The sequence below is a fragment of the Mus caroli genome, unplaced genomic scaffold, assembly GCF_978045245.1.
Source record: "Mus caroli unplaced genomic scaffold, Mus_caroli_1 scaffold_8, whole genome shotgun sequence".
Classification (NCBI taxonomy): domain Eukaryota; kingdom Metazoa; phylum Chordata; class Mammalia; order Rodentia; family Muridae; genus Mus; species Mus caroli.
The window spans coordinates 138,215,203-138,287,291 of NW_028227263.1; the positions used below are offsets into that span (position 1 = coordinate 138,215,203).

The 72,089-nt window shown below is 38.1% G+C and overlaps 1 protein-coding gene across 8 annotated transcripts; it reads left to right on the forward strand.

Annotated features, from left to right (window-relative positions):
• Nucleotides 1-29,393: 29,393 nt before the first annotated feature.
• LOC110299382 (vomeronasal type-1 receptor 4-like) lies at nt 29,394-48,981 on the forward strand. 8 transcript variants are annotated; one of them, XM_085842319.1, is made up of 5 exons: nt 29,394-29,495; nt 32,505-32,572; nt 33,132-33,204; nt 47,094-47,222; nt 47,329-48,981. In XM_085842319.1, the coding sequence occupies exon 5, from the start codon at nt 47,408-47,410 to the stop codon at nt 48,350-48,352; it is 945 nt and encodes a 314-aa protein (XP_085698445.1). In that variant the 5' UTR covers nt 29,394-29,495; nt 32,505-32,572; nt 33,132-33,204; nt 47,094-47,222; nt 47,329-47,407; the 3' UTR covers nt 48,353-48,981. The 8 variants fall into 8 exon arrangements, with proteins under 8 accessions (XP_085698445.1, XP_085698444.1, XP_085698446.1 ...); XM_085842321.1 differs by lacking the exon at nt 29,394-29,495 and adding an exon at nt 31,055-31,080; XM_085842318.1 differs by having other exon boundaries at nt 32,505-33,204.
• Nucleotides 48,982-72,089: the final 23,108 nt, after the last annotated feature.

The window sequence follows — 72,089 nt, forward strand, 5'->3', positions numbered from 1 at the left end:
GGAGCCCTGTGATACATCCAATAGCTGACTGTGAGCATCCATTTCAGTGTTTGCTAGGCCCCGGCATAGTCTCACAAGAGACAGCTATATTTGGGTCCTTTCAGCAAAATCTTGCTAGTGTATGCAATGGTGTCAGCGTTTGGAAGCTGATTATGGGATGGATCCCTGGATATGGCAGTCTCTAGATGATCCATCCTTTCATCACAGCTCCAAACTTTGTCTCTGTAACTCCGTCCATGGGTGTTTTGGTCCAATTCTAAGAGGGGGCATATTGTCCACACTTTGGTCTTAATTCTTCTTGAGTTTCATGTGTTTAGCAAATTGTATCTTATATCTTGGGTATCCTAAGTTTTGGGCTAATACCCACTTATCAGTGAATACATATTGTGTGAGTTCCTTTGTGATTGTGTTACCTCACTCAAGATGATGCCCTCCAGGTCCATCCATTTGGCTAGGAATTTCATAAATTCATTCTTTTTAATAGCTGAGTAGTACTCCATTGTGTAAATGTACCATAATTTCTGTATCCATTCCTCTGTTGAGAGGCATCTTGGTTCTTTCCAGCTTCTGGCTATTATAAATAAGGCTGCTATGAACATAGTGGAGCATGTGTCCTTCTTACCGGTTGGGACATCTTCTGGATATATGCCCAGGAGAGGTATTGCTGGATCCTCCGGTAGTACAATGTCCAATTTTCTGAGGAACTGCCAGACTGATTTCCAGAGTGGTTGTACAAGCTTGCAATCCCACCAACAATGAAGGAGTGTTCCTCTTTCTCCACATCCTCGCCAGCAACTGCTTTCACCTGAATTTTTGATCATAGCCATTCTGACTGGAGTGAGGTGGAATCTCAGGGTTGTTTTGATTTGCATTTCCCTGATGATTAAGGATGTTGAACATTTTTTCAGGTGCTTCTCTGCCATTCGGTATTCCTCAGGTGAGAATTCTTTGTTCATTTCTGAGCCCCATTTTTTCATTGGGTTATCTGATTTTCTGGAGTCCACCTTCTTGAGTTCTTTATATATATTGGATATTAGTCCCTTATCTGATTTAGGATAGGTAAAGATCCTTCCCCAATCTGTTGGTGTTTTTTGTTTTTTTGTTTTTTGTTTTTTTTTTTTTTGTCTTATTGATGGTGTCTTTTGCCTTGCAGAAGCTTTGCAGTTTCATGAGGTCCCACTTGTTAATTCTCGATCTCACAGCACAAGCCATTGCTGTTCTATTCAAGAATTTTTCCCCTGTGCCCATATCTTCAAGGCTTTTCCCCACTTTCTCCTCTATAAGTTTCAGTGTCTCTGGTATTATGTGAAGTTCCTTGATCCCCTTAGACTTGACCTTAGTACAAGGAGATAGGAATGGATCAATTCGCATTCTTCTACATGTTAACAACCAGTTGTGCCAGCACCATTTGTTGAAAATGCAGTCTTTCTTCCACTGGATGGTTTTAGCTCCCTTGTCCAAGATCAAGTGACCGTAGGTGTGTGGGTTCATTTCTGGGTCTTCAATTCTATTCCATTGGTCTACTTGTCTGTCACTATACCAGTACCACGCAGTTTTTATCACAATTGCTCTGTAGTAAAGCTTTAGGTCCGGCATGGTGATTCCACCAGAGGTTCTTTTATCCTTGAGAAGAGTTTTTGCTATCCTAGGTTTTTTGTTATTCCAGATGAATTTGCAGATTTCACTTTCTAATTCTTTGAAGAATTGAGTTGGAATTTTGATGGGGATTGCATTTAATCTGTAGATTGCTTCTGGCAAGATAGCCATTTTTACAATGTTGATCCTGCCAATCCATGAGCATGGGAGATCTTTCCATCTTCTTAGATCTTCTATAATTTCTTTTTTCAGAGACTTGAAGTTTTTATTATACAGATCTTTCACTTCCTTAGTTAGAGTCACACCAAGATATTTTATATTATTTGTGACTATTGAGAAGGGTGTTGTTTCCCTATTTTCTTTCTCAGCCTGTTTATTCTTTGTGTAGAGAAAGGCCATTGATTTGTTTGAGTTAATTTTATATCCAGCTACTTCACCGAAGCTGTATCAGGTTTAGGAGTTCTCCGGTGGAATTTTTAGGGTCACTTATATATACTATCATATCATCTGCAAAAAGTGATATTTTGACTTCATCTTTTCCAATTTGTATCCCTTTGATCTCCTTTTGTTGTCGAATTGCTCTGGTTAGGACTTTAAGTACAATGTTGAATAGGTATGGAGAAAGTGGACAGCCTTGTCTAGTCCCTGATTTTAGAGGGATTGCTTCAAGCTTCTCACCATTTACTTTGATGTTGGCTACTGGTTTGCTGTAGATTGCTTTTATCATGTTTAGGTATGGGCCTTGAATTCCTGATCTTTCCAAGACTTTTATCATGAATGGGTGTTGGATCTTGTCAAATGCTTTTTCCGCATCTAACGAGATGATCATGTGGTTTTTGTCTTTGAGTTTGTTTATATACTGGATTACGTTGATGGATTTCCATATATTGAACCATCCCTGCATCCCTGGGATGAAACCGACTTGGTCAGGATGGATGATTGTTTTGATGTGTTCTTGGATTCGGTTAGAAAGAACTTTATTGAGTTTAGTCAGTTTTAATTGCATAGTTTTCCATTGTTTTTATAGTCTGTTTATGCTAAATCTGACCAAAGATGAGCATTGTCCACCACTAAAATGTCTATGCCACTAGGAATTCTGGGATAATTTTGTGATCAGAATGCAGTGTTCAAAACTTTCAATCTTTTTTAGAGTGGCATAATAAGATGGCAAAAATTTCCTTAACTGCAAAAGATTTTCCATTTTATTGTGCCTTGTTCTAAAACTTTTATTAAGTAGGTGCACTTGACAGTATTGAGGTCAGTTGCTATGGTGCTAATTCAATTAGTCTAGGTTTACACTTTATACAATTTGCCCATAACTTTTCTTTTTACAAGTATTTATTTTATTGTACATTCGGAGACACACACACACACACACACACACACACACATATATATATATATGTGTGTGTGTGTGTGTGTGTCTTGTGTGCATGTCTTTAAACTTTCAATCTTATTTTGTCTCTTGGGGATTGTTGAACGCAGCTTGTCTAGGAAAGGGATGGGATTATATTCTAAAATGTATTTGGGACCATGGGAATGATAGTTGAGTAGAAAACTTTCAGATTTCCAGATACTTATTGTTGGAAGTTTTATGTAATATTTATTAAACATTTTGATAAATATATATTTGTAATCCTAAACATTATTCTTTGAAAGTTTAAAGAAACTTGACTTAAAAACAGTACAAAAACACTGGCACTTGAATGTCATCATATTGCATGAGATTTTGTATTCCAGGGTAGTGTGAACTTTTACTGATCAGTCATAATAAACTCTTAAGTCAAAGTAAGCAGACCCAGAATTGTAGCCATAACTTTCTGATATTAGGAAAAACAAAATTGGTGACTTGAAACTAAATCATGGCAAGGTTTTGATCCACTTGTCTTAAGATATTAATGAAACGCCTCTAAACATTTATAAAAAGCGTCCAGATACTCAGAGATTAGTTATGTGAATTTTGTTTATGTTTTTTTTCAGTAAATATCTGGCATAATGCAATCCTCAAACATAGTAAACTTTGTTTTGTTGGCACATTCAGTGACTTGTACATTCAACAATAGCAATTGAGCAAGTTTTATCAGTAAGCAATATTTTGTTATGTTTCAAATTTAAGAATGGGTTTAAACTTGCTGAATATAAAAATTGATCCTTAAGTCACTGTAGCCTTTTTAGTTGTTTTTGTATTAGTTTAGATGCTAGCACTTCATGTGCTGTGCATATTCTGGTTTTATTAAAATAAAAATTTGAACTTCACAGTCAAAACAAACAAACAAACAAACAAAAAGAAATTCCAGAAGAAAGAGAATTAATTAACTCTTGTTGGCCAGGTCAACTGACAGAATAGGGAAATTCAAGGTTTAGTTAAAACAATAAGATAGTACTAAACTAAGAAATCTCTCTCTCTCTCTCTCTCTCTCTCTCTCTCTCTCTCTCTCTCTCTCTCTCTCTCTCTCTCTCTCTCTCTCTCTCTTTCTCTCTCTCTCTTTCTCTCTCTCTCTCTCTCTCTCTCTCTCTCTCTCTCTCTCTCTCTCTCTCTCTCTCTCTCTCCCTCTATGTGTGTGTGTGTTTGCATGTGTGCTATACATAACAGTGAGTTTTTAGATATTTAGAACTGATTAAGCTCACTGACAAAACAGCTCTAGAGGTGGTGGTGCCTCCTACTTTAGACTCCCTCATGTTTGTATTGGTGTGTCACTGATGCTGTCCCCATCCCAGGCTTTGGCAAAAGGAAAAAAAAAGAACAGTAAAGTAGCACAAAAGTGCACAAGCCATGTCCTAGAGAATGGAAGCAGAGTGAATTTTTAGAGTAAAACAAATTTCTCCAGAAACATAGTGGAAGATAAATGATTCCCAAATCCTTTACAGAAGCAGAAGCTTCATCTACTGTGTATCGAGAAGTGTAAGCAGACCTGTACTTTTAAAGGGTCATGGGAAAAATCTCACATGTGTAGATCATCTGACTGAGAGCCTATCTGTCCAACAGTGTCTCTTGCTGACTCCTGTTTTCTGAGTGTTGCCTAACAGCATCTAGGATGCTGTCAGCATCTGCCTGATCAGGTACTTTACTGCTTTCCTCCCATTTGCTGTTTTATTCCTTCACTGATGCTAGCTTTGGCATTTATGAACTCACTACTTCAGAACTGAATCCATGGCAATCCTGGATTTTTCCTTATACAGAACATGCAGACATACAAACTCAAATATAAATTTAGACAGAAATAGGAATTGTGGAATGATGAATTAAACATTTGCAGGAACAAGTGTATACTGCTTTTAAATTGGAAAGTCAAACACAGGAAAATAAGATTTGCATTTGTACTGCATCTGCAAGTATAATTTCTATTGGATGGGCTTGTAGCCTGGAGATTGAGGAGACATAAGTGCTGCATTCTGTGCCCCCCCATGCAGCAAGTTGGAAGATTTCCCTGTCCTTCAGAGGAGGCCACAGACTGTACTTCAGGCAGCTTTGGAATTTAATGTGTGATACTTAAATAATTTCAAAATTAAGCATGTTAAGCTATATTTCAGAGAAATTTTAAAGCACAATAGTTTACTTAAATGTACTATCTAGATGTTATACCCTAATTTCACTCAGATCTCACTCCAAACACTCTTTGTTCTTTGGAGACAATGGTGTTTTCAAATGATTTAAACCTGACCTGGGGTTTCATGCTAATTGCCCAGAATTAGACAATTTAGGTCTCAGATTAAGAGACAAACATATATTTTGTATTTATAAAAAGTCTTAAACAGCAGAAGAGTTGGATTAATACCTACCCTGTAGTTACTAGATTATACTTTCTTATCCATAACCACAAATTATTATTAAGTATGTTTTATTTGGGCTGCTATTAACTCCAATCAGCCAGCCCATAGCGCCATGTTTTCTTTACTCCTATGCCATGGGGGTCTCTCTCTCCTCTTACACCTTTTTTTTTTTCATGGTCTTCCTCTGAACCCACACCTATGAAACCAAAACCATGTCCTCTGTCTCTTCTGCCCAGCTGTGTCTCTAATACCAAGCTATTGGCTGTTGACATCTTTATTTAACAATCCGAAATAACTTGGGGCAAGGTCATTTAGCATCTTCTGTGTGACTCTTTCCGATCTGGAATAATTAGTCTTGGGAACAAATATTGCATTAAATATAAGTAGCAATAAGATAGTCTATTTTACTTTTGTCTAATAAAAAGTCTATTTTAAAAGTAACAAATAATATATGGTAGTAACTACTGTGGATGAATTATGGAAATATTTAAGTATAAATTAGTTAAAAAGTCTACTCTATGGTTTTTAACATAGATGAAGTACTTAGCTATTCTATCTTAATGTTTATTCCAAAAGGAAATTGAAAATATGATTGAGAAAAAATAAGGCTAGTTGTCAGTATTTGTTGTCTAGTCTTTATTTATAATGAAAATGATTAGGGCCTAACTGAAATCAAGAGGAAGAAGAAGCTGCCATAGATTAGGAGTCAAGGTTAGGAGTTAAGAAACATGACCCTGGGGCCTGGGCATTTGGAATTAAGAAGAGCCCATATGAAACAGAGTAAGTAATAACTTGAGATTATCAATAAGAAAATAAATTCTAATAACGTGAATAGTAGTAACTGTCCAGCTACTGCGTTGTTTTTTTAATTATATATTTTCTTCATTTACATTACAAATGCTATCCCAAAAATCCCCTGTACATCCTCCACCCTGCTCCCCAACCCACTGACTCCCAGTTCCTGGCCCTGGCATTCCCCTATATGGGGGCATATGGTCTTCAATAGACCAAGGGCCTATCTCAGCATTGATGTCTGAATAGGCCATCTTCTGATACATATACAACTAAAGACAAAGTTCTGGGGGGGTACTGGTTAGTTCATATTGTTGATCTTCTTATGGAGTTTCAGATACATTTAGCTCCTTGGGTACTTTCTCTAGCTCCTTCATTGGGGGCCCTGTGTTACATCCAATAGATGACTGTGAGCATCCACTTCTGTATTTGTCAGGCACTGGCATAGCCTCACAAGAGATAGCTATATCAGGGTCCTGTCAACAAAATCTTTCTGGCATATACAATAGAGTCTTGGTTTGGTGGGTTGTATATGGGATCCCCAGGTGGGGCAGTCTCTGGATGGTCCTTTCTTCTCTCTCAGCTCCGAACTTTGTCTCTGTAACTCCTTTCATGGGTATTTTGTTCCCCTTTCTAAGAAGAAACAAAGCATCCACTCGTTGGTCTTCCGTCTTCTTGAGTTTCATGTTTTGCAAATTGTATCTTGGGTAGTCTAAGTTTCTGAGCTAATATACGCTTATCAGTGAGTTCATATAATGTGAGTTCTTTTGTGATTGGGTTACCTCACTCAGGATGATATCCTCCAGATCCATCCATTAGCCTAAGAATTTCATAAATTCATTGTTTTTAATTGCTGAGTAGTACTCCATTGTGTAAATGTACCACATTTTCTGTATCCATTCCTCTGTTGAGGGACATCTGGATTCTTTCCACCTTCTGGCTATTATAAATGAGGCTGCTATGAATATAGTGGAGCATGTGTCCTTATTACAAGTTGGAACATCTTCTGGGTATATGCCCAGGAGAGGTATTACTGTATCTTCCAGTAGTACTATGTCCAATTTTCTGAGGAATTGCCAGACAGATTTCCAGAGTGGTTGTAGCAATTTGCTATCCCACCAACAATGGAGGAGTGTTCTTCTTTCTCCACATCCTCACCAGCTTCTGACATCACCTGAATTTTTGATCTTAGCCAGTCTGGCTGGTGTGAGGTCAAATCTCAGGGTTGTTTTGATTTGCATTTCCCTGATGACTAAAACTTTGAACATTTCTTTATGTGTTTCTCAGACATTGGAGATTACTCTGTTGAGAAATCTGTTTGCTCTGTACCCATTTTCAATAGGGTTTTTTGTTTTTTATTTTTTGTTTTTAGTAAGATTCTTACGTTTGTCTTTTGTCATCCTGTAATCTCTGGCATAAGTTGTTATATCTGTCTCTGATTGGAGATTGTTACTCCTATGATTCTGTTAGGCTCTGTCAGCACCCTTGGGGGTCCAACTGGAGATGAATCCCACATTCAGACACCAAAGCCAGACACTATTGTTGATGCCAAGACATGCTTTCTGAAGGATCCTTAGAGGTTCTATCAGATCCTGAACAATACAGATGTGGATGCTCACATTCAACCATTGGACTGAATACAGGGACTCCAATGAAGGTGTTAGGGGAAGGACTGAAGGAATTAGAGTGGCCATATCTGGCATTAATGTGAGGAGAGGCCCTTGGTCCTGTGAAGTCTTGATATCCCAGTGTAAAGGAAAGCTTGGATGGTGAGACTGGAGTTGTTAGGTGGTTAGAGGAGCACCATCAGAAAAGCAGGGAAGGGGGCATGGTATAATGGGTTCCCCAGTTGGGGAAGTCTTTGTGTGGCCTTTCCTTCAGTCTCTGGTCCACTCTTTGTCCATGTATTTCCTTTAGACAAGAGCAATTCTGGGTTAAAATTTTTGAGATGGGTAAGCCACATCACTCAACTTGAGGGTCGTGTCTAATCTCTGGATATGGTCTCGAAAGGTTCTCTCTCCCTATTTTGGTGTATTTCAGCTAATGTCATCCCTATGGGGCCCTGAGAGGCTCTTGTTTTCCTGGCATCTGGGACTACCTGATTATTACACACAGTTCACCATCACCATTTTCTACACACCTCTGTTAAATTGCCAGACCCTCCGTACATCTTCTCCATCTTCTCAAATAGTTTATTCTTCCCTTATTTTTCCACTCACCATCTTTTCTTCCTCCCATGGAGAATTTATTCCAGGGATTCAAATGTAGTTCAATATATGCAGATCCATTAAATGTAATACACCCAAATTATAGAATTACATTATTTTCCAAAAACATTCAGAAATGTCTTTTAATCAAGTCCAACATTCCTTCAGAGAAAAAGAAATAAAACAAGTCATAGAACAGAGGGAACATATATTGGTATTAGAACATTTTCTTTCACAAACCGATTGATAATACTATAATACCTGCAGAGGAAAAATATTATCCGTGAAAGTCAGAAATATTATCAGGTAGTTTTTGTGGTTCATGTTTTTATCCAAGCACTTTAGAGGCAGAGATCTGAAAATCTCTATCTGTTTCTTGTCATTCTGCCCTATATTGTGAGCACAAACCCGCCATTTGTGATAAGGACATAATACCTTAAATAAATTAACATAAAGTATAAAAGTATGCCAGTTTTTAAAAAATCTAACTCAAAATAGTCTTTAAAATTTTACAAAGGGTTAACAAAAATTTAAAGAATATGTTGGGGAAAACAGGAGATCCTCATCCTCACTGTGAGTATTAATTTACCAGTACTTCATGACAAGAGCATTTTTCTTTTTCCTTCTTTCTTTCTTTTTCCTTATTCCTAAATTCTACATTTTTAATTTTTTAAATTAGATAATTTCTTCATTTACATTTCAAATGCTATCTCTAAAGCCCCCATACCCTCCCCCTGTCCTGCTCCCTAACCCACCCACTCCTGCTTCATGGCCCTGGCATTCCCCTGTACTGGGGCATATGATCTTGGCAATACCAAAGGCCTCTCCTCCCATTGATGGCCAATTAAGCCATCCTCTGCTACATATGCAACTAGAGACACAGCTCTGGGGGGTACTGGTTAGTTCATATCGTTGTTCCTCCTATAGGGTTACAGACCCCTTTATCTCCTTGAGTACTTTCTCTAGCTCTTGCATTAGGGGTCCTTTGTTCCATCCAATAGATGACTGTGAGCATCCACTTCTGTATTTGCCAGGCATCTGCATAGACTCACAATATCAAAAACATAGGAAGAATTTCTCAAATCTTCACTCAACTTTAAACAATTTAATTTTTGTACATTTTTTCCAGTTTTTGCTACCAGTGTAGAGCATTTTGACTTCATGGAACACTCTATATTCAAGGTCACTACACATAAATTTATCATTTTCAACCATATTTAACCAGTGACTGCATGTTCCGCTGTTTTTCATAAACAGTCTTTCATGCTTTGCAATGCTTATTTATTCAGTTTATATTTGTTATCTGTAATTTAAGGACATATTTTTTCCTGTTTTAAATGTCTTCCAATACTAACTTGCTTTTCTGTTGCTTTAATTAAACTTTGATAATAAGTAAATTAAGTATGAAGGAAAGATTTGATATATGGGTTATGTAAACTCATGAAAAGACAAGTGTGGGTATTGGGAGACTGGCATTAAAGCATAGATATAAAGAACAGATAGAGTGTTTGCAGGATAGATGTAACCTGGGAAAGTGGATAACATTTGAAATGTAAGTAAAGAAAATATCCAATAAAAAAGGCGGAAAAAATTAAAAAATTAATTGCACTACTTACTGGCTCTGCTGCTCATAGTGAGATTGGCACACCTATATCAATTACCAATTAAGAAAATGCTTCAAACTCATGAGGACAGGCTAGTGTTGGGTGAGAAAATATCTCAATTAAAGTTCCTTATGTCTGTTTACAATACTTAGTGCCAAATTGAAAATAAAAAAGTAAAAACATCAGGTTGCAATATCTGTAGTTTTTGCACAAAGATGACTAGCAGCTCTTTTTCCTGAATTACTAGACATTCAGAAATTATCCAACATTTCTTCAATGCCTTTCCAATATTCACAGCTGGCCATTAAACAATGAATAATATAAAATATCTACCAGTTGGTATACATAAAATAAGCTTATTAAAATTTTAACATAAAAGAATATCTAAAACTCATTATCAGTATGTGTTTAATTTTCTTCTCAGATGCCATCCTCTGTGTGCAGTGCAGATTGTGGTCCTGGATTCAGAAGATCCTGGAAGGAGAGAGTGTCAGCCTGCTGTTTCATTTGCAGCCTCTGCCCTGAAAATGAAATTTCTAATGAGACAAGTAAGAATTTTCTTCTCTGATAAATCTTACAAATATATGTATTCCTCTTGTACCACACTGGGATGATGAAGTCAACTAAAAGGCAACTGCAAATATTTACTAGATGTAGACATAAAAATCAATGACAAAATCCTACACAAAATCAACAAATACATTAAAAACCAAACACATATACTTTGTGCCTTGGCTCACATACTCATTCATTGAAAATTCATGGCAGATTACAGTTCACAAAAAAAAATACTTTAAAAAATAAAACTCAATTTTAGTGAATACCCCCAGAAGACTTTCCCAATAATTAATCTACTGTAAAACTACATGTACATTACATTTTTGTCACAATTTTAAAAAATAATTAATTTAGTCATATTTCCTGAATATGTCTGTCCTACATACATGATTATGCACACCATGTACATATAGAAGCCCATGAAGAAGCGATTAAAATATAATGATCTACTGGAATGGATCATGAGACTGATGGATACAAAATAAATTTTCTCTGTAAAATTAATATAGAATACAAAACTATTTGAAAATTTATGAGAATCTGCTCAGTGTGTAATATTCAGAGGGCCATGTTACAAGCAAAATGTGATATAAATCCAGGATGTATGGGATAAGGTTTGACCAATAATGTTAAATATATGAGAAGACTCATGTTCAGTATATTAGATAACACATCAATTACTATAATAATTATTTAGGGTTGACAAAATGTTAAAGTTTATAGTTATCTTTTCTATTATTTTGCCTTTCATTCAATGAAATGAATTAAAGTTCTTAGAAGAAATATTATGATGCCACAGACCCTCTTGGTCCCTTATCTGTGTAGAACAGGTCTCTGGTACTGGTGGACAAGGAGTCGTTGAAATGAATGACAGACAGATCAACACCAGAGGTTGTGTAGAATCTGAATGTATTGTCAAGTCGTGCATCAAAGTTTTTATACAGAAGAATAACAAGAAACCAGTACAATGACACAAAACATAAGGAATGTATACATCAAAAGAAGGCGGGGACCAGGCCGCTGGGTTTCTCTGTGCAACCCTGGCTGCCTGGCTGTCCTGGAACTCACTCTGTTGACAAGGCTAGTCTTGAACTCAGAAACCCGCCTGCCTCTGCCTCCCAAGTACTGGGATTAAAGGTGTACTCCACCACCACCTAAAGGACTGTGTTTTAAAACAACAATCAGCAATCCACAAAAATGTGTATTGATACCACATTGGTAACATGTGCAGTAATCTTTACTAAAATTACTTAAAGAAGTCTCACAAGATATAAATATCTTTAAAGGGTCTGAGATTAACCAATTTAAATATGAAAGGAGAAGACATGTTTCTTAAATAATGACCAAAAAACTAATAGACAACTCCTGTATCATTGTTCTCAAATGTTCCCAGTATCCCACATCACAACTGTCACCAATGCCAATGACAAGGGACATTAGCAGTCACTACTGTTATTGATAGCTTCACTGTTAAAGGAATGTAAACATATCATTTGATTCCATATATTCCATATATGTTTTACTCTAAAGAGAGAGTGCCAAACTGAACTTTGTAAAATATAAAAGCCAGTGATTTTACATGAAAAGTGTGAAGCACAAAGCTACAGGTCTTTTGGATTTTATCTTTTAAATCACTGGGATGTCTTGCCCTCTAACGACCTAAATATTCCTTGCTCATATACATACAAAAATATCCATCCAGGTATTCATATGAAGTAGGAATTTCTGAGTATAAAGATCTTCTCTTTCATCACTGTGAATTCTGGAGATTCTGTTACCCCAGGTCTGGTATAGGAGGCCATCACACACAGATGCACAGCTGTGGTCCTCCATTTTCTTTATAAATGTTCAAAGTGTGCTATGCAGTTTATCAGTCTGTAATTTCACTTATTATTGAAAAGTTAAATTACAGGTAACATAGGAAATCACTTTTAATGAAGGAAATAATACAGAGAAGTGAACTCAAAGTAAGAGAACATTATGGGACATGTGGAACACAAACTCTGAAATGAAGATTTATAAAAACTAGTGGTCAGGAGAGGAATTTGGAGTTTTAGGTTTTTATTAAACCTGTTTCCACACACAAACCTGGGGACATGAAGTTGGGCATTTGACTCATTATGTTTATAATTCCCTGCAGAAATTTACAGGATAAATGATTTAGAATTTTGACCCTTTACAAGAATCTGTGGAGATCAACAAATGATGAGTGATCAGTGCCATGGACCTCATACAAGCATTGTAACCTACCTACTCAGTACAAACGTTGGTTTAAATAATATTTTTTTTATTTTTATGAAAAAAATCATGGAAGAGCTAAGTGTAATAATTATAGTAGAATAAGAATCCCATAACAGTGCCTAAATCTAGTTAAACCGACTTAATGTTAACTCTAGAAATGACGTTTAAAAGAGGCTCAAAAAGCACTTGACTGAGAGAGAAGCAGATACTTACACCCAACCAATTAACTAAAGGAGATCAAGGGGATAGAAATTAGAAAGAACTCAAATATTATAATTTGCAAATAATAAGAAATATATAAAAGCACACTAAAATACACTTGGAAAGTCCTACTACTGGTAAAACCTACTTACAACAAATGGATGGAACTTGAGAACATTGTCCTAGATCCAGAAATACAAGTATAGTCTATCTTCAGTTATAATTAGACATTAGGCAAAAAGTCCAGGATAACCATGCTATAACCCACAGACCTGAAACAATTAGAAAATATGGAGAGTCCAAAGTGGATGAGTGAATCTCACTCAAAGCGTAGAAACAAAATAGTCTTGAGAGGTGGATGGAGAGATGTAAGGAGGGATAAGGGGTTGGAGAACAGGTGTTTGGCCTAAATGGTTGGGGAGGGCTAAGAGTGAGAGTAGAAATTGGTGGGGAGTATCTGGGACTAGGTGGTGACCTGGGATTGTGAAGCTACAGAAAATCTGTGGGGGTGACTCTAGCTGAGATTGTTACGAATGGCAGATATAGGTGCTGAAATGTGTACCTTCTATACAAGTTATAACTTACAGTGGAGAGAGGGGGATATCAACACACCTACAAAACCTTTAATATAAAAGTTCTCCTGCCTACAAGAGGCACAGGGATAAAGATGGAGCAGAGACTGAGGGGAAAGCCAACCAATGACTAATTCAACTTGAGACCCACCACATGAGACAAAATCAAGACCTAGCATTATTAATTATACTTTACTATTCTTTCAAACAGGAACCTAACATATCTGTCTACTCAGACACTTCATCCAGAAATGGATGGAGACAGATACAGAGATCCATAACTAAATGCTAGGAGCATGCAGGTTTTTAATCTAGGCTTTGCATACATTTGTAGAGGATGTGTAGTTTAATCTTCATGTGGGTCCCTTAAAAATTCAATGGGGCCTGTCTTTGATTTGTTGCCTGCCATTGAATCCCTTTACCCTACCTGGACTTCCGGGTTCAGCCTCAGTGAGAGAAGGAGTTTAGTCCTAGCTGGTCTAGATATTTCTGGGTGATGTGGTACCCAAGGTAGAAGTGTTCTTCTTTGAGAAAAGGGAATGTAATAAGGGGTGGGAGATTTGTAAGAATTATTGGGGACAAAATATCATGACAGGGACTGCCCATAGTAGGCCAGGATGGAGACATCTCAGAAGCCCTAGGCAGTTCCTTGTAAAAAGTGACTCACCCATCCAGGGGACTTGCCATCAGAAATAAGGAACTCTCTGTAGTAGGCCAGGATGGAGACATCTCAGTAGCCCATGGCTGCTCTTTGTACAAAACAAACAAACAAACAAACAAACAAACAAACAAACAAACAAAAAATCCCACTTCTTCTAACCTTAGCCCTGGACAATGGCTGAATGGATTTCATTTATGAGTGATTGTTTTACAGTTGGCCTTGGTGTGCATAATTATTCTATTATATCTGACTTTCCTACTCCCTTTTTTGTCTGCTCTGGTGAATTCTTTGAAACTAAATGTTTCTTGATGTAATTATCCTTAATTGAAAATTGAGGCATAGTTGCACAGCACAGCATAGTCCTAATAATGACCCAGGTACATTCTATGTGCTCTCATCTTGGAAACAATAGAAAAACTATACATTGGTAGTTTTGGATTAATGTTTGACTTGCAAAGAAAGTTTAAAAATAATATTAGAAAATGAAGCAGAGCCAACATTGGGATCCTGAGAAAGGAAAAATTTATTGAAGTTATGAAATAAGATTTGCCCAACACTTGAGAGTGGTTCCTGCTTAAGTAAGTGTAGAATATACACAATTATCTACTAGTAAAATTAAGTCAAGACACTGGGAATCTTAGGAGAGTCATTGTGTGCAATGTGTAGAAGCAGAAAGCTAGTGTAACTGGTGAGTTAAGGGTTAACTTTATTCTTTCTGGCCACTGCCTGTCAGCTTTGCCCATGTTATTTATCATTAGAGCTTCACAGGCAAAGGCAAGTAGCTGACCTCGGAGCTCAGAGCTCTGAGCTCTGAAGTGTAATAAGTCAAATATTAAAGTTTAAATAACCATAAGTTTAAAATTATTATTATTTTAGCCACATGCCTGGGAATAAGGGAAGCTTGAAACTTTGGGGGAAAACTATAATTCTTAATTATTTGTGGGATGTGATTATTCTTTTGAATTTGATTTGGCAATGACTATACAATGTCTTTTTTTCTACCTTCTTCTTGGAATATCAATAAAAGACTGGGTCAAATTAAAGGCAAGAGAGTGAGGTGCACATGAAGTGTGCATGACGTGAGTGTAGAGTATATGTGGTGTGGAGAGTGAGTGAGTGAGTGAGTGAGTGAGTGAGTGAGTGAGTGAGAGAGTGAGTGAGTGAGTGAGTGAGAGAGAGTATGTGTTTGTGGAAGAAGAAAAGGAACACACTGATTGAGTGTGTGAGTGGGAGAAAGAAAGCGAATGAGAGAGCAGAACTCTCAGTCCAAAAAGAGAATGAAAATACATAGTTTCAAGCTATGAAAACAAGAGAGAGAGAGAGAGAGAGAGAGAGAGAGAGAGAGAGAGAGAGAGAGAGAGAGAGAGAGAGAGACTGAGACTTTAAGCCTTGAAAAATTGCCTGCAAATTTGTACCTGAAAAAAATGTGTATGCTTATTATGCACCTTCCAGATATCCCTGCTTCTAGTTAAGAACTCTGGCACTGTATTGAGGCTGAACCCCAGGAGACACTGAGAGGAGAAGAGGGAAGAAGGGCTGTGATTAGGATGTGACTTGAATAAAAAATTAATTATGGAAACAAAAAAAGAAAGGAAACCAAAAAAAAAAAAAAAAAAAAAAAAAAGGTTAGGTGATAAAATAGGACAAACTTCAGTCAACATGACAATTGTGACATGAAATAGAATAGAAAAACAATAGTTTTCCATCCTTTTTTTTTTTTTTTTTTTTTTTTTTTTTTGGTTTTTCGAGACAGGGTTTCTCTTTATAGCTCTGGCTGTCCTGGAGCTCACTTTGTAGACCAGGCTGGCCTCGAACTCAGAAATCCGCCTGCCTCTGCCTCCCGAGTGCTGGGATTAAAGGCGTGCGCCACCACGCCCAGCTTTTAATTCTATCAGTTTTCGTTTTCCTTCTTTTATGGTGGACAAGGAAATAAAATTAAATGGACATTAAAAGAGTAAAACCCTCAATAAAGAATAATGGATTTAGAATGGTGACTATAACTATATAGAGGTTCACTGACATATATAGAATTTATGATTATCCAAGTATTTGAATGAAAAGTTCAACCACATTTCATGTTCTTTTTACTTTTTAATCTTTATATGTTAAAGTACCTTTTCTTCATTTTTTCTTTCTTTCTTTTTAAATTATAAACCTTGCTGATTTATATTTCATATGTTATCTCCTTTCCTGGTTTGCCCTCCTAAAATTGCCTATCTCCTCCCACTCCCCCTGCTCCCCAACCCACCGACTCCTGCCTCCCGGCACTGGCATTTCCCTATACTGGAGCATAGAACCTTCACAAGACCAAGGGCCTCTCCTCCTATTGATGGCCAACTTGGCCATCCTCTTCTACATATGCAGCTAGACACACGAGACTCACGATGCGATTTTTTTTTGATTGGTGGTTTAGTCCCAGGGAGCTCTGGGGGTACTGGTTAGTTCATGTTGTTGGTCCTCGTATAGGGCTGCAAACCTCTTCAGCTTCTTTGGTACTTTCTCTAGCTCCTTCATTGGGGAACCTGTGCTCCATCCAATGGATGGCTGTGAGCATCTACTTCTGCATTTGCCAGGCACTGACAGAGCCATTAAGGAGACTGCTATATCAGGCTCCCGTCAGCAAAATCTTGTTGGCATCTGCCATAGTGTCTGGGTCTGGTGGTTGTTTATGGGATGGATCCCCAGGTGGGAAAGTCTCTGGATGGTCATTCCTCCAGCCCTGAACTTTGTCTCTGTAACTCCTTCGGTGGGGATTTTGTTCCACCTTCTAAGAAAGAAAGAAGTATCCATACTTTGGTCTTTCTTCTTGAGTTTCATGTGTTTTCCAAATTGTATCTGAGTATTCTGAGGTATTCTGAGTTTCCGGGCTAATATCCACTGTGTCAAGCTTTCAGCAAAGTTTTTCTTAAATTTTCACACATATTGGTAGCCATTTTATATACCAATTACAAGTGTGAGAGTGTATGACTCTGTGTTGAAGGGATATCACTTAATATATCACAGACTGATGTCCTATTAGCTATGTAATAGCTTGAAGTGCCTTTTGTGATCCTTATCACTGGTAGGTCAGTAGCAGACGTGGTTGTTCTTGCTTTACACAAAATCAGCAAAGACAACAAAAGCCAGAACCAAAATTCTTCTTAAGTTTCAAAGAAGTAATATGAGCACAGAAAGCAGAAAGCTGATGTTATAGGAGACCAGAAAAAGGAAAAAGGGAGTCCATAATTATCATTACTGGAATAGCTCTAGGAAGCTACCCAACATGATGACTCTTACTAGCAAGACATGTTGTCTTCACTCACTTCTTCCAATTACATTTAGCTTCCTAAAGTTTGTAGAGAATATTTATCTCAAAAGTGCCACAACTTTTGTGTGACTTCAACATAAAAATTTGTTTTTCAAATGTATTTCATATTTTTACTTAAATATAATGGTTTCATATGGGTGTTAGTAGTTCATGTGATGAATGAGGATGGAAAGAAATTAAACGTAAGAAAAATCTTGAGTTGGGAGGTCATAGGTATGACTTGTTCAAAAGTGTTCTAAAAATAAAGGGTAATAATTGTTTTGTTCATGAGTAAAAGTTCCATAATGTCAATTAGAGTCATGGGGCATTAAAGATGCCAAAAATGTGAGTGCTATTACACATTAGAGACTGGGTCAAAAGATGTAAAATATGTGGTAACATACATATACTCGAGAGCACAGAACAAGAGAATCTAAGAAAGAAATGATGAACAAGATAATGAAATTTAGGAATATCACTCCTTTGTGTCTGGGCTACATAAAGATGTTACTACAGATTTTATAAGATGAAATCATTGTTTGATATATGTAAGAAGGTTAGGGGACCTTAAAGAATCATAGATGTATGGTGAATTTTTCAATGTCACAGGGGTACAAAGGTGACAGATTAGCTACAGTCTTGACAATAAACCCATGAGTTTTCTAAGCTATTTTGAAATCACACATACTGTACTCTAGTGCAAAGCACCTACTAAACTTTAGAGAGTATATTGCATAAATGTTAGCTGTTCTGAATCCAAGTCTTGACCATGTTTATTTATAGTCAAGTTATATTAGATTGAGAACCTTAAGAAATGTATGGGCCTGTTCTTGGAAGTCTCCATATGTTGAAACCCATTATTATTTAGAAGTAATGTACTGTAACATAGAGGATTTAAACAGGGAAGGTTTGCTTTGCTGTGTTCAAATATTACCTGGGCAAGAGTATGCGACTGTCCATATCTGCAGAACCTGTAGTTCCTACATTGCCACCTCATTCTCAAATCATATCTACAGATGCACTTGTTCAAACTGGCAAAGCAGGTACTCAAATATTTTTGCCATGGTAAATTTAACAACAATATCTATAAAGATCTCTCAAAGATGACTACTGTGACCACTATTTTCTATGTGTTTATTCTGAAGAAGTGATTCTCACAATCTCCTGCACCATGATCAGAAAGCATTTCTGCTGGCTAACTTTCATAGTGCCAGAAAAAGTGATGTAATATTTTTAAATTTTTATTTATATACTCAATTTACATCTGAATATCTCCATTGTTGCTGTTTATACTATAATGTTAATTATTTCCCTACCCCAAACCCTTTTTGTATTAGAGTGTCTACATTACGCTTCTGGACTGGGAGTGTGAGAAGGATAGGAGAGACTGACTCCATACAAGTGAGAAGATGAGAGACTCCATACCTCAGAAGAATATAAGACAAAGAGACAAAGTCACCATGTGAAGAAGCACACACATCGCTTCTCGGCCTTTTGGCTAAGATCAAGTGAAGAAGCACACAGCTCAGAATACTGCTCAATTGAGTCCACAGCAGCCAAGGTACAACATAGAATTAGTAACTAATAACTTGGGATTAATTACATGTTTGTTATGCAGTGGCTCAGCTATTGTTTTGTTTAAGGCATACTAAAATATAAAAGTATGTATTTCATTTGGAAAACTAAACCACTGGGAGACGTAGCAGGTACTATGCCAGAGGGATTAATTAATAATTATTTCAAAAGATAGTGCCAACACCGAACAAAAATTCACTTGTGAAAATTAATTGGAGATTCCCAAGTGGAATACATGTGCCTTCCATTTAAGATTAGAGGACGGAAAGAGCTGGTTTCTTAGAAGAACAAGCTGCATAGTTTTCTCCAACTCATACAGTGCAGGCTTATCCTGCTGGTATGTGGCAGGCCACAAAGATGGATAACATAAATTATGGATCCAGCTGTTATTGGTAACAGTCTGAAGCTGGCTTAGACATAAAAATGTCTCTAACAAAAACTTCAGCTAAAATTATCCATAAATTTCATTGATTATGGAATCCTTAAAGTTCATCATGCCATCCCTCACATGGCATGAATAAATATGTATTATAATTGGTAATTGATCAAACCAAGTCATAAAATTAAAAAAAAAATGTTGTCATTCACCTGCTCAAACAAGGAACAAAAGTTCTTCCTTAAATGATCAATATACCTTGTACTATCCATACAAATATCCTTGTAGAACTAAAATTTTGTTTTAAGATTCATATATTATAAAATCAAATGCCAAGGTTAACCTCTGACAAGATTCCTCTGCAAGGATGTTGAGATGACCTTAGGTTTCAGCCCCCTTTCTCACCTGATGATGTTTCCAGAAACTTACTCCCACAACAATTTCAAGAGTTGCTACTGATTCATGATGACCATAGTTCATCCAGCCTTTTAAACAGTTCCAGTCAAGACTTCAGTTAAGCCCTAAACTTTCCAAACTTACAAAGACTAAATAACTAATGCCAAAGCTAGCTTTCTTAAGTTTAGACGATTTTTCTAATTGTATACCTCTTCCCACCTCTTAAAATGTATGTTTGTCACCTCAGTTCAGCAGGAAGAAGTTGTCAAAATTCATCATCCCTTAGGTTTGGTTGTCTGGTTATGGTTGTTTTATAAATTATATATAGGCTGTTATTTTTAAGAAGCAATTTGGAAATGTTCATACTTTTGGAAAGGAAGGAAACTAAATAGAGAAGTTAAATGCAGAAATTTCTATTTTTCCTTTTCTCATCTCTAGACGTTTTTCTTAAGTAAATGGGAAGGTGAAAAGAGGGGTATAGAGCAATATTATAAGAAATTATATATAAGCCATAGATTATTAAATGTATTCTTATACAAAATCCTTTATACCCATAACCTGAAATTGATAGAAATATTTACACTTTGATACAGAATAGAAGTTTATTTATATTGCTACAGAATTTATAAATTGATAGTGGTATAAGACTTTTATTGGCATATCTCTTGGTATATTGATATGGAATTTAAAATTAATTTTGTTGCTCTTAGATAGGCATTATATTAAGAAAACAAGAATGCAAGGTTTAGACCCAGTTCATCCAATAGCTACTATTTCAAATTATTTTTTTAAAAGATAATTAAATAATACAAGCTAATGTCAGATATTAAACTCATGGTAATATGATATCCTGATTTAATTACAATAAAATGGTTTGAATATGATTCAAACATTAAATAGCTGAGAGAAGTCAAGGTTTAGCATTTCATGTATACTATATGTAAGTCAAGAGTCTTTGAAAGCAACAGAGATCCACAGAATATGGCATTTTACAATATTTCATTATTAATAGATTTTTACAGGTCTGCCCCTGACAGTACCTACATCCCACTTCAAATAAGATATTTCACATTATTATCTCCAAATGGAGTTGCTTCAATTATGACAAGCTAGTCACTGGGTACAAAATACCCTAATTTCATCTACAGGCAAAATACTATCCATACAGGCCAAACAGAGGTGGGATAATCAAATGCTAAGCTCTGCCAGTATAGTGTAATATTGTCCTTCATAATTCTTGCTTTACTTGAGAGCTGGAAGATAATTATAGCTGAGAAGGCTAAAGATAGATGATCTAATGCTATAAGGAATTCATGGACTGTTGAAGCAGTCAGCTGTATCTACAAATAATATAAACTTTAGAAGATATAACTTTGTGCCTCCTACATATTCTGTTAATATTTAATTCCTTCTCAAATCTCTAATGGGATTGAAGACTAATTATATTCCCTTATTTAAACATACATTGTTTAGCCTTAAGTAAGGTGTTCTAGATTTGAAGAGATGATTTTCAATCTGTAATACAAGTTAAATGAAACTGAATTGAGGTACAACATTTACAACTCTTTAATTTAGGATAGATGATATAATACTTTACCTCAAATGCCAAATATGATTGACTAGATGTTAAAAGTGTATATCATCTTACAAATTATATAGTTGTTTTAATTATGTTCAATGTATATCTGGGATAAAAAGAGCATTTTAAATTGCACAAAAGGGGAGAAATGGAACTTCTTGTACTAAGAATGCTAATTATATTCGCCCAAATCTTTTTGTAAGAGAGTGTCTGCAGTGTCTGCGTGTAACTTCTTGGAATCCTGTCCCCATTTGGTTCTGATTGATAAAGGTGTCAACAGCCAATTTCTGGGGTGAGCAGGATTTTATGATTCCAAGGCTTGGAAAGGAGAAGGAAAGACAGAGGAAGATCCACCATGCTGAGAGACTATGAATGTGAAAAGAAATGCCACACCTGAACATAATACAAGTCAGAGAGATATGGCCAACAAATTAAGGAGGCAGGAGAGTGGGGCCAGAGGGCTGCCCAACTGGGTCCAGGGCAATCTACATAAAACATAAAAGTATTAAAAACTTGAGATTAACCACATGGATGTTAGATAATGGCCCAGCAATTATGCTGTTTAAAACATATTAAAATATAAATGTGGTATGTATGTCTTTCCTTCTAGAACATAAAACACTGGGGCAGATAGCAAATCACAATGCTGGATGGAATAATTAATAATTATTCCAATATCTCCTGTCCTTCCAGTACATCCTAATGCAGATTCTCCCCCATTCCACCCAATACTTCCTCTTTGAGAAGGGGGTTCTCTGTAAGTATTTTCTCTACTCCATGTGCCCTTCCCCCACACATTAAGTCCTGCTTGACTAGGCTTATCCTCTTAATCTGAGGCCTGAAAAGACATCCATTTAGGGGAAATGATTCCATAGGCAAGAACATATTCAGGGAAAGAAACACTCTTGTTGTTGGGGGATCTGAAAGAAGAGCAAGCTGTTCATCTTCTACATATGTGCAGGGAACATAGTTCCAGCCCTATGCTCATATTTTGGTTAGTGGTACATTCTCTAACAGGATCCATGAGTATATATTAGGTGATGCTGTTGGTCTTCCTGTGGAGTCCATATTTGTCCTCTTCAGGTCCTTCAATCCTTTTCCCATTTTTTCCATGAAACTCTAGAGCTCCATCTGTGAGTCTGTGGATCTCTTTCCATTGGCTGCTTGGTAGAACCTCCAAGATGTCTATTATTGCAGGTTTCTGCCTTCAAGCATAACAGAATATCATTGATAGTGTCAGGGATTGGTTCTTGCTCATGGGATAGAACTATATTTGCAGCAGTCAATGACTGCCTATTCACTCTGCCTCTATTCCCTTTGTCCCTAGGTGTCTTATAGATTGGAAAAATGTTGTGTTAAATAATTTGTGGGTTCATTGTTGTCATTATCTCTTTATTGGGTGATCTGCATAGATAAAGTAGTTTCTTTTTAATATATATCACCCACTGCTAGGAGTCTCAGCTAGAGGCACTCTCATAGACCCTACTTTGTATGTGTTCCCCTCCCAGATGTCTGGCACATTCCAGAGATTTCACACCCAACTACCACTGATTTCCCCTTTCTCTCCAATGTTCTCCCTTCATCTGATTCCCCTTTCAGCCCTGTTCCTCTCTCCACCTCTTCTCACACCAAGGTCCCTCCCTGCATTCATCTTTGATATCTATTTTACTTTCCCTTCCAAAGATGATTCATACATCCTCCTTTGGGACCTCATTGCCATTTGGCTTCTGTAGGTCAGCTGATTGTAGCATGGTTATTCTATATTTTATGGCTACTATACGTTTATAAGTGAGTACATTCCATGCATTCATTTGGGGGTCTTGGTTACCTCACTCAAGATGATATTTTCTATTTCCATCCAGTTGAAACTGCAAAATTCATTATGCCCTTGTTTTTAATAGCTGAGTAATATCCCAATGTGTAACTTAAACCACATTTTCTTTATCATTCTTCAGTTGAGAGACATCTAGGTTGTTTTGTTTCTGGCTATAACAAAGAAAGCTGCAATGAGAAGAGTTGAGCAATTATTAATGTGGAATGGTAGAGAATGTTTTCATTATATGCCCAGGAGTGACATAGCTGGGTCTTGAGGTAGAACTATTCACAAATTTCTGAAATGCCTTCAAATTGATTTTCAAAGTGATTGTATAAGTATGCACTACCACAAGTAAAGGAGTAGTTTTCCCTTGCTCCACATTCTTACCAGCATGTGCTGTCCATGGAGTTTTTAATCTTAGTCATTCTTATAGGTCTAATGTGAAATCTCAGAGTTGATTTGATTTGCATTTCACTGATGACTCAAGCCCATGAACACTTCTTAATTTTTTAATTGTGTTATTTGGTTTGCTGGTGTCTATCTTCTGGTGTTGTTCATAAATTCTGTATATAGAGTTGCAAAAGATCTTTTTTTCTTAATTTGTAGGTTGTTCTTTTGTCCTAATGACAGAGTCCTTTGAATTACAGGAACTTTTCAGTTTCATTAGGTTCTCATTTATTAATTGCTGTTCTTAGTGCTTGTACCAGTGGTGTTCTAGATAGGACATTGTCTCGTACTGACTAGGTCAAGGCTACTCCACACTATTTGTTCTATTAGATTTAGTGTATCTTGTTTACTTTGAGGTCTGTAATCCATTAGGGCTTCATTTTTGTGCAGGTTGATAAACATATATTTATTTGTGTTCTTCTACATGAAGACATCCAGTAAATCACCATGATTTGTTGAAGATGATCTCCTTCTTCGATTGTATAGTTTTGGCTACTTTGTGAAAATCAAAGGTCTGTAGTTATGTCAGTTTGTTTCTGTATCTTCATTTTGATTCATCAATCAACTTGACTGAATGTATAACAATACTTAAAATTTTATACTGTTTCTTTGTTGTTTCACTATCTGTAAAGAATTGTGTTGGAATTTTGATGTTTCATTGGACTCATAGACTTCTTTTAGTAAAATGATCATTATCACTATGATAATCCTACTGATCCATGAGCATAGGAGAGTTTTCCATCTTCCAATATCTTCCTCAATTTGTTTTTTCAGAGATTGGAAGTTCTTGTCATGGAGGTATTTTTTATTCTTGTGTTAGTTACATAAATATATTTTATATTATATGAAGCTACAATGAAGTGCATTATCTCCATAATGTCTTTCTTGGCCCACTTATTGTTTGTTCTTTCTAATTTTTATCCCTTCAATCTCCTTTAGTTTTCTTATTGTTCTAGCTATAACTTCAAGTACTAGAGAGATAGGGAAAGAGTGGAAAGCCTTGTCTTGTGCACAACATTAATGGAACTGTTTTGAAGTTTCTCTCCATTTTATTTGATGTTGACTTGCATTGACGTTGATGTTATTGGCTTGCTGTATATTGCCTTTTCTGTTTATATTTATATATACCACCTATATTTATGTTTAAATATATGCCCCATATCCCTGATCTCTCCAAGATTTTAAAACAAAGAGGTGGTGTATTTTGTCAAAGGCTTTTTTAGCATTTAATGAAGAGATTTTGTGTGTGTGTATGTGTGTGTGTGTGCCTTTAAGTTCCTTTGTATGGTAGATTTTATTGATGAATTTCATACATTGAACTAATCCTGCATCACTGGGATAAATACTATTTGTTCATGGTGGAGATGTATTTGATGTGTTTTTAGATTCATTTTGGAAGTACTTTATTGAGTACTTTGACATCAATGTACAAAGGAAACGGTCATAAATTCTCTTTATTTGTTGAGTTTCTGTGGCTTAAGTATCAGGGTGACTGTAATGTCATAGAATAAGTTTTCCAGAGTTCCTTCTGTTTCTATTTTGTGGAATAGTTTGAGGAGTATTGATATTAGATCACCTCTGAAATTCTCTTAGAAATATTCACTAAAACAACTTGTTCCTGGGCTTTTTTGGTTGGGTGATTTTTAATGACTACTGCTATTTCCTTGCAGGTTATAAGATTATTCAGATAGTTTTTCTTGTCTTCACTAAACTTTGGCGAGTGATATGCAACAGTAGAAAATCCTACCTATAGTTCCACCAAGACAGTCCCTCATACATACAGACATAATACATACATGCATACATTCATTGAATGTTAGATTGAACAGTGATCTCTGATACTGATATCACTGCACCATGCAATCTCATTTTATTCATGGGCACATCACAAGGGGAGGTAAAAGATTTTCTTCAAATCATCTGTATTTAGATGAACATTTTCAGGCTGTTAGTATCCAAGATGAGGCATCCATATTTGGAAGTCTTTTGGTAGTTGATAGTCTGGTTTTTTTTTTTTCTCTTTTGGTTGTTGTTGTTTTTGTTTGTTTGTTTGTTTGTTTGTTTGTTTGTTGCAGAAATAGTCTTCCCTGGGGTAAAGTTGCCCAATTGGTCATTCAATACAAATTAGTTTTCTTAGAAATCTAATATATATATATATATAAATAATACATTGTGGACTAAACAAGTTATATTTATATATTTAGAGAGAGAGAGAGAGAGAGAGAGAGAGAGAGAGAGAGAGTGCATGCTCCCTTTATTTTGTTTCTACTGGTGTGGAGTTGTTTATTTCCTATGGTTTTTTGTGTGTAGTTTACCTCATTGGGATGGATTTTTCCTTCAAGTACTTTTTATAACACTGGATTTTTGGATAGAAATTGTTCAAATTTGGTGTTTTCTTGGAATATATTGTTTTCTCCATATATGGTGAATGATATTTTTAATCAGGGCAGCTGTGTGTGCCAATGGGGAGAGACAGAGGAATTGGAGAGACATAATGTAGCTTGTCTTTTCCTTCCTTTGTAGACCTTATGCAGTGAAACCAATGGGGCCAGCATAGAAATGGCCAGACAATGGATCTTCAGGGATAGCTGATGGAAATCTCAGGGCACTTGGGAATGCCCCTGAGAATGGGCTGGGAAAATGTGATCAGGAGAGGTCTAATGGATTGTTCTGTGTTCAGCAGGACTGGTTGCTCCTTGACCAATAGGCCTAATGAAGGCCAGGAAAGCAGTGGCTAGGCAGTGTCTTTGACTCCTGTTTTTTTGTTTTTGGGCCCCATTTCTCCTACAGAGTGGCATTTAACAGGTTTGATACGTGTATTTGTGCCTTATAGTATCCTGTTATGTAGAGGGTTTTTGTTTTGTTTTGTTTTGTTTGTTTTGATATCCCTTGGAGTCATGCTCTTTTCTGAATGAAAATGGCAGAAGACTGTATTTGGGGAGAGGATATGAAAATATAGGGTGGGAGGATTGGAAGGAACAGAGGGAGAAAAATGTTCAGCTGGGCTATATTAAAATCGAAACAAAATATTAAAAACAAAGAAATGAAATAATCTATAATGTCTTATTTCAAACTAGTTTACGGTATAATTAATTTTTATCCCGGTTTATTTTCATACTTCTAAAGAATGATACACAGGCTACTTGAGGAGAAAACTAATGAGTAGTCTTATACATTTCAAGATCATGCATGTTTCAATACTAACCTGTCCAGGAAGATATGCTCACTGGTGCAATTGAGTCTGGACTGATATGGGTATAGCTGTTGATGCTTCCTGAACAGAATTTGCACCTATTCCATAGGAATAAATTTTATGCATGACACGGCAGTCTTAGATAAATATCTATGGCTTGGCCAATCATAGCCTGTTTTTAGAATCTATTGTTGTTTTGGTAAATGATCATCCTATTAAATTGCCTTCTGTCCACTATATTTATACCCATAGATCCAGGCTCCCTTCAGCCTGGGTTAGAGAAACTACTTTTTGCACTGGGGAGAATTAAATGGTAAGATTCATAACCACTCAGAAGTCTGAAATGAAGAGGCTATGGATAATGAACCCTAAGTGAGATATCTGCTCCTTATTCCCTTTAACTTCACTCCTATGCACAATTATCAATTAAAATTTAATTTTACATGATTATAAAACAACTGAAGATTTTTGGATATACAAAATTAAATTTGTATGAGCTACTTTAATTTAGGTACAAACAAAATATACAAAAGGACAATTTGATAGAAAATTTATTTTACTGCATATTTGAATGCCTGCAGAGGATCCTGATGACTCAGGAAAAGTTCTTCATGTTTTCATTTCTAAGAGTATTTTCATCATATCATCTTAAAATAAATTTGTATTACACTATGATAAGTGGTCTAAAGGTCTCCTATGATAACTGTGTATCATGCTTTTAGTTTTAATTCTAGTTCTTAAATATTCTTTTAGTATTTGAGTATTTTCTCTGTTGAGTATATAATGTGTGGCAGAATAGGTATTTGAGATTTAAGAAAAAAATTGAAGACAACTAAGATCAATGTTGATAGCCTATAATATATAGGAGACAATGATGTTTAGAGGCTAATCTTATTCCTAAAAATAACATATATTCAGGTGATAGAAAATAGAAAAATGAGCTAGCAGTTAACCTGAAACACCCTGCTTATGGGATAGTTTTCACAGTGCTGTAAATAATCATAATTTTTAGCCAGATGACAACCCTGACAGCTATAACAACACCAAGTGTTGTCCAACAGTGTCATGAGCATTATCAGAGTAACCAATAACTTTATTATTGAATTGAAGGACCATTTCAAAATATGGAACCCATATCAGGTACCATTATCAGGGGCAAAATATTTTTCTAGAAAGTATAGAAATCCACAGGAGGCCTTCCCTTTCCTGAGGAGAAGGGGAGGAAGGATGGATTGTGGACAAGAAAGAACAGAGGAAAAGACTAGGAGCAAAGGAGATCAAGATGTACAGCAAATAGCTTAATCCAATAGATAGATAGATAGATACATAGATACATAGATAGATACATAGATAGATACATAGATAGATACATAGATAGATAGTTAAATACATACAGAAAATATATATAAAGATCCTGCAAAGAAATTAATGCTATTTTCTGCTAAATAGACAAAGTAATAAACTAACCTCTAAGCTCTTATCTTTATAATGAAGGATTTGTATATCTCTTAACCCTCATCAGAGACAATTCTTTTCTTTGTCTATGGTGATTAACTACAGAAACCCATAATCATTCATGATACTGATAATAAACAACTCTGAAGTGTCTGGCTAAACCTGGGACTTCTATGTCACATACACTGCCCTGACAAAATTCACAGATCATTATAGAAGTAGATACACAAAGCTTACAAACACATGAGGTATATGATTCTATGGAAAAATGGTTTTAACAGACATAATAGGATACTTGTACATATGAGTTCACATGTTGTGTCAGTATGCACAAACCTTCAAAGAACAAGGTAGGAAAAAAAATCACAGCCGATTGGAACTTGTGATGATGTCCACTCCTAGGAGAAGAACAACTGACCTGAATGTCTCTCAGATATCTATAAGGATTCAAGAGTTAGGATGCCATCAATGTTTTCATAGATGCCTGTACCCTAGGCACATAAATATTACTATGTACACTCAGTGTTTTTGTCTTATTTCGTTGTTTTACTTTTAGAAATAGATGAAATTTGGAGGGAATAATGGTAGTTGGATAAGAAAATACTTAGTAAAGAGATAACTAAGGGTGGAGTTGACTAAAACACATCTATATGTAGTAAATAAACCTAAATAATTAAGCAGTAAATGTTCTAAATCTTCTTTGAAAGAAAAAGTTTGTTTGGGTTCAAAAAAAAATAGAGAAGTCTAGATCCTGTAGGACATAGACACTTCTATACATTTCTTATAAAATTAAAGTTTCTAGCATCTTCCACATGGGATCCAGATAATCCTCATGGATCAAATAAATATATCTTAAAAACACATTATACCTTAGGAGTCATTCATGAGAAACTTTTAAGTGTCCTATTTAATTAGCAAGAAGAAAGAGTTTCTTAAATGGTTTTGTCTCCTGTCTCCCAAAGAGAGTTCTGTCATTTCTACTAAAAAAAAAAAAAAAAAAAAAAAGAACCTTTTGAAATAAAAGTTGCCATTTGAAAGGGAAGCAAGGTCACAGAGTCACACTTTATCTCTATCTCAGGCTTGATCTGCTTCCTTCTCCCTACGTGCTGGTTATTATGAAGCCAGAATCTGTACACCCAGGCCACCTTGCTGCAGAGGCAAGAAGTCAGGTGAGTACTTTCTGTTTCACAGTGTGCTGCACAGAGAAAAGTGGTCTAAGACAATATTCAGTCTGATAGTGGAAATATGGCCTAGAAACTGATCCATGGAACAGACAAGGAAGGCACAAGAATAATTCTATAGATAAGAGGTGACTGAGAAAGACAAAAGTGTCCCAATCCTTGTGCCAGCCTCTACTGATAATTACTGTTATATAAGTCCCTCAATTTGGGTGACAGTGATTAACACCACGATAATCCAGTCCATCTGTGAAGGTGCTGAATGATTGTGGTAATAAGTCAATGTGATAATTCTTCTTACCTTATATTATGTGTAGACTACCTTTTCAGGTATTTATTGTTATTATTATTTTATTATCATAATTATTATTATTATTGAACTTAGCATCATTTCAAAGCATAGAAAACTTTAGATTGGAAGTAGAAGAAATATACAACCATGGGGAGTTTCAAGGCATGAGCCTGGTTCTCAAGCATAATATATTCTTATATGACAGTACATATATGAGATATAGAGGCATTAACTGTTTGTATTGAATAACTACTGGTGCAATGTCTGACTTGAAGTCTTTCTATTGAACTTTGGAAGATATAGTGAAGAGAAGTTAGAGAATGAGTACCAGGCAATGATAGATAGGACCAAATATGTCTTGAGTTACTTCCCCTGATTTAGTCATATTCTAATGTTAAGCATAAACTCATGTAATTTCTTTCCTCAATATTTGTCATTGTTGCTAAAACAACACAGGGCCTTGTGCATGGAGAGGAAGGGCTTTAGTCCTCAGATACTCTTTTCTCCACACTTTGCACTTTATTTCAGTTTTGAAAATGTTTAACTTTTCATATTTTTTAAATTCATCTTTAAATATAAATATAGAATCTACTTGTTTATATAATTTACGTATGTTTTATATTTCTATGAAATAAATATAATGTAATTACATATCAATTTATTATAATATGTTTCTTACTAGGAAGTGGGGGTTGAGGAATTAGCTCAGTGATAGAGCGCTTGCCTAGCAAGTGTAAGGCCCTGGGTTCAGTCCTTAACTCTGACAAAAAAAGAAGTAGGAAGTGAACATAGAATATTAAACCAAAGATTTTACTAGCATTTTTCTTCTCGTGCTCTTTAAGAACATGCTATTATATCATCATGGTATACTCTTTACATATCAATGGTGTTAGCAATTCATCTGTGTTTCACACTATAACTTTTATTCCTCAAAGAAAACAATACTTATTTCCAGGGACATTAGAAACAACAGGCCTAACTTCTGGTCATAAAATGAAACTGGCAGCTGTAACTATTTTCTCTCAGGCCAGATCATACTCATAGCACTGCATTTTAGTAAGATCTAAAAATTCATGTTTTCACTTGTCATTTGCCTGCAAAATAAGCCATGTCAAAATGAAAACATTTTTTAAAAGATTTATTTGTTATCTATTTTTATTTTGTGTGCATGGATGTTTTGCCTCCAGGTATACATGTGCAAGAAGAGAATACAGTGCCTGTAGAGGACAGAAGAGGAAGGTGAATGCCTGGAAACTGAAGTTACTGGCAGTAGTGAGCCACCATGTGGGTACTGGGAACCAAACCCAGGGTCTTTTAATAGCAGCAATTGTTCTTTATCCCTGAAACATCTTACCAGTTCCCCTAATTGAAAACATTCCACAGCCAAAAGCAAACAATAAAATGACAGCAAAGTGAGCCAAAGGTCAAGTAGAGAACACAGTCTGCAAGATTGCTGGAATGTATTTGAAATTGTCTATCACGGCTTCATGAACACAGATTGAGGTGACTGTTCCCACCACACTATCATGTTCAGGACATTCTTGTATCCACTTTGACACAAACGGGTTTTAGATTTTAAGAGTCACTTATGTGTGTTTCTACAGTCATGTATTGACGTGGAGAACAGCTACTGTATACATCAGACAGTTATTGACAACAAAATAAGTAAGGCTGCTATGAACATAGTGGAGCATGTGTCCTTATTACAAGTTGGAACATCTTCTGGGTACATGCCTAGGAGAGGTATTGCTGAATCCTCTTGTAGTACTATGTCTAATTTTCTGAGGAACTGCCAAACTGATTTCCAGAGTGGTTGTACCAACTTGTAATCCCACTAACAATGGAGGAGTGTCCCTTTCTCCACATCCATGCCAGCATCTGCAGTCACCTGGATTTTTGATCTTAGTCATTCTGACTGGTGTGAGGTAGAATCTCAGGGTTGATTTGATTTGCATTTCCCTGATGATTAAGGATGTTGAATATTTTTTCAGGTGCTTCTCAGACATTTGGTATTCCTCAGTTGAGAATTCATTCTTTAGCTCTGTATCCCATTTTTAATAGCATTATTTGATTTTCTGAAGTCCAGCTTCTTGAGTTCTTTGTATATATTGGATATTAGTCCCCTATCTGATTTAGGATAGTTAAAGATCCTTTCCCAATGTGTTGGTGGCCTTTTTGTCTTATTGATGGTGTCTTTTGCCTTACAGAAGCTTTGCAATTTTATGAGATCCCATTTGTCTATTCTTGACCTTACAGCTCAAGCCATTGCTGGTCAAATAATGAAGTTTGTAGAATTTAAATTTTACAGATATGTGTGTGTGTAATATTTTTATCAATTATATTTCCCATTAGACATGTAAGTTAATAAGACATAGAAAGTATTTACCATAAAGGACATTGATTTGCAGTGGATGAGACAACAATGAACTTTGTGAGCAGAATGTCTATAAAGACAAATAGCCCTTTCAGAAAAGGCAGAGTGACTTTGCAATTATGAGCATAAGAGTGCTCTCACACTGTCGTCTATTTGTTTTATTGATTCTAATGTCACTACATTGAAGAAAACTGTGCTACCAAATACTTAATATTAAGCAAGGAGAACAGAGAATTCATAGTCATTTTTAATTCACGATGTCTCAAATGTTATAGAAGGTTTGGAGATGAAGTGTTTTGTCCATAATTGTGAGTACATTTTTCCACCCTCCTAGATGTGGCATAATATGCTCCCTGAAATCATCTTCCTTGGAACGTGCATGTTTTCTCAGTTCAATTCCATGTAGGTAAAACGTTGAAAAGCTTCTAGGGATTTGTTTGTTTGTTTGTTTGTTTGTTTGTTTTTTTGTACTTTTCAAGACAGGGTTTCTCTGTATAGCCCTGGCTGTCCTGGAACTCACTTTGTAGACCAGGCTGGCCTGGAACTCAAAAATCTGCCTGCCTCTACCTCCCGAGTGCTGGAATTAAAGGTGTGCGTCACCATGCCCGAATTCCAGGGATGTTTTTTTCACTGGCATACTGTTGGATAATGTGAATCTTAAATTATGTGGTATTTCCTATGTCTTTGATCATCATATGTAGAAATGTAAGAATTTTTCAGAATCCTGTTTTTGTGGTATATGCCATCTGCCCCAACTTCGCAGAGGCCGAAGGAAATCTGCAAGTTTGAGGTCATTCTATTCTACACAATAAGCGGTAGGAGGACTACATTGAGAGAGCACGTCTCAAAAAAAAAAAACACAAAATAAAAATAAACAAATAAAACAAACAAAAACAAAGGAACCTTTTAAGGACATGGAGTGTTCACCTATTCTCTCATTGAAAGAATTTATGATTCTCAGATGGAGTAGCAAAAATAAAGATCAGTTTTGTGAAACTGTTGTGAGAAGATTTCAGCGAATCACCATTGAAAAGGTATGCCAGCATGATTATTCACAAATAATGGATGTTAGTTGAGATCATGCCCTCAAAATATTATTCCATAACAATGTGTGATCAGCTACAACAATTCATTCAAACCCAAATTCCCTCTCCTTTCTCTCTCTCTGTCTCTCTCTCTGTCTCTCTCTCTGTCTCTCTCTGTCTCTCTGTCTCTGTCTCTGTCTCTGTCTCTCTCTCTCTCTCTCTCTTTCTCTCTGATTCTCTCTGCCTGCTTTTCACTTTCTCCTTCCTTCCTTCTTTGATTCCTTCTTTCTTTCTTTCCTTCCTTCTTCCTTTCACTCATTGTTTCATTTATTCTTTCTATTGGTTCATAATATACAGTTGTTGTAGTAGTGAAATAAAAATCATAACCATCTTTCTCAGGGAGTTTATACAGGTGAAACACATATTGGATCAGAATAAATATGCACACAAAGAATACTGCAACGTTCTTATCAGTTCTCTTAAACTGATTAACAGAAGCATGCAAAAAAACAAACAAACAAACAAAAAAAACAGATATCTGCTGCAATTTTGAGAGAGACAGATTTACTTGTAACAATTTAGAACTTAGACCACATTTTCTTGTAAGTATATTTTATAAATGTAGTCCTATACCAATAACTGTTGTATACTTTGAAGTTATTCTTAATCTATAGCATTTGGTGGATAAATTATTGCCTTCTTCTGCCTGCTTTGTGGAAATCTTTGTGAAATGATGCAAAAATGTATATAGCTAAGACAGCAACTGGGATTAAGTCTGCAGAGTGTCAGAGAGAAGGGAAACAACCAAGGTGAGATGCATTTTCTATCATTCAATCACATTTCTGACTGCAAGACAATTTTCAATGCAATGATTTTATTACAATTTGTAATAGAATATTTATTTTTCCTTTTATATGTAATATGTTTTATATTCTAGTCCTTATCCCTCTCCCAGTAATCTCTAAAGGTTCCTTATTCCATACTTCCTCTCTTTCTGCTTGTTAACTCTTAAGTTCTATGGATTCAGTTCTGGGTATTCTGTAATTTTTTTTGACTGCTATCCACTTATTAGTGAGTACACATCATGCATGTTATTTTGGGTCTGAGTTACCTCACTTAGGATCATATTTTCTAGTTCCATCCATTCACCTGCAAAACTCAGGATGTCCTTGTTTTGAATAGCTGAATAGTATCCATTGTGCATATGAACAACATTTTCTGTATCCATTTATCTGTTGAAGGACATTTGGGTTGTTTCCAGCTTCTGGTTATCACAAATAAGACCACTATGAACATACTGGAACGCATATCCCTGTGGCATTGTGTGGCATCTTTGGGTATATGCCCAAAAGTGGTATAACTTGGTCTTAAGTATATCTATTTCCATTTTTCTGAGGACCCTCCAGATTGATTTCCAGAGTGTTCATATCATTTTGCAATCCGACCACTAGTGGAGGAGTGTTCCTCTTACTCCACAGCCTTGCTAGCATATGCCTGAGCCTCTTTACTTTTATGTTGTTACATTTTGGGTGGCCAATCAATCTTAGAGCATGCTGTTCCTTCATGTCTTTGTCTTTGAATGTGTTGACTTAGCTCCTTTTTCTTGCAATCAGAGTCATGCTTTCCTTCATATAAAGATAAATTTTCTCTCTTTGTCTTTCTTTTTTTTTTTTTTTTAGATTTATTTATTTATTATATGTAAGTACACTGTAGCTGTCTTCAGACACTCCAGAAGAGGGCGCCAGATCTCGTTACGGATGGTTGTGAGCCACCATGTGGTTGCTGGGATTTGAACTCTGGACCTTTGGAAGAGCAGTCGGGTGCTCTTACCCACTGAGCCATCTCACCAGCCCCCTCTCTTTGTCTTTCTTATGAGCCTTTTTTTCTTCAGTCTTCAGAAATCAACCAATTTCCTAAAGGATTTCTTGTGATTTCTGAGTAATTTCATTATCATAGCATTCCGGATCCCTGTGGGTCACTTGTGTTGAAGTAGAAATGGATTCTTTCATCAATCTTGATTCTATTACTCCATCTTCTCAATAGTAACTTCATTCCACAGAGAACTCTGGAATGTGGGTTTTTTTTTTCCTTTTTTGTCTTCTTGTATCTACTCCATTTACTTTACTTTTTTGAAAAAGATACACTACATCCTCTTTGTCTTTTGATCTCAGACTCTATTGCCAGGTTCTCCTAATTTCCTTAACACTTTGTAGACCTTTTTGTTCAAGATCCTTGTAGCCTATTTGGCACTGGATTTGGGCTTTTAGATTTTCCTTTTGGAATTGCTTAGCTGCCAGCAGATGATACTGATCCATATGATTCAGGTGAATGTTTCAAGCTGAATGAAGCTTAGCTTCTCCTCAAGCACAGTAAAATATGCACAGGCTTCTTTCATGCTGTGGAACCATCAATACTCATGTTGGTCATGCTGCCTGCATGGTCTCTGATACATGGTGACCTCAATGCATGACTATCCTGCTAGCCAGCAGAATCAGCTATGCATTAGTCTCATGCTTGAAATGACATGGAATCTAAGGATGGAATTGACATGTATAATTCTGTTTTATGCATGTCTGTTAATTGATCATAGGCTCTCACTGCCCATACATGGGTGAAACCTTCCATAATTATTGCTGGGTGTTGGTAAAGTAAGCATATTTTGTGGCTAATCTTTAAAATGAGATATTTGGGACACAGTGGATTTCATTCTTAATGTTATCATGTCACTGGGGTACTGGTGTGTGTAGGCAATCATGTTCTGACTTCATGCGTGTAGTTTCATCAACATTTCTATGAGATGCATTATTACAACAAATATGTATTCCTCTGGCATTTCAAATCCTTTTGCCTTCTCTCCCAAAATATTTCCTAAGGTGTGAGTGCAGGGGTTGTATTTTTCAGTGCTACAAGTGGGGCTTGACACACACAATCATTTGTTTTCTGCATTTTTTAAATATTATTTATGTTTTACACTCCATATTTTATCCCTCCATGTACCCTCTGACTGTTCCACATCCCTGTCTCAATGTGAATATCCCTACCCCCCAACCCACCTAACCTCTAAACTACTTGGGCCCACAGTCTCTTCAGGATTAGGTGAATCTTTACTGATTGAATCGAGACCAGACAGTCCTCTATTGTATGTCATATCAGCTGGTGTATTCTTCCTGGTTGGTGGCCCAGTATTTGAGAGACCTCGTATATCCAGATGAATTGAGACTGCTGGTCCTCCTACAGGATCACAATTCTCAGCATCTTTCAGCCTTCTCTAATTCAACAGCAGGGGTCAGCTGCTTCTGTGGATAGATTGGGTGCAAATATCTACCTCTGACTCTTTCACCTGCTTGTTGATTCTTCTGGAGTATACTCATGTTAGGTCCTTTTTTTTTTTTTTTTTTTTTTTTTTTTTTTTTTTTTTTTTTTGAGCACTCCATAGCCTCAGTAATAGTGTCAGGCCTTGGGAATTCGCCTTGAGCTAGTTACCAATTTGAGCCTGTCTCTGGACCTTCTTTTCCTCAGGATCCTCTCCATTTTCATTCCTTTTCTTCTTTCAGACAGGAAAAATTATGGGTCAGAGTTGGGATTGTGGGATAGACCCCCTTTCCCTCATTTGATGCCCTGTCTTTCTCCTAGAGTTGGGCTTTTTAAATTCCCTCTCCCTACTGTCAGTCATTTCATCTAAGGTCTGTCCCTTTGAGTCTGGAGAGTCTCTCACATCACAGGTCTCTGGTGCATTTGGGAGGTTACCCTAAACCTCCTATCTCCCAAGGTTGCCTGTTTACATTCATTTTGCTGGCCCTCAGGGCTTCAGTACTTTTCACTCACCCCATACCAGATCAGATTCCTCTCTCCTCCCCAACTCCCTCCTCCACAATCCCCTCCCACAGGACCACTTTTCCTCCCAGGTCCCTCTCTCCCTCCCTACTTGTGATTGCTTTCTTCTTCCTTCCAAATGGGACTGAGGCATCCTCATTTGGACACTTCAGCTTGTTGACTTTTTTGAGTTCTGTGAACTGTATCCTGGTTATTCTGTATTTTTTGGCTAATATCTACTTATTAGCAAGTACACACCATGTATGTTATTTGGGATCTGAGTTGCCTACCTCAGAATGATATTTTCTAGTTCCATCCCTTTGCCTGCAAAACTCAGGATGTCCTTGATCTTAATAGCTGAGTAGTATTCCATTATATAAATGAACCACATTTTCTGTATCCATTCTAATGTTTTAGGACATGTGTGTTGTTTCAAGATTTTGGCTATCATAAATAAGACAGCTATGAACATAGCGAAACATATGCCCCTGTGGCATGATGGGACATCTTTTGGGTATATTTTCAAGAGTGGTATAGCTGGGTCTCCAGGTTGATCTATTTCCACTTTTCTTAGGAAAGTCCAGATTGATTTTGCAATGTGACCAGCATTGGAGGAGTGTGCCTCTTTCTCCACATCCTCACCAACATGTGATGTCACCTGTGGTTTTGATTCTTACCATTCTGATTGGTGTAAGGTGGAATCTCAGGGTCTTTTTGATATGTGTTTCTCTGATCGCTAAGGACTGTGAATATTTCTTTAGGTGCTTCTCGGGTATTCAAGATTCCTCTGTTGTGAAATCTTGGTTTAGGTCTGCATCCTATTTTTTGATTGGGCTGTTTGGTTTTTTGGTGGTTAGTTTCTTGTGTTCTTTATATATTTTGCATATTATCCCTCTATCAGATGTGGGGTTAGAGAAAACTTTTTCCCCAATCTGCAGGTTTGTGATGTGTCTTATTGACTATGTCCCTTGCCTCACTGAAGCTTTCCAATTTCATGAGCTCCCATTTATCAATTCTTGATCTTAGAGCTTGAGCTATTGGAGTTCTGGTTAGGAAATTTCTCCCTGTGTCAGTGAGGTCAAGGTTCTTTCCGAGTTTTTCTTCTATTAGATTCAGTGTATCTCGATTTTATGTTGAGGACTTTGATCCACTTGGACTTGAGCTTTGTGCAATGTGACAAATACAGTACTATTTTCATTTTTCTACATACAGACAGCCAGTTAGGCCAGCACCACTTTTTGCTTTCTTTTTTTCCATTGTATATTTTTGTTATCTTTATCAAAGATCAATTAATGGTAAGTGTGTGGTTTTATTTTTGGGTCTTCAATTTCATTCCATTGATCAATGTGTCTGTCTCTACCACTACCTTGCAGTACTTCTCACTATTGCTCTCTAGTAAAACTTAAGGTCAGGGATATTGTTTTCCCCAGCCATTCTTTTATTTATAAGAATTATTTTCACTATTCTGGGGTTTTTGCCTTTCCAGATAATTTTGAGAATTGTTCTTTTCATGTCTTTGAAGAATTGTGTTGGGATTTTAATGGGAATTGCCTTGAATCTATAGATTTCTTTTGGCAGGATGACCATTTTTACTGTGTTATTTCTGTGAGTCCATGAATATGGGAGATCTCATGTCGAGACTTGAAGTTATTATCATACAGGTCTTTCACTTGTTTCGTTAGAGTTACCCCCAAAAGATTTTATATCACTTGTGGCTATTGTGAAGGAAGTTGTTTCCTTAATTTCTTTCTTAGCCTGATTATCATTTGTATAAAGGAAGACTACTGACTTACTTGAGTTAATTTTATATCTGGCCACTTCACTGAAGTTCTTTATCAGCTGGAGAAGTTCTCTGGTAGAATTTCGGGGTCACTTATGTATATGATCATATCATCTGCCAATAGTGATACCTTTATTTCTCCTTTGCCAATTTGTATTCTCTTGATCCTTTTTTGATGTCATATTGTTCTAGCTAACACTTCGAGTGCTATATTGAATAGATATGAGGAGAGTGGGCATCATTATCTTGTCCCCAATTTCAGTGGGATTGCTTCAAGTATATCTCCATTTCATTTGATATTGGCTGTTGTTTTGAAGTAAATTGCTTTTATTATGTTTATGTATGGACCTTGAATTCTTGATCTCTCCAATATTTTTAACATGAAGGGGTGTTGTAATTTGTCAAATGCTTTTTCTTCATCTAAGGAGATGATGATGTGATTTTTTTCTTTGTGTGTGTTATATATATATATATATATATATATATATATATATATATATAGTGGATTATGTTAACGAATTTTCATATATGAAACTAACCTTGCATTCCTGGGATGAAACCTACTTGATCATGGTGAATGATGGTTTTGATGAGTTCTTGGATTTGGTTTTCAAGAATTTTTTTGAGTATTTTTACACTGATATTCATAAGCAAGTTTGGTCTGAAGTTCTCTTTTTTGGTTGAGTCCTTGCATGGTTAAGGTATCAGAGTAATTTATGGAATAGTTAGGTAGTGTTCCTCCTCTTCCTATTTTATGGAATCATTTGAGAAAAATTGGTATCAGGTCTTCTTTGAAGGACTGGTAGAATTCTGCACTAAATCTATCTTGCCCTGGGCTCTTTTTGGTTGGGGTGTTTTTATTGACTTCTTCTATTTCCTTGTGTGATATGGGCCTGTTTAGATAGTTTACTTGCTTTTGATTTAACTTTGGTGTGTGGTATCTGTCTAGAAAACCATCCATTTCATCTAGACTTCTTGGAATATAGGGTTTTTGTTTTGTTTTTTGTTTTTTTAATAGTAGGCTCTGATGATTTTTTGAATGTCCTCTGTTTTTGTTGTTATGTCTTCCTTTTCATTTCTGATTTTGTTAATTTGGATACTGCCTCTCAGCTCTTTTAGTTAGTTTGGCTAGAGGTTTATCTATCATGTTGATTCTCATAAAGATGCAGCTTCTGGGTTTATTGATTCTTTGTATTATTTTCTCTGTTTGTATTTGGTTGATTTCAGCCCTGAGTTTGACTATTTCTTGCCTTCTATTCCTCTTGAGTGAGTTTGCTTCGTTTTGTTCTAGAGCTCTCAGGTATGCTGTTAAGTTGTTAGTGTAAGATCTCTCCAAGTTCTTTACCAGGGCACTTAGAGCTGTGAGCTTTCCACTTAGCACTGTTTTCATTGTGTCCCATAGGTTTGGGTATGAAGTGTCAACATTTTCATTAAATTACATGAAGTCTCTAATTTCTTTATTTCTTCCCTGTCCATATTATCATTGAATAGAGAGTTTTTCAATTTTCATGTGTATGTGGGCTTTCTGCAGTTTTTACTATTCTTGAAGCCCAACCTTAGGCCATAGTGATCTGATAAGGTGCATAGTATTATTTCAATCTTCTTGTATCAGATGAGGGATATATTGAGACCAATTATATGGCCCATTTTGGAGACAGTACCGGTAAGTTGCTGAGAAGAATGTATATTCTTTTTGTTTAAGGGTGAAATGTTCTGTAGATATCTATTAAATCTACTTGGTTCATAAACTCTCTTAGTTTCACTGTGTCTCTGTTCAGTTATATATATAAAACAATTTTACTTCTTCTTTTTTCTTTTTTCTTATACATTTTCTTTATTTCCACTCCATATGTTATCCCCTTTCCCAGTTTCCTCTCCCAAAACCTGCTATTCCTTCCCCCACTCTCCCTTCTTAAGAACTCACCCACTCCTGCTTCCTGAACCTGGCATTCCTACTCACAGGGACATTGAGCCCTTACAGGATCAATGGCCTCTCCTCCCATTGATGACCAACAAGAACATCCTGTGCTACAAATGGGTCTGGAGTCATGGGTACATTCCATGTGTATTCTTTGGTAGGTGGTTTAGTCCCTGGGAGTTCAGGGAATACTGATTGGTTCATATTGTTGTTCCTCCAATGGGACTGCAAAACCCTTCAGCTCCTTCAATCCTTTCTCTAGTTCCTCCATTAGGGGGCCCTCTGCTCAGTACAAAGGTTGGCTGAGAGCATACATTTCTGTATTTTTCAGGCAGTTGTAGAGACTCTCAGGAGACAGCTATATCAGGGACCTGTCAGCGAGCACTTGTTGGTATCCATAATGGTGTCTGAGTTTGGTGACTGTATATGGGATAGATCACCAGGTAGGGAAGTCTCTGGATGGCTTTTCCTTCAGTCTCTGTTCCACACTTTTGTTTCTGTAATACATCCCATGGGTATTTTTTTTAAACATTACCAACTTTATTATTATTTTTTTTCTTTTTACACCACCACCACCAGATTTAATGGCTCGATTCTGATGCGCTTTTCACAGTGTTATGGCTCTTTTTTTAAAATTTTTAATATTTTTTATTACATATTTTCCTCAATTACATTTCCAATGCTATCCCAAAAGTCCCCCATACCGCCCCCCACTTCCCTACCCACCCATTCCCATTCTTTTGGCCCTGGTATTTCCCTATATTGGGGCATATAAAGTTCGCAAGTCCAATGGGCCTCTCTTTCTAGTGATGGCCGACTAGGCCATCTTTCGATACATATGCAGCTACAGACAAGAGCTCCGGGGTACTGGTTAGTTCATCATGTTGTTCCAACTATAGGGTTGCAGATCCCTTTAGCTCCTTGGGTACTTTCTCTAGCTTCTCCATTGGGAGCCCTGTGATACATCCAGTAGCTGACTGTGAGCATCCACTCCTGTGTTTGCTAGGCCCCGGCATAGTCTCACAAGAGACAGCTATATTTGGGTCCTTTCAGCAAAATCTTGCTAGTGTATGCAATGGTGTCAGCGTTTGGAAGCTAATTATGGGATGGATCCCTGGATACAGCAGTCTCTAGATGGTCCATCCTTTCATCACAGCTCCAAACTTTGTCTCTGTAACTCCTTCCATGGGTGTTTTGGTCCCAATTCTAAGAAGGGGCATATTGTCCACATTTTGGTCTTCATTCTTCTTGAGTTTCATGCGTTTAGCAAATTGTATCTTATATCTTGGGTATCCTAAGTTTTGGGCTAATATCCACTTATCAGTGAATACATATTGTGTGAGTTCCTTTGTGATTGTGTTACCTCACTCAAGATGATGCCCTCCAGGATAGCAAAAACTCTTCTCAAGGGTATTTTTGTTCCCCTTTCTAAGGAGGATCAAAGTCTGGATACTTTAGTCATCTTTCTTCTTGAGCTTAATGTGGTCTATGGATTGTATTTTGAGAATCATGATTATGGGCTAATATCCACTGACAAGTGAGCGCATACCATGTGTGTTCTTTTATGACTGGGTTATCTCAGTCATGATAATATTTTCTCCTTCCATCCATTTGCCCAAGCATTTCATCAATTCATTGTTTTTAATAGTTGAGTGTAAATGTACCACATTTTCTTTATCCATTCCTCTGTTTAAGGACATATGAGTTCTTTCCAACTTCTGGTTATTATAAAAAAGGCTGCTATGAATGTAGTGGAGCATGTGTTCTTGTTATATGTTGGAACATCTTTTTCTTATATGTCCAGCAGTGGTATAGCTGGCTCCTCAGTTAATACTATGTCCAATTTTCTGAGGAACTGAAAAACTGATTTCTATAGTGGTTGTACCTTCTTGCAATCCCATCAACAATGGAGGCTTTTTCATCTTTCTCCATATCCTCACCAGCATCCGCTGTTACCTGAGTTTTTTATTTTAGCCATTCTGATTTCTGTGAGGCAGTATCTCAGTGTTGATATTGTTTGCATATCCAGTTTGTTAGCTTATGTCTTTTTATAGGTGAGTTGAATCCATTAATATTCAGAGATTTTAAAGAGAACTGACCGTTGTTTCCTCATATGTTTGTTTTCATGGGTGGTCTTATAAGCTTATGGTTCTCTCCTTTTTGGATTTGTTGTGAGGTGCTTAACATCTTGTCCTTTCTTTGCTGCAGGTACCTTCCTTTTGTTGGAGTTTTCCTTCTAGGATACTCTGTAGGACTAGATTTGTAGACAGATACTGTTTGAATTTGGTTTTGTCTCGGAATATTTTGGTTTCTCCATCTATATTGATTGAGAGTTTTTCTGGATATAGTAGCTTTTGCTGGCATTTGTGTTCTGTCAAAGTTTGCATGACCTCTATCCAGGCTCTCTTGTCTTTCTTAATCTCTGTTGAGAAGTCTGGTGTAATTCTGATAGGTCTACCTTTGTATGTTACTTGGCCCTTTTTCATTGGAGCTTTTAATATTCTTTCTTTGTTATGTGCATTTAGTGTTTTGATTATTATGTGATGAGAGGATTTTCTTTTCTGGTTCTATTTACTTGGTGTTCTATAGGCTTCTCGTACCTTTATAGCCATCTCTTTCTTTAGTTCGGGGAAGTTTTCTTCAATGATTTTGTTGAAGACATTTTCATGTCCTCTGATCTGGGAATTTTCATTCTTCTCTATTCTGATTATTCTTAGATTTGGTCTTTTCATTGTGTCTTGAATTTCTTGGATGCTCTGGGAGTTTTTGTTATGAATTTTCTTTGACAGTTGTGTCAATATCTTCTATAGTATCTTCTATACCTAAGATTCTGTCTTCTATCTCTTGCATTCTGTTGGTGATACTTACATCTGTATTTCTTGACCTCTTTCCTAGGTTTTCCATTTCCAGGTTTGCCTCCACCTGTGTTTTCTTTATTGTTTCTACTTCCACTTTTATGTCTTGGATTGCTTTATTCAATTCCTTTACCTGTTTACCTGTGTTTTCCTATATTTCTTTCAGTGAGTTATTGATATCCTCCTTAAAGTACTCTATTATCTTTATGAGATAGGATTTTAGATCAGCTTCATGATTTTTGGGTGTGTTGTATTCAGGGATTGCTGTGGTGGGAGAACTGGATTCTGATAATGCTAACCTATATTGGCTTCTGTTGCTTTTGTTATTGTGCATACCTTTTGCCATTTGAATATCCCTAGTGTTTGTTGGTCTGGGTGATTCTGAAATCTGCCTCTTTTGTTCCTGGGATGCTTCATATTTCCTGGTAGACCTTCAGCCTTGGCTGTAGCAGACCACCTGTAGGGCCTTGCAACTGGGGGCTCTTCATAGTGGTAGAAAAATTGCTGATCTGTTGCCCTGGTTGCAGTAGCTCTCCTGGGAGGCCTTCAGACGCTTGGGTCTTCAATGGAACACTTAAGATGTTATCCACTCAGCTACTCTGAGTGCAGTGGGTCCTCTACTGCTCTGAGTGCAGCAGATTCTCTAGGATGGGTAAGTATATGGTGTCTTTACAGGAGCAGACCACCCAAGAGTCTGCACCAGCAGAAAGGGCCAGCAAGAAGGGGCGGAATGGAAGGAAGGGGAGTGGTACTCTGGAGAGTGGGAGTTTTGATGGGAGATGGTTCCTGAGTCTGCTGGACTCCCGGCAGTAACTCTGTGACTCTGGACCGGTATGTGGGTGTGTATGTGGGGGAGGGGAGGGCTGCAGCAGGCACTCAGGGCAGGGGTGGGGTGGTTCTTATCAACTGCTTTGAGTGCAGTGGGTTCTCTAGGATGGATCATGATAAGGTTTCTTCTCTGGACCAGACCAGCCAAAAGTCCTTCTGAATTTTTATTGCTCCTGATTTTTCTCTTTTCTGCCTAAAGATTATATCATTTTTGGTTGTGTTTTGTTTTGTTTTGTTAGTTTTGTTTGTTTTGTTTGTTTTGTTTTGTTTTGTAACGGTCTCCTTTTTAAGTGAGTAGTTTCTTTCTTTAGGGGTTAGAGCCTCAAGTAATGAAGCATCACTGATAGTAAAAAAAATAGACTTCACTGGGAAGCAGTCCCCTAGATTGTTTATCTAGCATCAAAAGATGAATATTGAAATCATGTACATACAAATAAATGTCATTATACGAACTGAACATGTCAGAAGCCATGAGTTTTGAGGTCAAAGTATGTGTGGGTACTTGGAATGGGTTGGGGGAAAGACTTAATTATCTCAATGATGTAATTATATGTGAATTTCAAAACTTAAAAGGAGGGAAATACAGCTTAAAAACACAGTTTTTAGCACAAATTAAATTATTATCATAGAGCATATTTGTTCTCAGAATAATAAAATATTGAATGGAAATTTGGAAACATAAAAAATAATGGGATTATTGTTGTGCAATGTTATAGTTACAGTAATAAAACACTTGCTACACTTTTTACACATTGATAGTGGCATTCAAAGATATTGCCAAGACATAAGATTCCAGGTTTGTCCATAAGATGAAATATTTTGTATTGTCATAATTTTCCTCCTTCACTTTATATTGATTTTTATTTTGTTTGATTTATTTATTATTTGGTAGGTTTTATTAGTTTACAAGTAGCAAGTTCCCTTAAGGCATTGTTATACTTAGTGTTTTGATTGACCTAACTCACCTCTTCTCCCATTTCTCTGACCTCAACACATCTTTTATTGTACAATGTCTATTATTCATGCTTTCACATTAAAAACACATGTATTATTTTACTCTCCCCAATCCAGCCTCAGACAGTCTTGCTGGCCCCTTTCAAGTCTCCTAAACTCTATATAGTCTCACAGTCTCAGAAACACACACACTTCCAGATAAGAAGCTATGAACTCACACTTGGAACATTGCTATCTGTCTTTCTGAACATGGATTACATCACTAAATAAAGTAGTTTCTACTGCATGGGAAAAGGGAGACTACTTGTAGCTAATAATACCTAAGGTCTGAGCTGACCTCCCCACTTTGCTTAAACTTATTCAGATCCCAGGATTCACTGCCAAATCTGCTCCAGTTTTTTTTTTTAATTATTATTATTTTTAATATAACTGTCCCTACATGGCAAATGAATATGAGGAGCAACAGTGCCCTCTCTGAGACTGCTTGGTTCAGCCTGGTGCTGATTCAAAGCTTTCACTGTCTGCATTTGGAAGGGGATCTAACTCAATTTGAGGATGGTTTTCACACACCTTCTCTGAAAGGAATAAAAGGAATAAAATTATGTATAGAGAGTGTCCTCTTGTTGCTGCCTTCCTTTCTACCATATTCACATTAGAATTCTTAGTAGTGCATGCTTATTTCAGACAGAGTTCCAGTAGCTACATAGGCTATATGTCCAGTAGCTATCATTCATCATATATTATCCTTCCCCTTGCCACTTCTTCTGGCATATTTTGGCCATTTTTATCTTTAATTCTGTGAGATTTTACCACACCAGATGTTCCCTTTTTTCTAAAATTCCTGACCTGAGTGTTCATACATGTATGTCCATGTCTATATGGTGTGACTTTTAATAAGAGCCAGTGATTAACTTAATCTGAAGTGAGTTTTCTCTTGAACCATCATTCTAATATATGTTGTACTTGTAATATTTTTTCTTAACAAAGATTATTAGAGGGTGGTGTCCCAAAGATCACTGAACTCAACCAAAGTCTGTACTCAAAGTCAGCATTTATCAGGCTTGCTGACTGCCTATAGCAAAACACTCTTAACATAGCCCCCTGCAATGCATCTTTTATGGAGCCCAGAAATATCTATATCCTTGTTGACACCTGGAACAGGGAAGCAAAGAAAGCAAGCAGCAATTCAGAATACAAAAATATACAGCTATCTGAGGCATTTTGACCTCCACTTGGACTTTCATGTGGGACTTTTCATGGAGGGGTTAGAAGAGTGAGGGTAAAATTCAGGAGAATATCAGTATAGAAAAGACAGAGGAACCTTCCAACTGCCATAAAACTGTAGATATGTTTTGAGTGGTGTTATACATTCTCCATTTCTTATGTTTTGACTTTAAATCTACTGTAAATTTAGAATTATTTGTTGAAGAAAACTGAACATGCTTCTCTAAGCAACACAAATTGAGCTTTATTTTTAATGTTTCATTTTTTTTCTACTTTTCTTTGGGGGAGTTCAGAAGAATTGGGGTAGAACTGGAAAAACAGATAAATGATTGTTCAGGGTGAATTTTCACAATTACCAAATACTCAATAAAAATATCATACTGAAAAGAAAAAAAAATGCTTCAAGTTTTATGGTTGTCATTGAGGAAGATTTGTTTTATAACATGACTAGGAAGAATCTATATATTGTGAAAGTGTTGCATTACAATTATTTATTTGAGCTGTAACTCTTTTTCATTTTTCACAGTCCTCATCACATCATTTTGTAGGAAACTTATTGGATGCCCTTCCATCAATATATACATTCTCAAGTACTGAGCAATTCCCAGTGACAAACATAGAAAGTAACAACTTTTGCCAAAATTCTCGGCATCAGGTATTGTTATGTGATCTAAGATGGCCTTGTACTTCTCACTTTAAAGAACTTTCTTTTTCATCCTCTCTGTAGCTCTATAGATTAATGGTGTCTTTCTTAACTGCAGGTAAAACCATTTGCTGTTGTTCGTTTATACAGAGAAGTAGTGTGACCATACTCTACAGGAAATTTTGCTGAATCATATAATGGACTTCTGGAATCTAGCAATCCGAATAATTTTCTTATCACAAATTACAATAGGAATTCTAGGAAATGTTTCTCTTTTGTTCTTTTATCTAGTCCTTTACTACAGAGAGTCTATATTAAAGCCCACAGAGTTGATTCTCATGCACCTAATGGCAGCCAATATCATAATCATTTTATCTGCTGGAGTGCCCCAAACAATAACCATTTGGGGATTGAAGCAGTTATTGAATGATTTTGGATGTAAGTTCCTATTGTACATTCATGCAATTGGTCGAAGTGTGTCTATTTTCACCACCTGCCTTTTAAGTGTGTTCCAGGCTATGACCATAAGTCCCAGGAAATTCTGTGGAAAGGATCATAAAGTCACAATTGAGAAGTACCTTGGATGTTTCATTTCCTTCCTTTGGGTCATGTACATCTTGGTAAATTTAATTTTCTTTGTGTACACATTTATCAAAAAGAATAGCAAAAATGAAACAAGAAAACGTAATTTTGGATACTGCTCCACAGTAGGAAGTGATAATATTAGTGACTCACTCTATGCAGCATTGGTGATGTGCCCTGAAGTCGTCTTTTCTGTACTCATTGCATGGTCCAGTGGCTCCATGATTGTCATTCTGTACAGACACAAGAAGAAGGTTCAATACATCTATAGAACTCGTGTTTCTAGAAGAGACTATCCTGAGTCCAGAGCCACAAGGAATATCCTGGCACAGGTGTTTACCTTCTTGGCTTTTTATACTCTCTCCTCCATGTTAAGAGGCTCCATTGCTCTTTTGCCTAATCAGAATTTGTGGCTGATGAACATCAATCACCTCACTTCTCTGTGTTTTCCAACTTTTGGACCCTTTGTTCTTATGAGCCATTACTCTTTTGTTTCCAGATTCATTTTCATCTGGTTAAGAAAAAAAATATGTTCTTTTTTTAAAATTATAACTATATAATAACATATAAGTGTTTCATGTTATCAAATTGTATGTTCATTTACCATCTTAATAAATCAATAAAGAATATTAAGGAGGTATGACCTAGTCCTTCTAAAATTAACCAAAATGATCATGGAAATTTTGCAGTTGGTTTATATAGCAGACTACATTAGTTGATCTTATCATATGTAGCCCACTGTACTCATCATCTCATAGCTACTAGAGTTTTTCTTTGCCCAGATGATATGCAATCTGCAAACCAATGGCCCAATAAAGTTGCCTTCTTGGGGCTTTCATCCTGTCATGATCCTCAGCTGCTTGCCAATTTCAGTCATATTGTGAGTACCATACTCCAAATGCAAGTAAATCTAAATTCATGGCTCCCATAAACTTATGCTTCAGTTGGCACTTCTACCAGGAGAACTATGCTATCCTGAGCCAGTACCATAAAACTTCTTCAGTGATAATTTACTGGGTATTTTTTCAGCTGCTTCAGAAAAATTCTTATTTGGCATTTCCTAAACCTATTGCATAAGTAACAAAGACTGGGAAGATGTCCATTTCTCCTAGCCACTTAGATAAAAAATTGTGGTCTATATTATTCACCTTATACCAAAATAAATTCAAATAAATTGTGCTTTTTAACTGGTCTTGAATTTTGTTTCCTAGTATTTTTTTCTTTCTTTCCTCATTTTTTATTGAACATAGACTTTTTCTCATGCAATATAATTCAAATACAATTTCCTTTCACTTTATGCATATAAATTGCTCCCTAGCTCTTTTTCCACCTGGAACCACTCTATTTCTCTCTCACACTGCAAAAGATCTGGCTTATAAAAGATAACAGAACTTACAAAATAAGTATTATAAGATCAAACAAAACCATTGTATCAAAGTTGGACAATATGCCTTCCTGTCGGTGCCAGCACCGGGTCACCTTGGGCACAGAATTGGTGGACACCCCCACAGTCCCCAGAGAACTCTCCACATAGGATCATTGATGAGTGGAACACAACATCTGCTCCAATCTAATCGCAAGGGACCTGAGACAGCAGTAGGGAAGCAGAAAACCTGCCTGACCAGGGGCACAAGTCCCTTCCAGTTGGCACCAGCACTGGGTCACCTTAGGTACAGAATCACCAGACACCCCCACAGTCCCCAGAGGACTCTCCAGTTAATCTTAGGATCACTGGTGAGTGAAACACATCTGTTCCAATCCAATTGTGAAAGGCCAGTGACAGAAGGAACAAGGACACCAGAGCCCTTCCTAACCAGAGGCTTGGGTTCCTTTTGATCACTTCTGGTCTACCTTGGTTTCCAACAGACCAGACAGCTTGATGGTCCTCAAAGGAGACACCACCTCCAGGCACTGTAACATGTCCAGGATCTTAGGACAACAGGATCCCAGGATAACAGGAGCTGGGTCACACCAGTAATTCAGGGTCTCGAGGAAGCTTGATGGCCAAAAACTCCAACACACCCAGAATCTCAGGCTCACAGGAGTCCACAATCCAAGGATCACAGAGAAAGCTGGACTCTGTGGAGTCCTGAATCAACTGGGATTATAGGAAGGACAAGCTCCAATCAGATATATTGAAGGCAGCAAGCACTTGAGATAATCAGATGGCACGAGGTAAGCATAAGAACAGAAGCAACAGAAACAAAAATTACTTGGCATAGTCAGAACCAAACTCTCCCAGCATAGAAAGTCTTTGACAAACCATCACATCACAAAAGCAAGACATGGATCTAAAGTCACTTCTCATGATGATGATGGAGGACTTTAAGAAGGAAATACAGGAAAACACAGATAAACAGCTAGAAGTCTTTAAATAGGAAAGACAGAAATTCCTTAGAGAGTTACAGGAAACCACTATCAAACAGGTTATGGAATTGAACAAAATCATCCAGGATCTAAAAATGGAAGTAGAAACAATAAAGGACACCAAAGTGAGACAAGTCTGGAGATAGAAATCCTAAGAAAAAAATCAGGAACCATAGATGTGAGCATCAGCAACAGAATACAAGAGATGGAAGAGAGAATCTTAGGTGCAGAAGATTCCATAGGGAACATGGACACAACAATCAAATAAAATGCTAAATGCAAAAAGATCCTAAATCAAAACATCCAGGAAATCCAGCACACAACGAGAATACCAAGCATACAAATAATAGGAATAGATGAGAATGAAGATTTTCAAAACATCCAGGAAATCCAGGACACAATGAGAAGACCAACCTACAGATAATAGTAGTAGACGAGAATGAAGATTTTCAACTTAAAGGGCCAGAAGATATCTTCAACAAAATTATGGAAGAAAACTTCACACACCTAAAGAAAGAGATGCCCATGAACATACAAGAAGCCTACAGAACTCCAAATATCCTAGACCAGAAAAGAAATTCCTCCTGACACATAATCATCTGAACAAAAACTGCACTAAATAAAGACAGAATATTAAAGCAGTAAAGGAAAAAGGTCAAGAATAGGGAAGAGCATGAGAGAAATGAGGGCCAGTGACAGGCCCAAACTGTAATCCAGGTGAAGGAGACGCCTGGGGCCCTGACACTGGTACTGATGCTGTGATGTGCTTACAGACTGGGACTAGCATGGTTGCCCTCTGAGAGACTCAACAAGCAGCTGAGTCAGATGAAGATACTAGTATCCAAAAAATGGATGGAAGCCAGGGACCCCTGTAGTTGTATTGGGGAAAAGCTGGAGGAAGCTGAGTGGGCAGGGTGGCCCCAAGTGAAGACCAGCAGTCTCAGTTGTCCTGAACTCTCAAGATATCTCAGAAACTGAGCCACCAGTCAGGCAGCATACACCAGCTGATAATGAGACCCCCCAGACATAGATATAGTAGAAGGCTGCCTGGTCTTGCCTTAGTGTGAGAAGTTGCACCTAACCTTCAAGAGACTTGAGGCCCCAGAAAGAGAGTAGGTCTGGTTGGCTGGGTGCCGTGGACTGGCCTCAGTTGGCCTCCCTTAATCTGCAGGAATTTAGGGTTCCGGACTTGTGGGCAAGGAGTTGGCGACTAAAATGGGGACAAACAGACATGGACACAAGACACAAGAGAGTGCTGTATCTGGATGTAATTTGTCTTACCCGCTTCTATAGTGAGCAGAGTCCCATCTTTATGGGGCTTTGATTTGCATTCATTCATCCAAGGTTCTCTTCACCACAGCGTGGGCAGGAATCTGGAGGAAGGTCCTTCTCGTTTCCCGAGGGATTTTTACAATCCTTCCTCAGGTGTCCGGGTGTTTTGTTTTGTTTTGTTTGTTTGTTTGTTTGTTTTGTTTTTGTTTTTGTTTTGTTTTTTGATTTCAACAAAACCATGTAGCTTCATTCTCCTGAGAACACTTTTCATTCTCACAGGTGTTCTTAAAATAGGTGCTGAGATTCTGTCCTTTCATTGCTACAGCATAGGCCTTTTGAATTACCACTGGTGAGACATCTAAACATGTTTTAATGTCAGACTGCCCCATGGTAAAAACTTACTTGTCCTCCTCAAACTGATGAATCTTAATCAGTGGGCCTGCAGGCCCTGACAAGATCCTATCCTTGCTTAAAGAAGAAAAAGAAAGAAAGAAAAAGAAAGAAAGAGAGAGAGAGAGAGAGTCAGATAGAGACAGAGAGAGACAGAGACGGAGACAGAGACAGAGACGGAGAGAAAGAGAAAGAGATAAAAGTCTTACCTGTCTGGAGCCCCACTTTGGGTACCATCCTGCCATGGACCAGACTCAGGGCTCAGTGGGCCTCCCTCCATCTGAGGAAGAAGTGGAGATGGAGACATCCTCTTTGAGATGGGGTGGGGGGGTGAGGGGGAGAAAATATGGAATGAGGAGCAGTCAGGGGGCAAACCGGGAGGTGAATGAAGTCTGAACTCTAAAAAAAATGAGTAAAGAATAAAAATATTTTTAAAAAAATCAGCGAAGACACTAGAACATTCAAAAAAAAGAAAGAAAGAAAAGAAAAGAGAAAGAAAAGAAAAGAAAAGAAAAGAAAAGAAAAGAAAAGAAAAGAAAAGAAAAGAAAAGAAAAGAAAAGAAAAGAAAAGAAAAGAAAAGAAACACGCCACATTAATAACATTGCCTCAGGAGAAGAAAGCCTACTTTTCTTCAATTTAGTCTTTCTCCTATACTAAAACACATTATGCCTGATACTACACTATCCAAAATTTTACAAACCCACATACTTTTATCTTCTTTCTTCGTCTACAGTATCAAATATATACATATTATATATTAATTATTATTTATAGTGTTCCCTTCCACTTCTTATAATTTTTTTCTGAATATTTAAACTTAAAGAAAACATGTAACTATATGCCACATTTTATCCTTCCAAGAACATCTGTTTCACCGATCATAAATTCCCTTCAGAATCCAATATTTGCAAAGATGAATCTAAGCTACTCCAGTACAATCTTAGCCATCCTCTGCCCTTGCTCCTTTTGGCTAAAGGCCTTGATACTCACATTTGTCTTCAGGGTGGCAATCTAGTTGTCATAGCTGCAAACATTTCCCTTTGTCTGCAAAATAATTATTTTTAAAAGATATACCTTTCATTTTTAATTAATTAAAATATAATCAGTTTCCATAAAAGATATTTGTGCGCATTTCATCTTCATTAACTCTTTCTCCCTCCACCTCTCTGTCTCCCCTTCCCTGCTATACCCCATTAGACTATACTCTCACTTTCCTTCTGTTTTGGTATTTTCTCTATCTTCTTGTAATTTATTCTAGTCACATAGATATCCCTTTTAAAAGAGAATTTCAGGTATTGGTACTGTATTTTCATCATTTCTTCTACTTCTTTAACCTCATTCAACCTATCCCTTGTCTACCCCTCTGCCTATAAAATTTATAGCCTCTTTTACTTTAATTATTTGTATATGTGTATGTATAAGTATGTGTATAATATATATGATGTGTGAATATATATATGATGTGTGAATATATGTATATGTATATATATATGCATGTAGGGCAGTAGACTGTGCATAGATAGCCTGGTCTCCAGTTGAGAAAAGGACTGGAACCCTGGTGACCTGGTGGGTGGTGCTTTCTACATATTGTGACATTCCTCCCAGAGACCCCAGCAAGCTAGTCTGGATTCAGAAGTCATACCTTCCCATATGATGGTTTTAAGAAGGAGGTCTCTGGCTATGGGGTTGAGAATTTTTCTATCTAGGCTCATTTTAGTTCTGAAAATAAAATTATATAGGGGTTCTCCTGGCTTTTAATGGATAGTGACCCTGTGGATGGAGTAAGCCTAACTCAAGCTAGGGTTGTACAGAAGTGTACTTGCTCATAGTACCCTGCTCTCTGAGTTGCCTGTTGTGCTCCAGTGGAAAAGTCTTCCTGGACAAAAAGATCATTAAGACTCCATGGGTGTGTGGGCCACCTTGGACCCAAACTTGGCGGACAGTCCCATGATAACTAGAGGACTTTACATGCCCCAGGCACCTAGCACACCCAGGATCTTAGGATCACTGGTGAGTGGAACATAACATCTGCTCATACAGAACTGGGAGAGCCTGGGGTCAGCTGGAGCATGGACACAAGAACCCTGCCTGACCAGTGGCTCAGTTTCCTTCTGGTCAGTGCCAGCACCAGAACACCATGGGCCCGAACTCGGCGGACATTCCCATGGTTCTCAGAGGACTCTTCATGCCCCAGGAACCCTGGCATACCCAGGATCTAAGGATCACTGGTGAGTGGAACACAACATATGTTCCAACAGAAACAGGGGTGCCTGAAGCCAACAGGAGCATGGACACAGGAACTCTGCCAAACCAGTGGCTCAAGTTCCTTCCAATCTGCACAGGTCTACCTTGGTTTTGAGCTCAGCAGAGAGCCCCATGGTCCCCAGAGAACATATCACTTCCAACCTCTCAACCACTCCCAAGATTTAGAATCCCAGAAATCCAAGGGCTTGGTCAAATCAGGATCTTAGGGTCTCAGAGGATGCTTGACTGCCTGGAACTCTGACACACCCAGAATCTCAGCATCACAAGATCCCTTAATCTCAGCATCACAAAGAAAGCTGGACTCTGAGAAGTTCTGACTCAACTGATAGGACAGGCTCCAATAAGATATTTCGAGGCAGGGAGCAATTGAGATAATCAGATGGTGGGAGTCAAGCATAAGAACAGAAGCAACAGAAACGAAGGTTACTTGGCATGATCAGAACCCAACTTTCCCACCATAACAAATCCTGGTTACACCATCACAAGAGAAAAGCAAGATATGGATCTAAATTCACTTCTCATGATGATGATGGAAGATTATAAGAAGGACATAAATACCTCCCTTAAAGAAATACAGGAGAACACATCCAAACGGATGGAAGAATTGAATAACACCATCCAGGATTTATAAATGGAAGTAGAAACAGTAAAGAAACCACAAAGAGAGAAAACTCTGGAAATAGAAAACCTAGGAATAAATCAGGGGCCATAGATTCAAGACTAACAAACAGAACACAAGAGATAGAAGAGAGAATCTCATGTGCCAAAGGTACCATAGAAAACATTGACACAACATTCAAAGAAAATGTGAAATGCAAAAAAAATCCCAACCCAAAACATCCAGGAAATCCAGGACACAATGAGAAGACCAAACCTAAGGATAATAGGTATAGAAGTGTGTGAAGATTCCCAACTTGAATGGCATGTGAATATCTTCAACAAAATTATAGAAGAAAACTTCCTCAAACTAAATAAAGAGATGCCCATGAATATACAAGAAGTCTAAAGAAATTCAAATAGTTTGGACTAGAAAAGGAAATCCTACCATCACATAATAAACAAAACAACAAATGCACAAAACAAAGAAAGAATATTAAAAAGCAGTAAGGCAAAAAAGGTCAAGTAGCATACAAAGACAGAACTATCAGAATAACACGGGACTTCTCCCCAGAGACAATGAAAGCCAGAAGATCCTGGGCAGATGTCATGCAGACCCAAAGAGAACACAAATGCCAGCCAGGGTACTATGCACAGTAAAACTGTCAATTATGATAGATGGAGAAACCGAGGTATTCCATGACAAAACCAAATTTACACGTATATATCCAGAAACCCAGCCCTTCAAAAGATAATAAAGGGAAGCTCCAACACAAGGAGGGAAACTACGCTCCAGAAAAAGCAAGAAAGTAATCTTTCAACAAACCTAAAATAAGATAGCCACATGAACAAATTTCCAACTCTAACAACAAAAATAAAAGGAACAATGAATTTTTCTTAATATCGCTTAATATCAAAAGATTCAATTCCTCAATAAAATGAGATAGATTAACAGAGTGGTTACATAACAGGACCAAATATTTTGCTGCATATAGGAAACCCATCTCAGTGACAGACACTACCTCAGAGTAAAAGGCTGGGAAACAATTTTCCAAGCAAATGGTCCCAAGAAACAAGCTGGAGTAGTCATTCTAATATAGAATAAAATTGACTTTCAACCTCAAGTTATCAAAAAAGATAAGGAGGAACACTTCATAGTCATCAAAGGTACAATATACTAAGATGAATTATTAATTGTGAACATCTAGGCAGCAAATGCAAGGGCATACACATTCATTAGAGAAACTTTAGTAAAGCGCAAAACACACATTGTACCACACACAATAGTGGGAGACTTCCCCACCCACTCTCATCAAAGGACAGATCCTGGAAAGAGAAACTAAACAGAGACACAGTGAAACTAGCAGAAGTTATAAAACCATTGGGTGTAACTGATATCTATAGAACATTTTATACTAAAACAAAGGGATACAAGTTTTTCTCAGCACCTCTTGGTAATTTCTCCAAAACTTACCATATAATCAGTAGTCAGAAAAAAGGCCTAAACAGATAGAAAAATATTGAAATAATCCCATGTTTCCTAGCAGATCACCATGGACTAAGGCTGATCTTCAATAACAACATAAATAATAGAAAGACCACATACACGTAGAAACTGAACAATAATCTACTCAATGATAACTTGTTCAAGAAAGGAAGGAAGGAAGGAAGGAAGGAAGGAAGGAAGGAAGGAAGGGAGGGAGGGAGGGAGGGAGGGAGGGAGGGAGGGAGAGAGAGAGAGAGAGAGAGAGAGAGAGAGAAAGAAAGAAAGAAAGAAAGAAAGAAAGAAAGAAAGAAAGAAAGAAAGAAAGAAAGAAAGAAAGAAAGGAGGAAATTAAAGAGTTTTTAGAGTTTAATGAAAATGAAGCCACAACATATCCAAACTTATGGGACACAATTAAAGCAGTCCTAAGAAGAAAACTCATAGCTGTGATTGCCTCAGAAAAGAAACTTGAGAGAGCATACACTAGCAGCTTGATAGCACACCTAAAAGTTCTAGAACAATAGTAAGCAAATTCATCCAAGAGGAATAGACAGGCAGAAATAATTAAACTTACAGCTGAAATTAACCAAATAGATATAAAAAGTTCTATACAAAGAATCAACCAAAACTGGTTCTTTGAGAAAATCATCAAGATAGATAAACCCTCAGCCAGGCTAATGAGAGGGCACAGGGACGATATCCTATTTAACAAAATCAGAAATGAAAAGGGAGACATAACAATAGAATTTGAGGAAATCCAAAATATCATTAGATCCTATTACAAAATCCTACACTCAACACAAAGGAAAACCTGGATGAAATGAAAATTTTTCTAGACAGATATCAGGTACCAAAGATAAATCAGGATCAGATTAATGATCTAAACAGTTCCATATGCCCTAAAGAAATAGAAACAGTTATTAATTATCTCCCAACCAGTAAAAAAAAAAAAAAAAAAAGAAGCCAAGGGACTGATGGGTTTAGTGCAGAGTTCTACCAGAACTTCAAAAAGGATATAATTCCAATACTCCTCAAAATATTCCACCAAAAATGAAAGAGAAGGTACTCTACACAATTCTTCTATGAAGCCACAATTATGCTAATACCTAAACCACACGAAGACCTAACAAAGGAAAAGAATTTCAGAAAAATTTTTCCCTTATGAAAATCAATACAAGAATACTCAATAATATTCTTGCAAAATGATTCTAAGAACACATCAAATTGATCATTCATCATGATCAAGTAGACTTCATCCCAGAATGCAGGGATGGTTCAATATATAGAAATCCAACAATGTAATCCACTATATAAACAAACTCAAGGACAAAATCCACATGATCATGTCATTGGATGCTGAGAAAGCATTTGACAATACGCAACACCCCTTCATGATAAAAGTCTTGGAAAGATCAGGAATTCAAGGCCCATAGCAAAACATAATAAAAGCAATATAGAGCAAACCAGTAGCCAACATCAAAGTAAATGGAGAGAAACTTAAACAATCCCACTAAAATTAGGGACCAAACAAGGCTGCCCACTGTCTCTCCACCTATTCAATATAATACTTGAAGTCCTAGTCAGAGAACTTAGACAACAAAGGGAGGTCAAGGGGATACAAATTAGAAAGAAAGAAGTCGAAATATTACTGTTTGCATATGATAGGATAACATATATAAATGACCACAAAAATTCCACCAGAGAACTGCTAAACGTGATAAACAACTTCAGTGAAGTAGCTGAATATAAAATTAACTCAAACAAATCAGTAGCCTTTCTCTACACAAAGGATAAACAGGCTGAGAAAGAAATTATGTAAACAACACCATTCACAATAGTCACAAATAATATAAAATGCCTTGGTGTGACTCTAACTAAGGAAGTTAAAGATCTGTATAAGAACTTCAAGTCTCTGGAGAAAGAAATCCAAGAAGATGTCAGAAGATGGAAAGACCTCCCATGCTCATGGATTGGCAGGATAAATATAGTGAAAATGGCTATCTTGCCTAATGCAATCTACAGATTCAATGCCATCCACAAACAAAACAACAAAAATAAAAACCCACAATTCTTACAGAATTAGAAAGGGCAATTTGCAAATTCATCTGGAATAACAAAAAATATAGGATAGCAAAAACTATTCTCAACAATAAAAGAACCTCTGGTGGAATCACCATCCCCAATCTCAAGCTGTACTTCAGAACAATTGTGATTAAACCTGCAAAGTACTGGTACACTGACAGACAGGTAGATCACTGGAATAGAACTGAAAACATAGAAATGATCCCACACACCTATGGTCACTTGATCTTTGAAAAAGGATCTAAAACCATCCAGTGGAAAGAGGACAGAATTTTCAACAAATGGTGCTGGCTCAACTGGCAGTTACCATGTAGAAAAATTCGAATTGAGCCATTCTTATATGCTTGTACAAGGTTCAACTGTAAGTGCATCAAAGAACTACACACAAAGCTAGAGACACTGAAACTTATGGAGGAGAAAGTGGGGAAAAGCCTCAAAGATATGGGCACAGAGTAAAAATTCCCGAAAAGAACAACAATGACTTGTGCTGTATGATCAACAATCACCAAATCGGACCTCATTTGTAAGGCAAAGGACATGGTCAATAAGACAAAACAGCAACCAACAGATTGGGAAAAGATATTTACCAATCCTAAATTGATAGTGGGCTAATATCCAATATATATAAAGAACTAAAGAAGTTGGATTCCAGAAAACCAAATTACCACATTAAAAAATGGAGTACAGAGCTAAACAAAGAATTCTCAACTGAGGAATAACAAATGGCTGAGAAGCACCTAAAAAAATATTCAACATCATTAATCAACAGGGAAATGCAATCCTGAGATTCCACCTCACACCAGTCAGAATGGCTAAGATAAAAAATTCAGGTGACACCAAATGCTATTGAGGATGTGGATAATGATGAACACTCCCCTACTGGTGGTGGGATTGCAAGCTGATACAACCACTCTGGAAATCAGTTTTGTGGTTCCTCAGAAAATTGGACATAGTTCTACTGGCAGATCCAACAATACCACTCCCGGGCATATACCCAGAAGATGTTCCAACTAATAAAGACACATGCTCCACTATGTTCATAGCAGCCTTATTTATAATAGCCAGAAGCTGGAAAAAAACCACATGTCCAACAGAGGAATGGATACAGAAAATGTGGAACATTTACACAATGGAATACTACTCAGGTATAAAAAACAATTAATGAAATTCTTAGACAAATGGATGGATCTGGAGTATATAACCCAAAATGAGTTAATCCAATCGCAAAAAAAAAAACCACATGATATATACTCACTGATAAGTGGATATTAGCCCAGAAGCTCAGAATTCCTAACATACAATTTGCAAAACACATGAAACTCAAGAAGAAGGAAGACCAAAGTGTGAATACTTTGATCCTTCTTAGAAGGAGGAACAAAATACCCATGGAAGGAGTTACAGAGAAAAAGTTTGGAGCAGAGACTGAAGGCATGACCATCCAGAGACTGCCCCACCTGGGGATCCATCCCATAAAACACATCAAACCCAGACACTATTTCAGATGCCAACAAGAGCTTGCTGACAGGACTCTATTATTCTCTCCTGTGAGGCTCTGCCAGTGCCTGACTAATACAGAAGTGGATGCTCACAGTCATTCATTAGATGGAGCACAGTGTCACCAGTGAAGTATCTAGAGAAATTACCTAAGTAGCTGAAGAGTTTTGCTGCTCCCTAGGAGGAACAACAATATGAACTATTAACCCCAGAGCACCCTGGGAATAAGCCAGCAATCAAAGAAAACACCGGGAGGGACTCATGGCTCTAGCTGTATACAGAGCAGAGGATGGCCTAGTTGGTCATCAATGGGAGGAGAGGCCCTTGGTCTTGTGAAGGTTCTATGCTCCAGTATAGTGGAATGCCAGGGACAGGAAGTGGGTGTGGATGTGTTGGTTAGCAGGGGGAGTGTGTAGAGGATAGGGGGTTTTTGGAGGAGAAACTAGGAAAGGAGATAACATTTGTTAATTTAAATTAAGAAAATATTAAAAAAGTATTTCAATCAAAAGTATACTCAATGAGAGGTCACCTCTGCTCTGGTTTGTCTCTTTTAATGGTTAATTTTGGATGGGAGCCTATTGAGATGCTAGACACCCTTAAGGCTTCTATAGGAATAGTCATCCCTCTTACTATCTGGGGAAAGGGCTGCCCTGTCTGGAATTTAAAGGTTCCAGTGGATTGCCATCTTTATCATATATAGCAGTACAGCTTCACTTCCACTGGAAACCTTTTCTGCAGCAGGTGCAGATTGCCTTTGGGGGGCTGCAGCACTAGTGTCTGTTTGTGCTGCACATTGGGAACCAGATGTGGGCCTGTGCATCACAGGATTTCTATGGAGATCTCTGGCCAGGCCTTGTATGAGAGTTCCCGGGAAGGGAAGCAAATGCAGGCAGGGAAGAGAATTCTCTTCCATAGCTTCTGCTGCTGCAGTTTGCTCTACCCCAGTTTCTGCTGTGTGGTCTGATTACTTGGTTACTATGTGTTACCCTGCACTGAGACAGTTAAGGCTGGGAGGACGAGAGGTCAACTAGCTAGTAAGGAGTGTTACAGAGCTTCAGGTGGCATATCAGGAGAGCAGGCCTCTTCCCAAGTTTTACAGCACTTCGCACAAAAGGCTCAGATGACGGAGTAGTTCTCACACACCTTTAATTCCCTGGATAGATTTATGTACAGTTTTGGGGGTGATTCAGGTTTCAACAGCAGGTACCTCTCATTGGCTTGGACTGAGAGCTTGGGGGAAACCTTATTTGCATGTGGAAAGGCTTGGTGCTGCTCCTGCCTATTATGTGACTGATTGCCACACATCTCTCCTGCCAGGGCTGTGAGGGTTGTAATTTTGACAGCAGCCAGGGGCCCAGGAGACATGATCATACACCTTCTGTCCCATGCAGGTGGAAATCATCACCCACTCTGTTACTGGGGTTCCAGACCTTTGGTCGATGGTGTGTGCGCGTGTGTGTGTGTATTCACATATATTTGCATAATATAGTCTGCTAAGTCTGTTTAGTGTTGAGTTAACCATATGTATATTTTTAGGGCTAAGTATTTGGTATTGAATAACTAGTTAAGGTATTCATCCCTCTGGAATTTAATCTATTCATTAAACACCTACAGTTTTTCTTTCTTTTCTTGATAATCATGTCCTCGCTATCTCTCCTCCATTTTCTCTGTCTCTCTGTCTCTCTTTGCCCCTCTCTCTCTCTCTCTCTCTCTCTCTCTCTCTCTCTCTCTCTCTCTCTCTCTCTCTCTCTCTCTCTCTCTCTCTCTCTCTCCTATAAATAGATTCTTCTCTCATTACAATGCATCCCAACTGCAGTTTCCCCTCTAACCATACCTCTGAGCTTCTCCTTTTACCCCTTTCCCTCAGATCAACTCCTGCTGTATTTTCTCTTCAAAAAGAGTAGAGACCTACAAGGGACAACAGCCAAATAGGACAAAAAAGATAAATAAAACAAGCCCAAGGCCCTCGTATCAAGGCTGAACAGACAACTCAATTTGAGGAAAAAAGTGTTAGCAACAGGCAAAAGAGTAAGGGATTCAACTGTTCCCACTGTTCATAGAGCCTTATAAAAATAGTATCTGACTGACATTGCATATAAACAGAGGACACAGTGCAGACCCATACATGTCCTGGGCTTTCCAATTTATTTTCTGTGAGTCCATGTGGGCTCTGCTTAGATGATGTATTGAGTCATGTTTGCCTGGTGTCCTCTGTCTACTCTTACTCCTACAATCTTCCCCCAACCCCATCTTCATCAAAGTTCCCTGCTCTCTTAGGGGATGGACCTAATGGAGACCTTCAATCTAGAAACTCTCAGCATAAAGTCTGGCTGAGGGTCTCTGGTAGTGCACTATATGCTGACAGAGGAAGTCTCTCTGAGGACTGCTAGAGAAGTTGTAAATCTATGAGTATAACAGTTTATCACCAGACATCATTTTATTGATTCATTTATCCTTTTAATTAATTAATTAATTAAATCATTATGGGTCTACACTAACCTCTCAGCAATCCTGTCTCCAAATATTGGCCATCTTGGCAGTTTGGGGATTGGACCCCCTCTTGTGTGTTGGGCATCAAATTAAACCAATCATTGCTTGGATACTCTCAAAAGTTCTGTGCCATCATTTTCCCAGCATCTCTTATAGCCAGGACAGATGGTAAGTGGAAGGTTTTGTGGCTGAGAGGGTGTCTAGGTTTCTCTTTCCACAGTCAGCAGAGTACATCCTTGGGATAAGGAGACTAAAATATATTGGAATGAGGGAAAAGTCTCCAAGCCAACAACAGCTGGACCTGTCTACATTCTATGAGAAATATGGAATGAACTCTGATGTCAGCTTTCAAAGGGAAAACTTCAGTCCTAGCCTGAGTCTGGACTTTTTATATTTACCTAAAGTATTTGGTTTCAGACCCAGGTGGAGGTATTGAGGTGCAAATTGTACATGTCAAAGCAAACCTGGTCTCCAGTTTCTCCCAAAATCCTTCATCCCTACCTGCCACACCTTGCCCATAACCCTGAGCTTCCATTCCAAGGGCTAGGCTGTACTTCCCCCAGTGGCTCTTCCCTATAAAATCCAGGCATATTTTGGTCTGGATAATCTTTCTTCTTTCTTTCTTTCTTTCTTTCTTTCTTTCTTTCTTTCTTTCTTTCTTTCTTTCTTTCTTTCTTTCTTTCTTTTTTTCTTTCTTTCTTTCTTTTTTTCTTTCTTTCTTTCTTTCTTTCTTTCTTTTTCTTCTTCTTCTTCTTCTTCTTCTTCTTCTTCTTCTTCTTCTTCTTCTTCTTCTTCTTCCTCCTCCTCCTCCTCCTCCTCCTCTTCTTCTTCTTCTTTTCTTCCTTTCTTCTTTCTTCTTTCTTCCTTTCTCTTCTTTCTTCCTTTCTTCTTTCTTCCTTTCTTCTTCTTCCTCCTCCTCCTCTTCTTCTTCTTCCTCCTCCTCCTCTTCTTCTTCTTTTCTTCCTTTCTTCTTTCTTCTTTCTTCTTTCTTCCTTTCTCTTCTTTCTTCCTTTCTTCTTTCTTCCTTTCTTCCTCCTCCTCCTCCTCCTCCTCCTCCTCCTCCTTCTTCTTCTTCTTCTTCTTCTTCTTCTTCTTCTTCTTCTTCTTCTTCTTCTTCTTCTCTTCCTTTCTTCTTTCTTCCTTTCTCTTCTTTCTTCCTTTCTTCTTTCTTCCTTTCTTCCTCCTCCTCCTCCTCCTCCTCCTCCTCCTCCTCCTCCTCCTCCTCCTCCTCCTCCTCCTCCTCCTTCTTCTTCTTCTTCTTCTTCTTCTTCTTCTTCTCCTCCTCCTCTTTTTTCTTCTCTGTGTGCATGCTATTTCTCTTTTTCTCTTCTTGCTCCCCACCCCTCCGCATGGTGACTCCCCTGGTCTCAATTCTTGTGGCCAGTGAACTTCCCTGAGATTCCCAATAAATCTTGTATTAGCATAGTCTAGTCTGTCATGTATTGGCTCATTTCATCCATGTAGAAATAACCTGTCACAGAGGAAATTGTCAACCAACAACTCACAGAATGTAAACCTCATATCTCTGGAAGCCTTGCCTAGCTAGAAAAGATGGCCAGTTTAGACTCTATATTCCCCTCCTTTGCTCGGAATCCTTACTAGGGTCACCCTCATAGACTCCAGGAAGTTTTCATTTCACTAGCTTTCCTCACTTAACCCAAGTGTACTGAGCTGTCTCTTTTACATATCAAAACAGAAATATCCACCAGGTTCTTCCAGCATCCCTCAGTTCTTACCAGTTACAGGGAGTGGGGACATGAAAGGCAGCCTGCTTTGGTTGAACAAGGCTTGCTTCAGAGACCCAGTAGAAAATTCTACCAGGGATGGAACAGTAAGCCATGTTCCCTAAGACAGGTGCCTGACACCACAGAGCACCCAACTCCATATTCTCTGACTATCAGTTACGTAGACAAAGCCCCAATCTCCTGACATTATAGCTAGATTCCACCCTCACAGTTACCTGACTCTAGACAGGTATGCTCCTCTCCACAGTTACCTGGGAATAGCAAGGTAGCCTAGCCCACTATAAAAAGAACTGCTTGGTTCCTCCTCTCTCTCTTAAACTCTCACTTTTATCACTCTCATCTCTAGCCCTCCTTCTCTCTTTCCCTTCCCCCTCTCTCCACATGGCCATGGCAGGTGTCCCTCTTTTACCTTCTCTCTTTCTTCCTACAACTCTACAATAAAGCTCTAAAACCATATACCACCTCTGCTCATCAAGGCCCACCATGCTTGAATGAGTGGATAGGCTTTTTCCTAAAGAGCTGTGTCTAACCTCCCACCAGAAAACCTTGATGCACTCCAGCCACAGACTGGAACAAGGACTCTCACCCATGTGTGAACCACCCAGTGCCACCTCTCTCCCTGCCCTTTCCTCTCTTCAGACCCAAGGCTGGCTGAGCCTCCCTCAGAGCCCCCACTTTGTTTTCAGCTCTTCCACTGTGTCCAGCAGAGTGTAGGATGCCCAAGACTGAAAACCTGTTATCTTTGGCCTCCGTGAGGCCCAGAGACCTTGGACTGCCCCTTGTCCACACCTTGCAGGCTGGGTCCTTAGCTTCCCACAGCCAGACACCCACCTGTGGGCTGCATGGAAAGCGCGCTGCAGTCCTCCCGTTTCAGCTCAACCAGAGCACTGGAACTCTGGTGGGATGCGGGTTTTCTCCCATTCCCTTTATTCCCCCATGCCTGCTGCCCTACACAGGATAAGACTGACCTTTCCCACCATCCAACCTCAACTCATTAGCCTATGGTTTGGCCTGTTTTTCCCCCAGAGGGTCCTACCCATATCATCCATCCATTTTAGTTAGCAGCTCTTGTTAGGTTTGAGAGTCACTGAAGGAAGATTCCAGACACAAATAATATGCAAGAACAAAATGTGTTTATTCTTCAGGAAAAACCAGCATGCTCAGGTCACCACTGCTTCAAAATTGTGACCCAGATAAAGACATTCAAGCCACTTTTATGACAGAACAATTTAATTTCTTCTGAGATAACAGACTACTAAAACCTAGAGCACATTTCAAGGGGTTATAAAAATCATTTACTGAAGGTCATAAAGAAAGAGTTAAGGAGGGCTGGTGAGATGGCTCAGTGGGTAAGAGCACCCGACTGCTCTTCCAAAGGTCCAGAGTTCAAATCCCAGCAACCACATGGTGGCTCACAACCATCCGCAACGAGATCTGGCGCCCTCTTCTGGAATGTCTGAAGACAGCTACAGTGTACTTACATATAATAAATAAATAAATCTTTAAAAAAAAATTTAAAAGAGTTAAGGATATATACAACAGGTGCAAGCATAGGAGATAAAAGGTTGACTGGGTTTATCTAATCAAAACTTCAAGAACAATTTAGTTATGGTTTTAACTCTGCATGGAACTATACACTAGTGACAAATGATCAAGGTTTAGCCAGATAATTATTCTTACTGGTTATGCAGGTAGACATCTTCTGTTATAAACCTCTTATTCAATTTATTACCTCTATGTATGTGGAAATTTGTAGTTAACTTTGTACCATTTGATCATGCACTGTGATAGCTGTACAAGTGCTGAGAACAAAGAGCAGAGAGAGACCTTTCTCAAGACTTGAACTTAAAGCCTTGAAATTCCTTTAGAAATAGAAAAAAAAAAGGTTACTTTACCTAGACCTCCACTGTTTTGTATGAGATGCTAAATTGAAGACTGTAGCCTCAAGCCTCAGGCAATGGAAGCAAAGTACCTTACACTTTGGATGGGCAGCAAATGTTTTATGGCCTAGTTTCTGAGGGAAGACAAAATGAGATAAAAATGGCCCTTCACTCATTTTGTAACTTTGGACTCCTGGAAGCTGTGCTTGGTTCCCTTCTACCCTCTCCCTTTCCTTTCTCCATCTTCACACAAGGCTCGGGGACATGAATACATGGACTCTCTGAGATGTGTCTGTGTTTGGCAATGATCTCTGTTTTATCCCTTTTAAAAGTCTTCTCTACCATATGCAGAAGTAGACATATTCTTTCCTTCCATTTTTATTACATCCTCTTGCAATCATTAAATGTAATGGAACTGAACCTACTTCTGTAAGTCTGTAAACTGTAAATCACTCACAGAAAAACTCCCTTTGTCATCCAGAGGATCTAAAACTCTCTCTTCTGTCTCTCTTCTGTCTGAGTGTCTGTACACACAGAAGACAACAGTGAAATACTGTCAATAGCAAGCTCTGAGGAAGTTGCCTCAGTTTGTTGTCATTTCAATGACATTCTCCTTTTATTTTTGATATATATTTTTCATATATATTTTAATACTGGATTTTGTGGCAGGGTCAATGCTGGCCTATGATTTATTCTGTATCATGAGTTATATTGACCATGGTGGAGAAGACTTTGGAGTCTAGTATATAATGAATAGATAAAATTTAACAAAGTATATTATACATTGCATCCCTTACTCAGGTAGATGTCAGAATCTTTACAAAACTACTAACTACCCCTACACTGCCAACCCCTCCTTCCACCTCCTTATTACTATTATGTATATTTATGGAGATCCACATGTATAACAGACAGCATATTGGTCTGAGTTTTTTGGTCTCAATACATCTTCCATCCAGGCAGAAGTACACTAAATACTTGTAGATATGATGCTGATGCTTTCTTGGTTTCAATTTTCTACTTGTCAGGTTTTTGTTTATCTTTAAGTCTCTGAGTAGCTATTCATGACTAGGAAATTAAGCTTTGATGTAGGACCATGAAAGGCAACCTGGTTTGGCAAGGTTGGAAACCCCAGTGACCCTGCAGGTTGTTTTGCTATGTTTCTGGACATCAGACTCCTGACAGGAGGCCACACCTCTCCATAGGTCTGTGGACATCAGTCATGAAATGGCAAAACCCTAAGTCCCTTCACAGGTAGAAGACATGATCTGTGGTCATATAGCCTCAAGACAGACTTCCATTTTAATGAGGTACCTAAAGGGCTGGAGGCTTAGCCAATAAACTCCCCTTCTCAGACACTCCTCTCTGCGAAAGGTATTTAACCTCAGGCCGACCCTGAGAAAGTGGAATATGGTTTTACTCATCACCACTCTCTGCAATGACAATAAAAGCCTTAAAACCCTGGACTATCTCTTTTCATTGAGATCCAGAGCAAAGGAACAGAACTTCACCTAAAAAATAGAATCTAATCTCCACAGAAGACCTCTCAGGTCTCCCAGCCATGGTCTCCACCAAGCCACGCCACCCTCTAAACAAGCCAAAGATGCTCCTCCCCATAGTTCCCAGCCAGAGCTCTCCCCTCTTTTCCCCTTCAGCCCCAAGCTAGATACAGCCTGTGGGCCCCTGCTCTATTCTCAGATCTTCTGAAGTGTCCAGTGGCACCTGGGGTGTCCAAGAGCTGGAGAACCAGATGGTCCTGGCCTCTATGCAAGCATACAGGCCTGAAAACCCCTGAGCCAGCTCCAGTGGTCCCCAGGGAACCTCAGACTATGCTCCTCCAAGACTGGAGCAGAATCCCACAGCTTCCCATAGCAGGATGCCCACCCATCAGTGGTAAAGGGTAAACACAGTCAAAACTTTCCATATTCCACCTTCCCCAGTAGCCCAAACCCTGTGGCAGAGTGGATGCAGGACACCCCATAACCCAACACTTTGACTCAGTATTCTTATGGTAATTTCTTGGCCAGTCTATGACATGGGCGCTGCTGTTCACTTATTGGAGCATCTGCGATTATACAAACCAGACCCTAAAACACCATATGTAAAACTATTCCTTTCTTGTAAATGTCAAGTATGTAAAAGAAGCCTCCTCAGCATGTGAGATATGTAAGTGTTTTATTGAATTTTTTGGCAAGGGGTATACAAGGGTTATACAGCTTCTTGAACAGAATATTAAATTTCTAACCTGCAATAGGAGGCTGAGGCGCCAATATACCATATCAAAGCAGACCCGTTCCCCAGGTTCTCCTTGCATCCCCAGTCCACACCTGATAAAAGTTTCTTCTGGCTGGCATTCCTTGCACTCTATTTTAAACTTCTCCAGCCTCATGGTTAGGCAGCCCTTTCCCCAATTGTCTATTATCACTGCACCATTTTCTTTCTCTACTCACTTTTGAGTCTACTGAATGATGGACCTGGTTACCTGTGGAGAGCCGTGCCGCGAGCAATCACCATGTCTCATGGAAATGACTTGGCAGACACAGCCACTAGAATCGTGGATGCTGCTCTGTCCTCCCAGGCAAAGGCTGCAAGGGAGTTTCATAAATGCTTCCACGTGACAGCTGAAACATTACGCCACCATTTCACTTTAACCAGGAAGGAAGCTTGTGACATTGTCACCCAATGTCAAAACTGTTGTCAATTTCTGCCTACTCCTCATGTAGGGGTAAACCCCCGGGGCATCAGGCCATTACAGGTCTGGCAAATGGATGTCACTCATATTTCCTCCTTTGGAAGAAATCAATATTTACATGTTTCCATTGACACCTGCTCTGGTGTTATGTTTGCTACACCTTTAACAGGTGAGAAAGCCTCTCATGTTATACAGCACTGTTTAGAAGCGTGGAGTGCTTGGGGCAAGCCCACAATCCTTAAAACTGATAATGGGCCAGCATATACCTCTACTAAATTTCAGCAATTTTGTCATCAAATGGATGTCACTCACCTGACTGGCCTTCCTTATAATCCTCAAGGACAAGGCATTGTGAAATGTGCCCATCGTACACTCAAGTCTTATTTTATAAACCAAAGAGGGGAGTTGATGAGACTCTGCCCTGAGTGTCAAGAGTAGCTTTATCCACGGCAGTTTTTACACTTAATTTTTTGAATCTTGATGAGCAAGGTCGCTCTGCAGCCAATCGGCATAGCTCAGACCCTGATAGACCAAAAGAAATGGTGAAATGGAAGGATGTCTTATCTGGTCTGTGGAAAGGCCCGTGTCCTATTTTGATAAGATCCAGGGGAGCTGTTTGTGTTTTTCCACAGAGTGAAGACAACCCATTTTGGCTGCCGGAATGACTCACCCGCAAGATAGTAATCAAGGATGGTGTGGAAGATGCTGACCTCCTGAGGACTGCTCCTGATCCTGACAATGCTGAACATGTCTCAGGTTCCTAGTATGATGGGCGAACAGAGATTGACTATTCTCTTGACTTTCCCTAAACTAATACCAGTTTGCCATGATGCTATAGTTTTTCCAAAATTCTTTACTACTAATAAAACATTAGATTTACCATATCTACCCTATGATCCTACCCCGAGCACCATTAGGAGAAAATTGCTCTTTATTAGGACAGGGTTCTTTATGTTTTCAAATTAATGGACCAGGAAAATGTATTAACCTCACAGCTCGAGCTTTGGGGATGTTTAATGAGTACCGAGGAGGTTGGGTGAGCACAACCCAAGCACAACTCAGATATAACTTTTACAAATCGAGCCTTCAGGCAGGAGGCAATTTGGGTTAATGGTACATTTCTACCACCGAACTTTTCAGACAAAGAACGCCCCCCCCCCAACCAAAAATATCCCCTCTTTTAGCTTTGAAGATGAAGGGCTGATCCTGCCTTGGTCTGATTGTCAATCCTCCATCACTCGTTGGGCAGATCACAGTAAAACCTTTTCCTTTTCTCCCAACATGATAGATGACCCAGAGAAGGAATTTGTTATGAAAAAGGGACTTTTCATACAGGACTTTAGAATGCATCCCTTTCACAAGTGGGTGCTATGTGGAGTCAATGGCAGTTGTACAGAACTCAATCCTTTGATCTTTATCCATTGAGAAGCAGTTGGAAAGGCTTCTTTTACTGGCATCTCAAGATTTGCTCAGTATTGGGGAATACATGCTGCCTCCCTGGACGCTTATGGATATACTAATACCAGTGTAGAAATCACTGGGTTCAATAAAACTTTGGTAAACCAGATTAATTATCCACCTACCCCAGTCTGTGTTTACCTCCCCCCCTTTCTTGTTTATTCTTTCAAATGATTCATTTGAAGTCTGTTCCAATAATTCTTGTTGGATTTCTCAATGTTGTGATGTAACAAAGGACACCCGTGACATGGTGGCACGGATCCCACTTTGGATCCCTGTTCCGGTGGAAACACCCTCCACCTTATCCCTTTTTCGACAAAAAAGAGATTTTGGCATTATTGCTGCCATAATCATAGCAATTTCAGCCAGTGCAGCTTCTGCTACAGCTGCAGGGTATGCTATGGCTAGTACGGTTCAATCAGGCACAAAGTTAAATCAGCTTTCAATCGATCTGACTGATGCCATCACTGTCCAAACTTCTGCTAGTACCAAGTTAAAGGGAGGGCTGATGATTTTGAATCAGCGCCTTGACCTGGCGGAGGAACAGATAGGCGTCCTATACCAGATGACCCAGTTGGGTTGTGAAAGAAAATTGGGCACTCTGTGTATTACCAGTGTCCAATATGAAAGTTTTACTCATGCAGCTAATCTGTCTAGACAGCTTTCCTTGTATCTTGCAGGAAATTTGTCCAAGGGATTCGATGAGACTCTTGAGGCCCTGAGGGTGGAAGTTTTAAAGATCAACTCAATGCGAGTGGACCTGTCATTGACAGAGGGCCTCTCCTCCTGGATTTCATCTGCATTTTCTTATTTTAAGGAATGGGTGGGTGTAGGTTTATTTGGTGTTGCCACCTGCTGTGGACTTGTGTTCATGCTCTGGTTGGTTTGCAAGCTCAGAACCCAACAAACAAATGACAAGGTCGTGATAGCTCAAGCACTTGCTGCCATTGAGCAAGGGGCCTCCCCCGAAATCTGGCTATCTATGCTCAAGAATTATTTGACATTGGTGGCTGGCCTCTTTTGTAGAGTTACTAGGTCATTTAGTAGTTACTGTCACATAGCACTGTGGTATCCAGGGACGGGCAACTTTCCTCATGCACAGATCAACCTAAGACACGGGGCCTGGTGGTGATTGGGTTACCCTATGACGGGAAAGGCTGTGACATTAAAGGAACGACCTAAGACAGGAGTCACATAATTACACAGACCTAGTCCAGCCTCATTTTAATAAAACAAAAGGGGGAGATGTGGAGAGCCGTGCCACGAGCAATCACCATTATAAGATGGCGCTGGCCTCCGCTGTGCCTAACTAGTAAACAAGCCTTGTACACAGGTGCAAGAGTGAACTCATGCCTCGTCACTGCGCATCTCGGGGCGTAGTAATGGGGTGATGGGCGAGCAACAAATCAGGAGCTGACATACCACATCAGGTGCTGAAACGCCATGGCTGAGGGCTATATAAGCAACGCCATTTTCCGGGGTCTGGGTCTTCCCTCTTGAAGAAGCAATAAAGCTTTTGCTGCAGAAGAATCTGGTTGTCCGAGTGTGCTCTTGCCAGCGAGAATGATAGCTCGGGACTGTTACCCTCCCTCATTTTTTCTTTCTGCTCTACCTTCTCTTCACATGTCTCAGGATCAAGTCTATTTTGGAGTCTGCCAAATGTCCCTGCTTCCAGTTATAGTCTATTATCTACAATAATCTTTCTCCTCTATCATACCTAAGAGCAGTCATTATCCTTTCCCTTTTTTATTTCTTTTATTTTCTACCAAGATTATATGTGTAACTCTTTGTGTGGCTATTTCCTATTCTTTGAAACATTTCCCTCAGTGTGGAAGAGAAATCAATAGGATCAAGAAGCTCACAATACTTGGAGTCAATGGGAAACTGGTGACTTAAAAGACTCACAACAATACTTCCTAAACTTCTAGAAGCAACATGCAGTTTTGGGGTGATGAATCACTATATTATAGGAGCATCTGCAATGTTGGAAGACTGCAGTAGGGGTTTGCCGATATAACTTATCTGTCCACCCTAGGACATGTCTTCTATGATGCAATTGACTTCAGTTACCCATATTTCAG

Excerpts from the sequence above, each read along its gene's own strand:
- LOC110299382 (XM_085842318.1), top strand. The coding sequence starts at position 47,408 with ATGGACTTCTGGAATCTAGCAATCCGAATAATTTTCTTATCACAAATT.